Here is a 59,709-nt window from a genome sequence, read left to right as displayed (position 1 = left end):
AGAAAAATATAGAAACCTAGTCTGGATTTAAATGGCGGATGTTTTCAATGCAATATTACAAGATTTAAGCATTTTTGCAAATCAAATTTTTCTTGAGCAGAATTCTCAATATTTTCGCAAATGGCTCAAATGGCAAATGACAGCGCGAGCCCTGGACCATAATTAAAGAAAGTATCATCCTGACTCAAACGATTTCCCAATACATCTGTATCAACCCGACTATTAGTATTACTGCATACTTACTACGTTTCAAGTTTCTATTTGTTACCTTACCGTGAATCTACGAATATAATACGCCCTCGTGCATAATACGCACCCCCGAGTTTAGTCAAAATTTATCGGTAAAAATTGAAAATCCGAGTAAAATACGCACTAAAAAAATCAGTGTCCGAAATCGGCCATTTCCGAAAAAATGTGTCAATATATTTTTGTGCTGTGAAAATAGCAAATCAATTTGGTGTTGTCAACTATCTGTTACCCCGGTATATTGATCGGGATGTGTTATAGTGCTGTTGTTATGACAGTTGCATAATAAATATCTCTGTCTATTGTTTATATTACCATTGATTGTTACTGATAACACACGGGCCCCTTGCTGACATCCGGGTCAAGCAATCATAATTACAAAAGAAAGAAGCAGAGACGCCGTTTTTTGTTTTCACATTTAATTCAATTTGACAATATTCGGGACGATAATAATTATAATAATAATAAAGTAATAAGAAGACAAAATGGTTACTTCCGTTTTTATAGTTGTCTAGATGAATTACTTTTTCTTTTTCCGAGTTACAAACTCGATTCTGTAATATAACATAAAACACAATTAAACCGCACGTGTTTTTCATGATCTAGTTAATTAAAATACGCTGCTGTCATTAAGGCTAGTTTGGGAGTAAAAAACAAATTAATTAATTATCACATTTCAATTTAATTCTGCAATCGGCAGACAGGTGTAATAGACTCTATTAGCATCATAAAACTAGTTATTTAATTACCACTCTTTACTTCAGATATTGTAAATATGCGGTAGAAAGATAAATAGTAGTCAGCTAAGAAATATTTATTTACAGGTATTGTCAGTTGTTTTTTTCATTTGCTAATCTCTTTATACGACTTAGCGTCCAGTCGCTTTTTTGTAGGCAGACGACGATATTAACTGTGTATTCAAAGTATACAGTGTCTGCGCATGGATGACCCAATATTATCCGATAGCTCCTCCCGTTCTCACGTGTCATTCGACAACGTCATTTCATGTGTAAGCGAGCTCAATGTTGATTGGCCAGCTACCATGCGCACTTCAATAACAATAAGGTCAAGCGATGTCTCATAATCGGGTACAGACAGGGTTTCATTTACTGTTCGAATTGCGAACACTTTCATTAAAACAAAGAGACAAATATAGAAAACCAGTTCGATATAAATGGCAGATGTTTTAAATGAAATTTTATTAGATTTTCGCATTTTCACAAATAAGATTTTTATTGAGCCAAATTCTCAATATTTTCGCAAATGACTCAAATGGCAAACGGCAGCGCGAGCCCTGTTGCACCCCTTTGATGTAATGGTGTAGTTCAAAATGGCTGCCGCGAAGTGAATAACAGCGATTAAGTTGAAAATTTGCACAGGAAAAATTTTGTTCTGCTCTAAACTCGTATATTATACGCACCCCCTACTTGAAGAAAAAATCGGCAGGTAAAAAAGTGCGTATTATATTCGTAGATTTACGGTATTATCCCCAGTTATTTTGTTTGCTTTATATTTTACAACCTGTGCCTTTTTGAAAAGGGTGATAGACCATGAAATTAAAAAAAAACATTAATAATATGATTATAAATAACAGTATACCAATTGTTTATATGTGCATGTTTAAATGCTTTCTATAGTTTATATTATTAAGTGCTAGGGAAACAAATTTCTGTATACATGTCATAAACTCAATAAACCTTTTATTGAGTTTATTGAAAGTTTTGCATATTTTGGTAAAAAATAATGTTACAGATGCCCCATCCATACTTATTTTACGTTTAAATAGTCAAATGATGTCATTTGGTCAATTGCGCAGGGCTCGACACTAAGGCACGTCCAAACGATATTCACTGCCTGTACCCAGGTCCGGGCTAGCAAATGTCCCAGAAACATGCCGGACCGGTCGTGTGTATTCTTGGCGGAATTATGTGTTCTATATCAATAAACTGAATTTTCAATAAGCTTTTCAAAGATGAAAAAATCTTAATACAGTACGATCCGATGACAATTAAATCCCAGAGTGAAGTCGGAGACAACTAACACTTTTTAACGGATTAAATCTCGAAATAGATTAGGAACGTATTTTTATCGAGAAAACACAGCTGTACCTATATTTAAACGGAATTCCTCTAGATTATAGTTTTTGATTGGTTTCCTCGAAGTGACATGTTTTCTCCATAAAAATACGTTTTAAACTAAAAGCCGGGAGCGCCCAGGATCATCCAGGATCAATGAAGGTATCAAACTCGACATTAAAACAAAGTTACATTAAAATTATTAGTTATTTATCAATTTCAATAACTTTAATTTGTTTGATCGATTAGAAGTGTTTTGACAATCTTTTTTAAGCAATTCAATGAGCCAAACTAACGTTAAAGGTCGATCCCTGCTTTTAGTATAAAACTTAAAGGCAGTTAACCCTGTACAATTTTACGACTATCGTAACACGTTATATTGCGGCATTTAGGATTCACTTACATATACGATTTGTTGTCAGACTGCAACCACGGTTTATTAAAGCATTCTATGTAAACAAGTTTTAATGTTTATGTTGTTGTTTAAGTTTGGCTATACTGGTGGGGAATAACAATCAACAAGTTAATTTTTGATAATACTTGGGTCAGGGCACATGAAAGATTGGTAAGGGCTAGTAGGGCCAAAAAAAAAAAGGTCCGTTTCCAGCAGCACGACCGTGTCCCCAGAATCGGCGCCGACCCTCAACTTTTTATTAATGTAACTTAAATAGAAGCAAAGTTTCCTAATCCAATCGGCCATTGGCCCCGGTCCCGTTGCTAAAATGCTAGCACTGAATTCTAGGACTGCATACTTTGGGGACAAAAAAAATGGGTAAATTAATCCCCAACTTCATTTAATGTATTGTAAGCCCTGCCTAAAAGAAAGACCTCTGCTTTCAGGTTGTAAGATCAAAGAAAATGGCCCGGGGACACCAGAAAATTCAATCCCAGATGAAGAACAAGGAGAAGCAGGACAAACTCAAGAAATCTCAGGGCCATGACCAGAAGAAGGCAGCGTTAGCTGGCTTGAAATACGTCTGCGTTGCATGCAAGGTTGGTAGGCTTCCCATTTGATTTCTCAAAACCATTGCGTTGCTCATTCCGTTGTAGTCCAAATAATTAGACGTAATCTATGTATATCAACCTCTTATTTTTTGTTTTAAAGGAGTAATTCCGGTGTAACCAAATTTAAGTTTATGCATTGCAAATATATGTACTGGGTATATTCTTGTAAATATATGTGAGTAATGTTTATGGTGTTATTTTGTTCCTTTAATTATATCCACTGACATTTTATTGTGACCAAAAGAAAACACAATTTCTAATGTATGATAAAATTATGGAACTTGTGTTGAACTTGTTTGTTTAATTAGTCAATAATTATTAGGTTGTATATTTTACAGCTTGTGGATTTGGAAATGGGAAATTTATATTGGAAATGTTCTGCTTTATGGCGCTAAATTTTAGTCCGATTTTTTGGGTAACTGTTATTTTTAGCTTGACTATTATATATGAAATATATATAGTGGAGCTATCCTACTCATCTGGTGTCGGCCTGTGCGTCTTTGTGAGCGTTGGAATGTCAAAGTTTGCGTACCTCCTCAACTATTTTATATGTCCCTTGACATATTGCTTTCATATTTTGCCTACTTCTTTACCAACATTACCCCAATCTATAAACAAGAGCAGACAACTATAGCAAATATTTTGTAAGAATTATGGCCCCTTTTCCACTTAGAATATGCATATTATTGATAAATCTATGTTAAAGTTTGCTTACCAACACATATATTTTCCATATACCGTGTCATTTTGCTTTTATATTTTGCATACTTTTTTACCAACATGACCCCAATCTATAATCAAGAGCAGACAACTGTAACAGCATTTTGTAAGAATTATGGCCCTTTTTCCGCTTAGAATATGTATACATGTATTATTGATAAATCTACATGTATGTTAAAGTTTGCGTACCACCTCCAATATTTCTGTGTACCATGTCATATTGCTTTTATATTTTGCATACTTCTTTACCAACATGTCCCCAATCTATAAACAAGAGCAGACAACTGTATCAAGCATTTTGTAAGAATTATGTTCCCTTTTTATACTTAGAAAATTGAAAATTTGGTTGAGTTTTGTGTTTACATGTAGGTTCACTTTATTCCTAAAGTATCAAAGCTATTTCTTTCATACTTGCAACACTTACTAACTATCATAAAGGGACTGTGCTGGCAAAGTTATGAAACTCTGACTGACATTTTGACATAATTATGGCCCCTTTTATACTTAGACAATTTAACATTTGGTTAAGTTTTGTGTTTTGATCCATTTTGCTCCTCAAGTGTCCTACATGTAGCTATTGCTTTCAGACTTGGAAAACTCGCTAACTATTGTAAGGGGACTGTACATAGCAAGTTGAATAACTCTGCTTGGCATTTTAATGGAATTATGGCCCTCTTTATGCCCCCGGATCAAATGATCGGGGGTATATTGTTTTTGGCCTGTCTGTCACTCAAAACTTTAACCTTGGTCATAACTTTTGCAATATTGAAGATAGCAACTTGATATTTGGCCTGCATGTGTATCTCATGGAGCTGCATTGAGTGGTGAAAGGTCATCCTTTCTAAGTCAAAGGTCAAATATATGACTTCAAAGCGGTGCAGTAGCGGGCATTGTGTTTGTGACAAACACATCTCTTGTTTGTCTTAGTACAATGTAACTTTGAATATTTTGTTAAATTTTGTGTTTAGTTCCACTTTACTTCTAAATTATCAAGGCTATTGCTTTCAAACTTCAAATACTTTCTTAATATCATGAGGGTACTGTACATGGCAACTTGAATATGACCTTGACCTTTGAATGACCTTGACTCTCAAGGTCAAACTAATTAATTTTGCTTAAATTGCCATAACTTCTTTATTTATGATCAGATTTGATTCATAATTTGACAAAACAACTCTTACCTGACATACCAAAATGGACTCCACCCAAACCATCCAACCACGCCCCCCCCCAGAATCCCCCCCCCCACCTCCACCCCTCCCCAAAAAATATTGTTTTTATGTCCCCGGATTGTATGAATGATCGGGGGTATATTGTTTTGGGCCTGTCTGTCTGTCTGTCATTCTGTCCCAAAACTTTAACCTAGGTTAAAGTTTTAGGTTAAAGTTTTGCAATATTGAATAACTTTTGCAATATTGAAGATAGCAACTTAGTATTTGGCATGCATGTGTACCTCATGGAGCTGCACATTTTAAGTGGTGATGTAACCTTCATATTTGGTATGCATGTGTACTGTATATGGACAAGGCCTTTCCATACCCAAACAAATTTTGACCTTGACTGAAACTTTGTCCGGAGCATAACTCCAAATCTACTAAATCGATTTACTTTTAACCTAGAATATAAACAGATGGCATTTAGGAGAAGTGGAGTGACCAAGAATCATAACTCTATCTACCTTAGTTTTTAGAATAAGCTCCCCTTTTATATAATTTTAAAGTAAATTTTTGTCCGGAGCATAACTCTAAATCTACTGAAGGGATTTACTTGAAACTTTAAATATAAACAGATGGCAAGTAGGAAAAGTGCAGTGACTAAGAACCATAACTCTATCTACCTTATTTTTTTATTAATTATCTTCCCTTTTATATAACTTTAAAGTAAATTTTGTCCGGAGCATAACTCTAAATCTACTCAAGGGATTTACTTGAAACTTGAAATATAAACATATGGCAACTAGGAGAAGTGCAGTGACCAAGAACCATAACTCTATCTACCTTAGTTTTTTAATTATCTCTCCTTTTATATAATTTTTAAGTAAATTTTTGTCCGGAGCATATCTCTAAATCTACTGAAGGGATTTACTTGAAACTTCAAACTTAAACAGATGGCAAGTAGGAGAAGTGCAGTGACTAAGAACCATAACTCTATCTACCTTAGTGTTTGAATATCCCTTAATTTAATTTCAAAGAAATTTTTGTCAGGAGCAAAATGAATTATCTCCCTTTATTTGTTTTTACAAATATTATTCTACTCTCTAAAACAAATGTTGTCATACAAGCAAACACATTTCGGCTGGGATTTGGCACTACTGCGACGAGCTCTTGTTTTTATTTAAAATTTCTCATGCATACATGTTGATACCACAGTAACATTTGTATTTCGCTTTCAGTCAATGATGCCAGACCCAAAGACATACAAACAGCACTTTGAGAACAAACATCCCAAGCTAGAATTGCCTGCTGAACTGAAGGACGTTGCTCTGTAGTCATCTGTTAACGGTTATCATGTAAGCTGGGATTTCTTTAACCCTTTACCCCTTAGATATGTATTTTGACGCATTTGTAGTCCCTAAGAAAGTTGAATTTAATTAATGCCTTTCTAACAAGATTTAAATTTTATAGGCTTCATTTCAACCCTTAGATACTGATGAGCAGCAAACAGCATAAAACCTGGACAGATTGCGAGTTACTCACAGGCTGTTCTGGTTTTATGCTGTTTGCATATAGCCATTTTCACTTTGCTTCCGAGTCAGAAAGGGTTTAATTGTATGTCAATTTGCTACACAATTACCCAGCAGGTGTGTTTGGAAAACAGGGAAAATGGGAGAAAACTCAGAAAAGTTTACACACTATTCCAAGAAATGGTGAAACAAAGATTGAATGGCCACTTCATCTTTGAACAAAATATATATTATCATATTGGTAGAGAATAAGACTATGGTACAAACTCTAAAATGAAAAGTTTACCTGTTTAAATAATTTTAATATAATTGTGGGTACCGGTACTTTGTTATCACTTGGCTTAAGTTGAACATGTATTTAATAAACAATGAAAATGTCATGGGTAAAACAACAATTCTGATCTTGAAAAAATTGTAAGATTCATGTATATAAAAGACATTAGAGTGCATTCACTGGAGAAGACATTGTTCTTCACTTATTTAGTAATCTTAAATAAATTTATTCCCGCAAACAATTTCATATTGCAATTTAAAATTTAAACCTCCAATTAAATGCCTGCTTTGTCGATATATGATAAAATTTCACAATTTTGTTGCAGGTTCTTGCAGCTGAAGTGAAGATGCACAAAGCTTGGATGATTCCATTTATACATTACCATGATTCTTTCAACTGGGTTTGGCTCATAATTCTTCAACTCCTTTCCTATTCCATGTATCTGAGTTGTATTTATGTGTGTTGAAGAAAACAAACAGTGGAGTAACACAATTGTTTCTTATGTTGGAGTAAAATGTTGTTTTCCTTTCCCCATTTGATGTGCAGAAAGTTTCCATGAAATTTTCTGTGACTAAACCTCAAAATAGATGTCATCATAATTAGGTACTGGGATTTTATTTTTACTTTTAATTATCTATAAATGTTGAACAATTTATCAGGATATGGCTTATAAGGTTATACATCTTTATGTTGTTTACGGTCTACTTTATTTAAAACAATAACTTTTCAAGCATTTTATTCCCTTATTTCATTCAAAAATTGCTTATATTTATATCTATATCTGATTTTATACTCGGTGAAAAGTAGCTTTTTTTACATATTTTAAAAGTATGTCATCATTTATCATGTATCAAATTTATTTGAATATGCTTTGAAAATGACTTCCCCTTTTTACCCCATGCGATTTCTAACAGCGTATTATAAATGTACCAGTTTTTGTCTTGATAGAATAGTTCATATACAAATCAAAAACATTGGTTCTCTGTGGACTGCGGAGTGTTTTATAGTTTTTTATGAAAATTGTGTAGAATATATTCAGGTTGATACACAGCTGCTGTAGGGCTTGCATAACTCTAAGGTGTGCTGGAACCGAATTTTGAAGGCCTTTGCAAACAGTTTGGACCCAGATGAGACGCCACAAACGTGGCATCTCATCAGAATCCAAACTGTTTGCTATTCTGATAGTATTCTTTGGAAAAAAAATGAACAAAATTCTAATTTTAGAAATTCAGCAGACAACATTTTATCAGACGACAAATTTCCCAGCATGCAAAGGTTTAAATACTGGATGTCAGAACTTTGAATTTGGAAGTTTTAGCAATAGGAGACATGAATCATTTCAATTAAAATCAAGTATACATCATTAAGGGTTTGGTTTATTTTGAGATGTGTTTGAGGCTGTGTAGAACAAATTTTCAAAATCATGTATACTTGTGTGCATACTTGTTAATCTTTCTAAAATAGAACTTCAATTACTGCCATTTTGGAAGTTTGTAGACTATAGTGTCATGTAGCCTTCATTTAAAGGCAAGTCCTAAGCTACTGGTATTGATTGTTATCATTTTCATTTAATTTTCTTTGTCATTGTAATATTTCTGTGTGAAAAAAAATAAAATAAAACTTATAAAATGTGCGGAATTCTTCGCATTTAATGGACATATTATTTGTAGATAGCCCTGACATATGGTTTACCTTATGCTTATTTTGTAGCCTGTTAGAAACAAATTACAAGTATCATTTGAGCAACAGTTTCTCAGTCTGTGTGAGATAAAGCTAAGCGTGTCCTGTGCACATACATTTTTATGTGTGAAATAATTTATTTGTGCCAATAATTCTACTTATATGACGTTAAATATAGTATGTAATTGACAACCGTTAAAATTTGAATATTATAAATTATTTTAATGTCCGCGGATACAAACTTTATAAAAAAAACACATGAACTGTTGAATAAAGATGTTGATTGCTCCACGGAAAAATATTAATGTTTCTTAAGTAATTTGACTTACATGATTTAAGTACAAACATACAGATTTCTACATCATGTAAACAAATGTTTCAGAAATTTTTAAAAAGTTTGAATTATCAAATTTATGGACCCTGATTTTGGACCTTGTGCCCCAAGTAGGAAATTTTTAATCATGCAACACAAACATGTAAAACACAAAAAACACTTAATTTATTGACCAATGCAAATCTTAAAATTAATTTGCTGTAGTCATGTTTTTAGCTCACCTGAGCACAACGTGCTCATTCACTCTAAATTTGAAAACACGTGGGCCATGCTCTGTGAAAAGGGGGTTTAATGCATGTGCGTAAAGTGTCGTCCCAGACATGCATGTGCAGTCTGCACAGGATATTCAGGGGCGACACTTTCCGCTTAAACTTAATTTTCGTCAAAAAGACTCTTTCTTAGAATGAAAAATACAATCAAAGCAGAAAATGGCGTTCTGCACATGCTAATCTGGGACGATACTTTACGCACATGCATTAAAAAAAAAAACTTCACAGACCACGGCCCAGTCCAGGGGTGGTATTCCAGAAACATCTTACACAATGTAAGTCATTTCTTAAATATTTTCATTTAAGTTAAAAATTACAATGCTTTGTATTTCTTTACTCAATAAAGACATGCATGTTTTTTTGGTATTCCTCAAATAAAATTGTCACAATGATGTTATTTTGGTGTAATTTTCGTTGCCTTACTATTGCAGTATGAAATGAAACACTTAAGAAAAATTCCTAATTTAAGGATAAAAATGAAATTTGACTTAAGTTGCTTCTGGAATACCAGTTCAGGTTCTCACTACCCACATGAATGAGCATTCCCCTATTCAGCTGTTCTGTTCGTATTTCACTGGACATTTTCATAAAAAAAAATGCGTAAAAATGCAGATATTTTTGTTGGGTTAAGGGGATTCAGCTGTTCTAAAGTTTTCCATACGCATGTTTGGACATTAACAAAAAATCTGTGATTTTGAATGTATATAAACTGTGCTGTTACTAACAACCAAGTCTAAAAATAAAGAAATGTCAATAAACGGGTATATTTTAGTCGAACAATGCAGTAAAATATAACATGAAGTTTAACAACACTACTCAATAAGTCTTGTTTTAAACAATATATTTAGGCCACACATAACATGTTTTTCCATCGCTAAACTTTTATTTCTCGGATCTAATCTTTATTCTTAATGCGGAGATTAGGTTGATGAAAACGGATCCAAACATTTGGAGAAAATTGCTCCTTAACTTCTGTTGTAAGTCATCGGTATGACGTACATGTACTCAAATGAATGTGATTGCGAGTAGGATATACATGGCGAAACTGAACAGCTATTTTATAATACTGCTGGTTGTAAAAAGCGTAACGAACTATGCCTCGAGGCGAAAGAACGTGGTTCAGAATCGTAATGTTTTAACGCAACATGATCGATGCAAGTTAATTATAAATGAATTCATCACTGAACTCAGAAACAACATGTACATTCCTTTTACATGTATATAGAATTATAGACACGTACGTTCGACGAAATAAATTAAGCAGAAATTTTCCGATTTACACATGTTGAAACGTATCATTTAGTGAAAGTTATGTATGGGAGACAACTAGTTACAATCGACCGGAATAGAATTGTCTCTCAATTAGGTTCAAATTGGTTTAAGTATGAGCCGTGAGATACATTTACATACATGTATCTTTAATTCTGGGTTAAAGGGACTTTTTCACAGATTCCCGAAAGTAATGAAGTTTGTCATTAAAGTGATATTATGGGCATCTAACAGTTTATAGGTGTGTATCGCAACCGTTGTTTATTGTTGGTGTTTTCACTTCATATATACTTGTATTTGTTAATGCAGCATCAACATACTAAAACATTATCCCGGAAAGAGAAAATAATGCATTTGAATATCAACCGTACTTTCGTTTGACAACTGATCACGCATGTACGATGTGATTCTTAATTTAGTTTTAGTGCAGATTCGTTCATATGCCACAAAGACACAACGACACAATTTCGTTTTACGGAAAATTTCGGTTTACAGGACTGTGTGGGTCACTTAAGAATATCGAATATAAAACAATTTTTTTTATAAACAACTGGTAGCAAGATGAGATGCAAATAATGTTGATTAATGTGCTCAATTGGCTCTATATATTTGTTCCAAGGGTTATTATTTTGTCCTCATTTATATAGCTCTCTATGTTTATTATATGTCCAAGAAAATGTCATTGCTGTTTCTCCTTGAAATAATACAGACAACACATTCATTAGCGATTTTCATTTAACTTAACTGTGAATAAGAGAGGAACAAAACAATATGTACAAAAGTTAACACCGTTTTATTTTGACAATACTGTGAGTCTTTTGTGAAATTATTAAAACAGAATACTATTTTTTAAATATACAATAACATAATTTAATAGTTGTTTTCTAAAAATAATAAATCTTGCGAGTAAATTACATTGTATATACAGTCAGAAGAGTAATTCTACTAGAACAAGTGAAATCCCTCCTACATGTACTATTTAATTCTTTATACGGCTTTTAATTAAGAAAATGTTCAATTAAATAAATCTAGGTTTCTAGCCTATTAACTTAAAACTATCATACAACTTAAAATGTAGCTATAAGATACATAAGGGGGGACTATGTATTGTTCATTTTGAAAGTACAGTAAAGGAAGAGGTGCATTTACTAACAGATTATAGTTTACAAAAACTCAAAGATGTAACAAAAACAAGGTCGACCTACAATTCATAAAACATAGACTAGAACACTTTACTAGTTATCTGCCCAAACAGTTGGATTTTGAAAATCATGGCATACACAGGTGAAGTTACCAGTTGTTCACCAATGCAAGTCATGTTCCAAAGCGGGTACATTCATTACCTTATGATGATGACAATCCGCCCTCTACAAAAGTACATGCGTATATCTTTAGATGCTACCAGTAGCTCTGTTCTGTTTTCAGTCTATAGTTGCATTTTGTGTGTGACAACACAAACGTATTATCAAAATTAAGGGCTTCAAGCAAAATTTAACTAAAGATATTACAAAATGTGCTGAAGAATCAGTTAAGCTATCAGCGATTCAAAATTTTGATAAATGGATGCTTTGTGAAGTTCATTACAAAACATTATTTCCCGTGAAGCAATGTACCATAATTCTTGCAGAAGAAATTATACGAGATCTTGGACTCGCCATGCAAGTCACGAAGGCTCAGAAGCAAGCATTACCAATCAGTTCACACTGAAGCTTTCAATAGCATATTGTACTAGGACATCATGAAGGGCATATTGTACTAGGACATCATGTGGAACGGCTCACATTGATAAAGGAAATATACCTAAGCTACATTCTAAAACACCACCCTTCTTGATACAATGAAAATGTTAAACCCTATAAACTCACAGATTAGCTGTCAAAACATTGTCCAAACCCGTTTGACGTGGAGAATGGAATGGATGAGTTGTATTGTTTATCATCTGGTGTTCCTGCTGAACCTAAAGCAGCTGCCAACATTCTTAAGGCAGTAGATATTGGTTGTGCTGCTATGGAAGCCTTTATCACTAGGTGTCTAATTGAAAAGAATGTATGTTACATGATCCTGTCAAGAAAACAAACTTAAGACATTTGCTACATCCGAAGTGAGTAAGACAATTGGAAGTTTCAGTACCAAACTGGCACAAGCTACAGCTGAACGCAACATATTGGCACAATGTTTCCTTCTTTCAATTCAAAATGATGTTGATCTTGAACGGACACTTTCTTATCCACTTTCTCCAGTACATTGGTCTTTGGAAACCGCTGATGGAATGCCAGTGAAAACGGATAAAGCAAAGCTTTTACATTATATGGAGACAAAGTGAACCAACAACAAATGATGATGCTACCGGTATCATTGATGGCAACGCAGTACTACACAGACTGGTATCAGTGCCTGATAACTTTGAAGAAGTAGCCAAGATGGTTTTTAATCACCTTCCAAAGTGTGGTCGTCATTTTGTCACAGATACCTATCATGAAACTGAAATATGCATAACAACTTTAGGACTGCCAAATGTATTATCTTCTTGGTGAACGATACTGTCTGCTTACCAGATTTGAAGGACTGATAACTGAGGTTCTTCCAGACGAATCTCTGTTTTCGTCTCAAGAGGAAGCAGATACAAGAATTATTTTGCTCTCCATGCACATAAAATAATTTAAACCTTAAACCAAAACCATAATTGTGAGATCACCCGATACAGATGTATAAGTGCTTCTTATTAGGTATTGGAGACAAATTGGGGGTTCAATCCTTTTTGACATGGGCACTGGAAACAAACGAAGACTAATCGACATAAAAAATGTAAAAGCAAAAAGAAATGACTTATTCAGTATTACACGCAATTCACAGCTTTACTGGTTGCGACACTGTGAGCGCATTTGTGAGAAGAGGGAAAGTAGGTCCAGCAAAGCTTCTCGAGAAAAATACAGACTTAATGCTTTCCTATGCCAAGTTTGGTGAAAGACAGGAGTGTAGTGATGACTTGTTAGTGGAAATAGAGTATTTTGTATGTTATATATATATGGAAAGCAAAATTACTCAGATGTAAATAAGCTCTGGTCTGAAACTTTCTGTAAGAGAAGTGAGATCAAAGGTAATACTCTGAACTCACGCGACACTATTGACATAAGTTTTCTACCTCAATGTAAATCAACACTAAACATGCACACCAATTACCAAATTACCAAACTAATTACCAAACATATATTTGGTTACATACCTATGAAAGTTATCCCTGCATGCCTGATGTTCAAAATAGTGGCTGGAAACTTGCTGAAAACAGAATCAAATATGTGTGGACTGATAGAGACATTTCCCCACTGAGCTAGTGGACATACTCTGTACAAAGTTGCAGGAGGATAAAACCAATCAGGATGAGGATGAAAATGATGATAGTATTGAAATTGACAATTCGCTTAATGAAGTGTTTGATGATCAGTGATATAACTCCTGTGTTCTAACTATGAAAATGAAAAATAAACGGCTAATCGTTAGTTACACTTTGATTTGAATGTATAAACTAATAATATTTCTTTTATTATGGTTATTGTTATTATAACAATAATAATAATCATAATAATAATTGTAACTACGTTCAAGATGATACAATTATCAGGTTATAAATATCTTTTTTGTTGAGAATTAATCGGTCTTTTATTTGCCTGAGAGATGAATTCCTATGCATGCTAGCTCTTTATCATCATTATCATTATCACTAGTATTGCTATTATTATCATCATGATTACTAATTGTTACATTGATTATTGTCATTGTTTTACCAAGCTTGTTGGCATATTGTTTGATAGAATAATGTGATTGTGATCTGAAATAATATGTTTGACACACAATCATTATTGTGGAATAAAAGAATATGTTTGTTAATCATATACAAATATATGAAACTATGTATGTTTCACACATATTTTCATAGAAAATATTATTATATAAGCATAAGAGGAACGCTTTTAATGATTACAATCTTTTTTTATTAATAAATGTTAAAATAATTTGTTTTCTTACAAAATTTACATTTTGTATTATTAGGTAATTAAAAAAATATATTAAAAAACGTTTTACACTGATATATTTTAAACTTAAATTTCTCCGTAACGCCCCGCTAGCCAATTGCAAACAATGTGCCATGAGACTCAGGGGATATAGAGAATTAAAAAATTGGGTCTTCAAAATTTCCCCAGGGGGCGGGGAGCAAAAGTGTTCTTGGCTCACGGCCTATATTTAGTAACATTTCGTGTTTTTTTTTTTAGGATGCCCGATAGGTCTTAGCGCTAGACTTTTACACCAAGTTTCATGAAAACTTCAAACATGCCAACATCTGTGAAAGGTACCATTAAACGATAAAAGGCGCACACAGTTATCAAAGTCAAAACTATTAACAATCCTTTAAAATAGTGTGATTTTATTGATGGGCTTAAGATTTAAGACAATAGGCTTCCAGTCATTAAAGCGTACGTTCCGTACAACTGGTCCCAAAACTCTATATGGTGCCATTAGTTTGTCATCTGTGATTGACAGTAGACGTTGCACATTTGCACACAATCATGATAGTTTTAAACAATCACTATTTGTTAGCAATCACACATTGATGTATCTGATAAGAGTTCGTTGTTGGCATACTAAAAAGAGTTCATTGTGTTTGGCAGAAACTTTACATTTATATTGGATGAGGTATTTTTAGTTACGGTTAAGGTGCAAGTGCCCGTCTTTATGGCGCCAGGGCGAGTTGTTACGGCGCCAGTGCCAGTCGTTATAACACCAGTGCCCGTCATTATGACGCCAGTGTCCGTCGTTTTAGTGTAAGTGTCGGTCGTTTTTGCGCAAGAGAACGTCGTTATGGCGCCAGTGTCCGTCGTTTTGGTGTCAGTGTCGTTTTGTTTTTGCGCAATTGTTTGTCGTTATGACCGCAGTGTCCATAGTTAAGGTGCTAGTGCCCGTCTTCATGGCGCTAGTGTCCGTCGTTACATGCACCTCTCCTTTATTTACTGCACCGCTCTTTTTTTTAAATTGCAATCCTCTTTTATTTAGTTTTGCACTCCTCTTTTTACTATCTTGTTGCCACGACATAGCTAACTCCGTATCCTTCCCTTTTTGGCGATTTTAATTATTGCAAACAACAATATGGTTGGCCTATTGCGTGCTATTACAATATACAGCTTGTCCGAAGTGGGACTGTATATTTAAGTATGCAATGTTTGAAATAACTTCTAGTTTACATTTAGTGGTCAAATATGGTCAAATTATAGCTTGTTCGGACTGTAACTTCATTATTTATCAGTTTGTTTTAAGTAAGATTTATTCTCACTCAGTATGTGGATGTGACATGCTGCAATCAACTCTTGCCCTTAGCTCCAAGATAAAGGCCACATTTAACTTGATCAGAGTGTCGTAAAATAATTGTCATATGTTCAGCAAAGAATTTATACATTATGTTCAAACAAGCAAAATAACACGTCTGACCAAGTAAAATGTTAAAATATTGGTTCGTTAATGTTTAATCAATATCATTTGAAATCGGTAAAATAATAAAGCATTTGTAATGCGCTTCCTCGATTACTTGGAAAATACGTTGAATACTAATATGGATTTTTTTCGCTGCTAATAAGTAAATCATGTACATCGCAATTACTAGTAACCCATTTATGCATAGCGTCTAGAAAAAAGGCATTGGCAAACAGCGTAGACCCAGATGAGACGCCGCATGATGCGGCGTCTCATCGGGGTCTGCGCTGTTTGCTTTAAGGAATTTCTGTAAGAAATATACTTGACAGCCCTAATTTTGGAAATAAATTGATCCAATTTAGTAGTCCACTGGGAATAAATGGATTAAAGCTCATCAGTTTCTTGCCTCCAGATGTCTCTGATTCGAAACGGCATTATTGTTTTTTCAACTTTTCTCCTTCAATTACATTTATTATAGACGTGTATAGCCACACACCTTGAAATGAAGTACATGTTAATCAATACATATAGATGCAATTTGAAAGTGCAAAATTGTCATTTAATTTATAGCCTTGTTAGCAAGTAATTTATTTATTTTATTTTATTTTTTTTAAATCGAACGTAGGATTTCTATACTTATACGTCAATGTCGACAAACGCGATTATTTTTTAGTTTTAAAGCGCAAAAAGACGGATTTTTACCTTGTTACCACCAGATATATTCCAATTGAGATAGATAAAATTAAATCTATAGTTAGCATGAAATTTATTATTTTTCAAACGGTACCGCATTTAAAACCGAAAGTAGGATGTCCATTTCGACAAACGCAATTATTTTATAAGTTTAAAAGCGCAAAAAGAGACGGATTTCTATCTTGTAACCACCAGATAAATAAACCAGATAATAAATAGATATAATATGTTTCTCGTTTTAACTTAAATGTACTATGCAATGTAATTCATTTCAAGGTGTGTGGCTTTAACATATTTAATGACATTTAAAAATAGCGAAAACATGTGAGCAAGTCCCTTAGAAGCTCGATCCTAAAATATGAACCTCTTAAACATCGTAAGCAGACTTTGCATAACTGTATTATTCAATTGAGAGTAAAAATACCCAAACTCTTCACATATTCACCCTATGATTACGGCGTGTTGCGTGCAGGGACAATGTGGCAAGTCCAAATTAAGGTCATGGTCATATTTAAAGGTGAATTAAATATGGTAATGCAACAGCTTTCCGTAACTTCATTACTCAAATTGTCATTTTAAAATAGCATGTCTTATACAGAAAAGAACAATAGATATGTTGTGGGAATGCGAGTGTTTTTAATATTAAGAAGAAATAATTATAGACATCGGCTTAATCGGTGCGCTATCCAAGTGGGCGGGGGCATGTGGATCCGTGGTCTAGTGGTTACACACTGGCACCAGAATCCAGAGATCGCTGGTTCGATCCCCCGCTGCACCTAACCTACTAACTCGTCTTTCGCATGAGACTTTAAACCGAGGTGCAGTGTACTAGGTGCTATACACCGGGCACTAAAAGACCCAGGGTCACCTCTGGAACGGGGTGTCTCCTGTATCTTGCACAATCCCCCGTAACCAACTAACACGTCTTTCTTGGGGCGATGGCCATATGGGAGACAATCCCGGTGCACTCGATAAAAAATAATGAAGAAAAAGGGGGCATGTGAATATGGGAGCTTACCGGGTTTAAGTGAGGTTAGTTGGAATTTACTTCCAATATGTCGTCGTTTTTGTGTTTTTTCGTGAAGGAGTGGCGGATATTTTCACCCGGTAAGCCACTTTGTATTTATATTTATTTCAAATGGAATGCCCCCCTGGCTATCATGCTTGGTAGGGCCCATTTTATCACATGATTTCTATTTATATTTTCTTACTACGAGTACATATGACGATGTGTATATATCCGTCACCACATACCATTATCAGGGTGCAGGATCACGTGACTTTGTGGGGTCCCCACTTAAACGTTAATGGATGTAAACACCCCGGTTAGTGGTGTTTTTTTTTTTCAAGTAACTTTTTAAAACATTTTTTCTTAAGAATTTCAACTCGTGCATCCGAGACAGTTTTGTATGACAATTTAAAATACATCAGAGCTACTTTATTTAACAAGCCTGCGTTCTCGTTAAAAAATGCCATGAGTATTGCACAGTTATGCTTCACGCAACGTAAAATGTTGTCATCGATTTCAGAAGTATTAAGTAATTGATTCGTAAACCTTAAGATTTCGGCACAAACTGCAACAAAAACTGTCTTTTATACACTAAAGAGTTTTGCATTTTAATAACTTAAGATATTTGCGCAAATTAATTTTTGAACGGTGTGTTTACATTCTGTCTAGCCCGTGTGTAAAACTCTAAACAAACGTTGGTTCTTACTTTTGCCAAATTCCGATATTAAACAAGAGGGCCTGAAAGGCCCAAAGTCGCTCACTTGAGATTCAAAGAAACTGACCTGTTCTGTGCAGCCCAAGATGTCATTAGAACAAAATGTTCTTACCAACTTTCATAACTAGTGAACACCCTTTTTTTCAACAGACCAGAACCATTTTCATACCCATCCAAGATATTATTTAAACAAATATACTGACAAAGTTTCATGAAGATTCATAAGTCCATATAAGGAAAAATGCCCCGCCCACTGGTGGCCATGTTTTTCAAGCAACTGGAACCATTTTTGAACTTGTCCAAAAAATCATTGGGACAAATCTTCTGACAAAGTTTCATGATGATCGCACAATAAATATGGCTTCTAGACTGTTGATGAGGTTTAACTGTAGCTATATAAGGAAAAATGCCACGCCGCTTGGCGGCCATATTTTTCCACCAACTGGAACCATTTTCGAAGTCATCCAAGATATCATTGGGACAAATCATCTGACCAAGTATCATGATGATCGGACAATAAATGTGGCCTATAGAGTGTTAACAAGGTTTTGCTAAAGCATGATATATTGCCATATTAGGAAAAATGCCCCGCCCCCTGGTGTCCATGTTTTTTAGGCAACCGAAACAATTTTCGAACTCATCCAAGATATTATTAGGACAAATCTTCTGACCAAGTTTCATGATGATCGGAACATAAATGTGGCCTCTAGAGTGTTAACAAGGTTTTACTATAGCCATATAAGGAAAAATACCCCGCCCCCTGGCGGCCATGTTTTCCAACCAACCGGCATCATTTTTTAACTCGTCCAGGATATATTATTGGGACGAATCTTCTGACCAAGTTTCATGAAGATCGGACAATAAATGTGGTTTTTAGAGTGTTAACAAGATTTTACTATAGCCATATAAGGCCATATAAGGAAAAATGCCCCGCCCCTTGACAGCCATGTTTTTCAAGCAAACGTAACCATTTTCAAACTCATTCAAGATATCATTGAGACCAATCTTTTGACCAAATTTCATGAAGATTGGACAATACATGTGGCCTCTAGAGTGTTCACAAGGTTTTACTATAACCATATATATTCATATAAGGAAAAATGCCCAGTCCCCTTGGCAGCCATGTTTTTCAAGCAAACGTAACCATTTTGAACTCATCCAAGATATCATACAGACCAATTTTCTGACCAAATTTCATGAAGATTGGACAATAAATGTGGCCTCTAGAGTGTTAAATAGGTTTTACTATAGCCATATAAGGAAAACTGCCCCGCCCCCTGGCGGACATGTTTTTTTACCGATCTGGACCATTTTCAAACTCGTCCGAGATATCAATGAAACCAATGTTTGTATTAAGTTTCATGATGATTGGGCAAAAATTGTGACTTCTAGAGTGTTCACAAAGTTTCTCTATAGCCATATAAGGAATACTGCCCCGCCCCCTGGCGGCCATGTTTTTCAACGTACCGGAACCATTTTTGAACTCAACCAACATAATCATTTAGACAAACATTTTGACAAAGTTACATGAAGATTGGGCATCAAATGTGACTTCTACAGTGTTCACAAGGTTTTTCTTTTTTTGACCTAGTGACCTAGTTTTTGACCCAGCATGACCCAGTTTCGAACTCAGTCGATGTATCAATAGGACAAATGTTCTGACCAAATTTCATGAAGATCAGACAATAAATGTGGCCTCTAGAGTGTTCACAAGGCAAAATGTCGACGACGCACGACGGACGACGCAAGACGGACAAAAGACAATCACAAAAGCTCACTATGAGCACGTTGTGATCAGGTGAGCTAAAAAGTTCACACCTTTTATACCGTTTTAAATGACACAGCCCCTTCAAAATAACAGGTTTTTTTTGCGGCATCTCTAAATGAAAAATGTTAACAAATATAGTACGCCGCTTTCTCTCGTCGCATGAATTCTATCCCAGTTAGCAATCGAACTGAATCAAATTATTATATCAAATGATTACAAATATCATGTTCAATTCGTATACCTGTTTTTATAGATCATCCAACAACTATAACAATCTCTCTCTATATATATATATATATATATATATATATATATAGAGAGAGAGAGATATATATATATATATATATATATATATATATATATATATATATATATATATATATAGATATATATATATATATATATATATATATCTCTATATATATATATATAGAGAGAGAGAGAGAGAGAGAGAGAGCGCGCGCGCGCGCGGCGCGCGCGCAGCGCGCGCGCGCGCGCTCGCGCGCCGCGCGCTCTGCGCGCGCGCGCGCGCGCTCCGCGCGCGCCCGCGCGCTCCCGCTGCGCTGCGCGCTCGCGCTCTGCGCTCCGCTCGCGCCTCCCGCGCGCGCTCGCTGCCCGCCTCGCTCTCGCGCGAGGGAGAGAGAGAGAGAAAGTTCTTCTTGAATGATTTGAGCTTTTATAAATCTGAATCTGTTAATTTGTTAATTTGTGTCTGAATCTGAGTACATACGTATGGATGATTCCAATTACAAATTTACAGTGCACGTGATTTCCCGTGCGTGATTGTCTTACTGAAAATGTTTATCGCTCGTTGTACTTATTGTAGCTCTTTAACAAGTTGTCTCCCATTTAGATTAAACTCTTCAACAGAAGGTGTAGTAGCAATAGTAAACAAATCGATTATTGCACAACTTTTGTGAAAGAATTCTACTTTCGATCTCTAACGAAGTGTCTACCATGACTCACATTAACGTTCCATTTATTATCTCCATCCACTGACCACCGTGTAAGGTACGGTCATGTTTATTCTACAATATTATCTAATCGCTTCAACTTTACCGAATAATGAAGTGAGCAAGTAAAGTTCCCTATATAAAGGTATAAACCACTGTCATTGCTTGATACACTTTTATTCTATTTCCCAATACTAGTCACGACGCAGGAGTATATTGATTCGATTATTGGAAATTTCTACCTTGACAGCATATATTGTCATTGATGCACAATTTGTATAAATAACTTTAGCATTCACTGATTGAGTGGTTAAATAAGATATTTCGAGATCTTGATTTCTGTTTCAAGTGACTTCTTCTATTTGGAGTGGTTATTGGGAAGATGTTGTGTACTGTGTTTGATACTGAGTGAAAGAGAATTAGCATATTTGCACTTTATAACACTTATTGTGGGATAGGACAGTTGCTTGAAATGATAACTGTATACTTATCATGTAGTTAATGTCCACTCTTCAGTATGAATGCTCAATACTTAAAAAAAGGATTATTTCTCATAGCAGGAAGTGAATTCATAAGTCGAGAATCCAGTGGTTAAGACAATAGAATTTTCATGTGATTTTATTGATTTTATCGTAAATATCTGTTCCTTCCAATCATAAAAACAAAATGGATTTCATATTAGGCGTACCAATGTCCAGCGCATCGGAACCTGTTTTGTTGTATGCTCACCCGAGCATGCATCGACTAGCGGAACAGATCGCTGAGAGATGCGGTCAGAGAGCGAGAAAATCAGAGGAAGGCTTGAGCCCTGCCAGCCAGCAACATCTCAAGACCCCGGTATGTGAAGCTGTAGCGTTCCTGATTATATGAGCCTCTCTCTGAAAAAACTGGGCGTAATGCATGTGCCTAAAGTGTCGTCCCAGATTAGCCTGTGAAGTCTGCATCAGGGACGACACTTTCTGCCTAAATTGGATTTTTGCTAAGAAGGGACTTCATTTTAACGAAAAATGTCATAAAAGCGGAAAGTGACGTCCCTGAATAGCTTGTGCGGACTGCACAGGCTAATCTGAGACAACCTTTTATGCACATGCATTATGCCCAGTTTTTTCAGAACACAACTCATAGGGTTATTTGAGCCGCGTTTTGGGAAACCTGGGCTTAATGCATTAAGTTTCATTCCTGATAAGCTTGTGCAGTTATGGACTTTTTTGTTTAAAGGAAGTGTTTTCAAAACGAAATTCCAGTGAAGGCAGAGAGTACCATACCTGATTAGCCTGTGGGTATCGCACAGGCTAATCTGGGACATTCTGCTCACATGCATAAAGCCAAGCTTAATTGAAGCCTTCTAGTTTGGAGATATTGGCAATTGTGCGGATGCATGTCTCAAATATCTGTCTCAGTCATAACATTGCCATATTGATCAAAATAAATAAATACACGACACGAATTTAAACAATCATCAGGCGACATGTTAGGTGTAATGGTCTCCTTACTAAAAAGATCAATGTCACATTTATAGGTCAAAAGTCAAAGACATGTTGTTGTTTTTTACAATAGTAGAGTTCTAGACAAAAGTGAAATGTGGATGCATGAATGTCTTGTTGGCACATGTTTGCTTATTTCAGTTTCATAGATCCCTTTCCAGTGCTCAAATGGAGCCATTATTCAGAAGTGTGGAGTACCGAAACACAATCAAATGGGACAAGTTCCAAGATGGCTTCCCTAACCTTTTCATTGGTGATGTGCATTGCATGATGGGAAAAGACGGTTGGTTTAAATGTGGACATTTTAACAATTTATTCCTTTTAAGATTACCACTTAGATAGGCATTTTGACGCGTTTGTAGTCCCTTAGAAAGTTTAATTTAATTAAAAACCTGTGTTACTATATTCAAGTTTGAAAGGCTTTATTTCCAATCCTTAGATACTGATGAGCAGCAAACAGCATAAAACCTGAACAGACTGTGAGTTACTCTTAGTCTGTTCTGGTTTTATGCTGTTTGAACATACCAATTTTTCACTTTGTTTTTTAGTGGGAAATGGTTAAGATACCACATGGCATTTAGTTCAGAGAGCTAAATAATTTTCAGTGTTGGCTTGAGTTATTTTGAAATAAACATAAGTATTTTAATAAGAATAACAGTAATAAATACCTGATTTTACATATTTTGTCTGTTTGTTTAATTTAATTTCGTAATTTATTGACTTAATTAAGCCTCAGAGGGTATTACAACTAGAATCTATTACTAACGAATACAACTATAATTAAAATTATGAATGTTTAAGTTTTTTGTGAACACTCGAATGCAAACTGTAATAATTGCTGGACCTTTTATTATTAGAATGCTTTCAGTGATATTTCTTGGCAGCTTCCATGACCCCAGCGTGATATTTGAACAGCTCTCGGTCCTATACATGTTTCCAAGGTAAATTTCATTTTAATGTACTTAAGAACATAGTGTTGGTTACAATTGTATAGGGAAAGGCGATGTTGTATTATACTGATAATCATAAAATTATGTATCCATTCATTCAAAGGCATATTCTCAGAAACAAATTTGGTAAGAAAGTGATTGTTTTAGTTAATTAAAATTTAACTTTTTAGATTTTTGCTAAGAAGAGACTCTCTGTAAACAAAAAATACCATAAATACTATAAAAGCGGAAAGCCTCGTCTTTGATTAGCCTTTGCAGACTGCACGAGCTAATCTGGTACAGCACTTTATGTACATGCATTAAACCCCCTTTTCACAGAGCACGGCCCATATACATGTAATAATTGATTTATCTCAGTTCATAAAGTGTTTTGTTGCATAAACCCTGCTTTAATTCCCAGGTACCTTGCTCGCTCCTTTCACTTCATACTGCCGTATTTCCCTACTGGGACCATGGAGAGAGTGGACATGGAAGGGCAGATAGCTACAGCAAAGGTGATACAATGTGCACTCCTTTTTATTATTGGCTAAAAAAAGAGCATACAAGGACGATTTGCCAAAGGAAACTGACTAACATCCACTTAACTCCTTTAGAACATTCAACTTTCTGATAATCTGTTTTTTTCCCTGGCAAGAAAGAAAAAGGGTTGTACCTGATTCGCCTTGCCTGTCTGTCTGTCTGTCTGTCTGTCTGTCTGTCTGTCTGTCTGTCTGTCTGTCTGTCTGTCTGTCTGTCTGTCTGTCTGTCTGTCTGTCTGTCTGTCTGTCTGTCTGTCTGTCTGTCTGTCGGTCGGTCGGTCTGTCGGTCAACTGGCCGTCGGTCAGTCAGACAGTCAGTCAGTCGGAATTACTTACAGATAATCTTGTTTATCCGTCTGTCCATCTGTTTCCGTCCATATGTTTATCTGCAGAGACCATTTTTGTATACATGTATTTCCTTATCTGTATGCTTAAGTAAATCTCTCCTCTTTTAACTTAAACATTCTCAATCGGTGTTATTGTGAACATTTTCTTTAAAGAAACACCGTTGTTTAGCACTTGAACTAAGAATTATTTGAATTATATTGAATTAATTTATTAAAATATCATAATTATGCTGACTTGAGAATTATTTGAGATAAAAGTGAATGTAAATGGAATATAGGTACAGAAATTGTTTGTGTGTTTGTTTTTAGACTTTAGCCATCATGATGTCCTCTATACCGCTCACCGCCCGCGGTCCCGTGCAGATCTGTATATTCGATATACACGCGCTACAAGAGAGGTTCTACTTTTCAGACAACGTCATTCCCAGGTAATGAGAATAATTCAGTTTAATTGTATTAGCCTGGTTCTGGGAAAGCAGGGCTTAATGCATGTGGCATATTTTAGCGGCGCTCTGAGAAAACGGGGCTTAATGCTTGTGGCATATTTTAGCGGCGCTCTGAGAAAACGGGGCTTAATGCTTGTGGCATATTTTAGCTGCACTCTGAGAAAACGGTGCTTAATGCTTGTGGCATATTTAAGCGGCACTCTGAGAAAACGGGGCTTAATGCTTGTGGCATATTTTAGCGACCCTCAGGGGAAACGGGGCTTAATGCTTGTGGCATATTTTAGCGACGCTCAGGGGAAACGGGGCTTAATGCTTGTGGCATATTTTAGCGACGCTCAGGGGAAACGGGGCTTAATGCTTGTGGCATATTTTAGCGATGCTCTGAGAAAACGGAGCTAAATGCTTGTGGCATATTTTAGCGATGCTCTGAGAAAACGGGGCTTAATGCTTGTGGCATATTTTAGCGATGCTCTGTGAAAACGGGGCTTAATGCTTGTGGCATATTTTAGCGACGCTCAGGGGAAACGGAGCTTAATGCTTGTGGCATATTTTAGCGATGCTCAGGGGAAACGGGGCTTAGTGCATGTTGCATATTTTAGCGACGCTCAGGGGAAACGGGGCTTAGTGCATGTTGCATATTTTAGCGACGCTCAGGGGAAACGGAGCTTAATGCATGTGGCATATTTTAGCGATGCTCAGGGGAAACGGGGCTTAGTGCATGTTGCATATTTTAGTGATGCTCAGGGGAAACGGGGCTTAGTGCATGTTGCATATTTTAGTGACGCTCAGGGGAAACGGGGCTTAGTGCATGTTGCATATTTTAGTGACGCTCAGGGGAAACAGGGCTTAGTGCATGTTGCATATTTTAGCGACGCTCAGGGGAAACGGGGCTTAGTGCATGTTGCATATTTTAGCGACGCTCAGGGGAAACGGAGCTTAATGCTTGTGGCATATTTTAGCGACGCTCAGGGGAAACGGGGCTTAGTGCATGTTGCATATTTTAGTGTCGCTCAGGGGAAACGGGGCTTAGTGCATGTTGCATATTTTAGCATCGCTCAGGGGAAACGGGGCTTAGTGCAGGTTGCATATTTTAGTGACGCTCAGGGGAAACGGGGCTTAGTGCATGTTGCATATTTTAGCGTCGCTCAGGGGAAACGGGGCTTAGTGCATGTTGCATATTTTAGCGTCGCTCAGGGGAAACGGGGCTTAGTGCATGTTGCATATTTTAGCGTCGCTCAGGGGAAACGGGGCTTAGTGCATGTTGCATATTTTAGTGACGCTCAGGGGAAACGGAGCTTAATGCATATGTGACAAGATATGTTGAGCTTGCTTTTACATACTGAAATAAAACAAATTTTTTAATTACACAAAATTCCATAAAAGCGGACAGTTTCGTCCCTGATTAGCCTGTGCGGTCTGCACAGGCTAATTTATGATGACACTTTACGCACATGCATTAAGCCCCGTTTTCTCAGAACGAGGCTAATATAGTTATTTTTAAAGAGAAAGTTGGGCTTTGTATTCTTTCTAGATTTTACTGACCTTGCGTTAGCCATTCTTAGTGTGAATATATTAGACATTTATCAGTAGGTAGTTTTTTTTCAGGGAATAAAGTTAGAATTGCTTAAACCGTAGTTACTGCAAAAATACGAATTTTATGCATTTATACACTCTTCGTTTACAAACCGCCAATATTTAAACTGAAAAATATTGCACTTTGGTTTGTTATGTTGAGATTTTATATATTTTTTGTTTTCTGTAAAAACATAAATAACCACACCAACGATTAATTACTTATTCTTCGATCAGTTATCACAACTTGAAAGTTTATATTGTGTGTACACTTTCCTGCACTTATATTGATATTCAGTACAGACACTGTACTTTGAATATATAATACAAACACAGTGCATTTAATTCTGTCCCAAGAAGTAGGGGTATGTTGCATTGTTACTGTCCGTCGGTTGGATGGTCAGTTTGTCTATAGGGCTGGTCTATCGAGCTGGTCGTTTGGTATGTCGGGATGGTCAGTTAGTCTATATGGATGATTGGTTAGTCTATGGGGATGGTTGGTAAGTCTATAGGGATAGTCTGTTAGTCTATGGGGATGGTCGGTTACTCTATGGGGATTGCCGATAGTCTATTGGGATGGTCGGATACTCTATGGGGATGGTCGGTTACTCTATGGGGATGATTGGTTACCCTATTGGGATGATCGGTTACTCTATGGGGATGATAGGTTACCCTATTGGGATGGTCGGTTAGTCTATGGGGATAGTCGGTTAGTCTATGGGGATGATAGGTTACTCTATGGGGATTGCCGGTTAGTCTATGGGGATGGTCAGTTTGTCCATCGGAATGGTTGGTTAGTCCATGGGGATGGTCGGTTAGTCTATGGGTATGGTTGGTTACTCTATGGGCATTGCCGGTTAGTCTATGGGTATGGTCAATTACTCTATGGGGATGGTCGGTTAGTCCATGGGGATGGTCGGTTGGTCTATGGGGATGGTCAGTCTATGGGGCTGGTCAGTTACTCTATGGGGATGGTCAGTTAGTGTATGGGGCTGGTCGATAAGTCTATGGGGATGGTCAGTTAGTCTATCATTATGGTCAGTTAGTCTATGGGGTTGGTTGGTTAGTGTATGGGGCTGGTCAGTTAGTCTATGGGGCTGGTCTGTTAGTCCATGGGGATGGTCGGTTGGTCTTTCGGGGAGGTCGGCTGGTCTGTCGGGATGATCGCCTGATCTGTTGGGATGATCGGTTGGTTGGTCGGTTGGTCTGTAAGGATGATCGGTTGACATGTCGGGGAGGTCGGTAGGTCTTTCAGGATGGTCTTATGGTAGTTTGGTCTGTCCACTGACTATATCATTTCCGCACAAAATCAGGAGAGCTTTTTAACCTACGTTTTTGTTTGGTGTGGATGTAAGTTGTGATAATCGAAAACTAAAAAAAAACAACAACAACAAAGGCTTGATGTTGACGCCTGCTGGTCAAAGGTCATCGTCACAGCGGCTTGTTAAATGAAATGATTTATCACAAGATATGTTGAGCACGCTTTTACATACTGAAATAAAACGAATCCTTTAAGTTTCAAGTAAACGTGTATATAAATGTCTGATGTGTTTAGTAATGTTAGAAAGCTTATTTTAACTTCCTGTTATGTATACTATGACAATGAATCTAGGTTGTAAACGGTTTGCTTTATGTATGGATTGTTTGACTTGCAAAATATCAATTGCTTAATTTAGAACATAACCTTCCACTTAAGGGACAGTTGCATATCAACATTACATGTCCTTTGCGTAAATGAAGATCTACATTTTAAACAATGGTGATCCAATCGAAGATCTAGTTTTTAACCGATTGTCAAAACATTTTACACTTAAAGATTTCCGTTCTTAACAATAAACTGTCTCGTTATCATTGAACTACTTATTCCCCGGCTGTCTTAATGCTTGTATTAATAATGAAACCGGTAGATAACACGAAAATCTAGTTTTTAACCGAATGTGAAAATATTTTAGACTTAAAGATAAGTATTAATAATGAACCCGGTAGATAACACGAAAATCTAGTTTTAGCCGAATGTCATTATAATTAAACCATTAACCACTATCCGTTGTTAACAATGAACTCTCCATTTGTCATTGAGCTACTTTTCCCCTACTATATGGCTGCTACTCGATTATGAACCCCGTGCACTGGCTTCTAGTATTGATTTTAAACCCTCGTCTTGAGGGAAAAAGTCAATATCGTTGGCGTTTAAAACAAAATTAGTTCCAGGTGCTCATTAACAATGCCATTTACACCATTCAATACATAATGTTGTTAAGTACTTAATAGACAAAATGAAATGATGTTAATTGGAATCTTGCCGTACTTGTCACTAGCTTTCACGGAAATATGTTACTAAATAAAAGAGTTTTATTATTTATCCGGAGCCAATTGTATGAACGGTGGTTTAAATTAACTGTGGTTATTTGCTTACCGCAGTTATTTACATGGTTAGGTTACCACCGTTTATTTTCCTTTGTATAAACGATGGTTACTGCGCGGTTACCTAATCATTGAAATTTGTAAACTTACCGCAGTAAAATTACCAACAATGCAATACTAAACATGACGTCATTTTCGCGCAAATTGTCAATTTGACAGACGACATTTTGACAAAATGGAAACTGTCAAGAGAGCGAAAGCTTTCAGCGACCATGAAATCGAAGTAATTACGGACTTCATGAAAGTAAACATACACAAACTTCGAGCGAACCATGAATCGGGCGGTCCGGTTAAATTGTTTATACAATTGGCTGCCGGAAGTTAATATTACTGCAATGTACATGTATATGGGGTCAGTTTACATATATCATATATCATATTACAACGTCTAGCATTTATATGTTAAGAAAAATCTATTATCAATAAATCAAATGTTAAAGTTAAGTCAACAAAGGATACATTCAACTTTTTGTTTATATTTCAATACACTAGAAATAATGCAATTGTTATCTTCAGTGCCCGTGTTACTTTAAAAACCGATCAAAATATACGTTGTACTAAATATACGTATGTTTTGTATTACTTTTTTATTGCTCAATCAATAATCATAGTTGTAATTTGGCTGTTATCATTTAATTGGACATATTTGCTATGTTTTTCTACTCAAACAATATCAGGTATTGGCATTATCTCTATAAAAATGTATTAGTTGAACATACATAAAGATTTTTTCGTGGTAGATTTGAAAACTCGGTCCAATTAACCATTATTTTATAATTGGACCTTAATTGTTAGTCTTAATATATACCATTTCCTGATTGTTAAACTTGATGCGTAACACGTCTAACAGATGTTAGTAACATGTATCACATTATTTATATTGCAAGCTGAAATCTGCTGTCACTATGCACCTATATATCGAACAACTGTACGATAATTCATAAGTTCTGTGTTTTTGCGTAAAGTTTCGTCCCAGATTAGCATGTGCAGTCCGCACAGGATAATCAGGGGCGACACTTTCCGCCTTAACTAGATTTAAAAAAAAAGAAAATATCTCCTTTAAATGAAACATTTCATAAACGCAGAAAGTGTCGTCCCTTATAAACTTGTGCGGACTACACAGGCTAATATGGGACGACACTTTACGTGCACGCATTTAACCCCGTTTTCGCATAGCTCATTTATATTTATTGCAGACTGGAATCCGCCATACCTATGATCATGTCTACCCTGGAAACACTGCCTGACAAGGACAACATCGCCATAGCTTTCCCGGATGACGGGGCGTTCAAACGATTCCACCTATTTTTCTCACATAAATACGATACGATCACATGTGTGAAGATCCGTGAAGGGAACAAGAGAATAGTGAAAGTGAAAGATGGTATGGTTCAGTTAACCATAAATATCTGTATTATGAACATTCAGTTTGAAATGTAGAACATAAGTATCTCGGTAAATATATATATACACCCATATCATTATTGCCCCGACATTGTAATTTACTGGCTGTATAATTTTTATTGAATGAAATAAACAAAACATATGTCTGATGAGTATATTGCAATAAGCTACTTTGTATGTAGTTTCGTTCTTTTGTTCAGATATTAGTATGTTTAGCAAATTATATGATATCCATAAACTAGAACATCTTAAATTAACGACATACCACCAACCCAATCCTGAATTCCATCTGTTAAAGCTTCAATGCCATAATAGTTACCAAGATGTCCATATATAAATAAAGTTATTAGGTTTATACCGTACACATGTCAAAGGTGAAATACCTTCTATGCAGGAAACCCCGACGGCAAACATGTAGTCGTTGTGGATGATCTGGTACAAACTGGAGGAACGTTGATAAACTGTGGAGAGGTATTGTTTTTGGTAGTAGTAGAAGTTTTGTATTGGAATGTTGATAGTATTAAAATTAATACCAAGTATTTAATTTGAATTTATTTCACGAATTATTTATGTATTTAATGTGCCAAATGTTCAGTTGACCTGCTTTAGCTAACACCAGTTAAGGGTTAAGTATATATCTTTGGTAACTCATTGTGGATGGAGAAAGTAAAATGATCAGGCCCCGTATTCACCAACCCATCCTTGGAATTAAGAAAAATGAATACACTAAGAATCAAGAAAACATACATCAGAGTATGAATTTATAGAGAATATTTGTTTGATTCGATGGAATATCGATTTGAATGCACAAGTGATCATAGAAAATAATATTTTCACTAGTGGCGCAGCCATGATTGAAAAAATATATTTTCTATGATCACCAGTGAACAAAAATTGATATTCCATCGTATCAAACAGTTTCTTTTATTTGTATGCTTTTTTACTGTTTATTTACATTGTAAAAGAGTTTAACTGGAGAAAATCGCTGGAACTATGACGTCATTTCGTAAAAAAGACGTTATTTCACACTATCGATAATTTTCACTGTTATTTTTCAATGTTTGAAACAGTGAAATATCAGTTTTAATTCACTGATATTTCTCTATAAACCAGCGGAAAGCATAAAATAAATACAGGCAACTACTGACGATTTTTGTAATTAACAAAATGTTCTGCGTAAAAAAATGATGAAGATATAGGAGGTTAATGACAAGTTTGACTCAAAATGAAAGGGTTTTGTGCATATTCCAATTTAAAGAATATGCTTTATTCGTAGACTGTAGGAATTGTTGAGTGAATACTTAACCTATTCTTAAGATTCTTGGCACTATTTCAGGCACTCGTAGAAAAAGGTGCAAAAGCCGTCAGCGCCTACGTAACGCACGCGGTGTTTCCCAATGATAGCTGGAGGAAGTTTACAAACGGGGATTTCAGGTTCCAGAACTTCTGGATCACAGACTCGATCCCCCACGCTGTGGAGATTGCCAAGCATGAGCCATTCAAGCTGCTCTCTCTCTGCGAACCAATCAGCAAGATGTTGATGGTGTTTGACCTCAAAATGCAGACCTAGACGCCATTAACGGCATGGTGGACACGTGATATTGCTTACGAATTTGGGCATGTTGTTTGACCTCAAAATACACAGCTAAATCGACACACTTAAAGAAGGCAATCAGCAGCATGATAAACACATGACTTTTCCTTAGAATTGTGAGCTATTGCCATTATACTCGCACACTTAGAATACGGCAATCATCAGCATGGTGATTATATGATTAGCCTTAGAATGTCGAACAATTCTTAATGTATTTTGCCATAGTAGGCACACGTGGATTATCATAATTTAAATTTACACTAAGTAGACCGATTACAGAAAATTGGTCTCCGTTAAGTACTCGTTTAGTGTCGCGTTTACATCTGCGATGTCCACACGCTTTTATTGTCGGAAAAGCTGTGTAAAATGATTAAATCGGCAAGATACCCAAGTAGATTAATCAGACACACTAATATGTTGTATTGAAGTTTTCAGTTATATAAACGTTATTTAAATATGAAATAGTTAATGAAATCGATCTAAGCGAAATAGTTATTTTTTTCTAGTATATATTATACTTTAAGCTTCATTAAGAAACAAACAAATGTGCAAAATGATAAACACGTTGTCCTCTTTACGTGGTTTGTATGTCAAATACTCCTGAGCAGTACTGTAAGAGTGTTTCAAGTTGTTCTCTATTCGCGTTGATCATGTAATGTTCTTGCTGCACCCGCAGCTTAAAGGTGAAGATAGATCGCCAAACTTAATTGTGAAACATGAGTAAAATCAATCAATTGTTTAGCTGTTAGTTGTTATAAAATGTTGAACGTGGAAATTAATTTATTACAATCGATAATAGTTGGATTATGATTGTACTTGGTAGTTGACTGCAGAGCAGGGACCGTATTCACCAACCCATTCTTAGACTTAAGAATACATAATATACTTGGGACCAAGAGAAATGCTTTCAGTGTTTGAATATATACAGGCCTCCACTGGTGGTTTTGTCATTAACATAATGTTCTACTTAAAGAATGATATTGATAGAGGTTTTTGACTCAATATTCAAGAATTTTTTTAATACATAAATTTAAAGAATATTTTTATGTCCCCCGGGGGGTGGCATTTTTTTTATATTTATATAGTAAAACAAGCTTGTGAACACTCTAGAAATCACATTTTTTGCCCAATCATCATGAAACTTGGTACAAATATTGGTTTTATATATATTACATAATTAATGCCATAATTATTGCCCTTAGATTGTCCAAATTTTCATTATATTATACAAAATCCTTGTTAACACTCTAGAGGTCACAATTTTGTTTCAGATTTTATGAATCTTGGTCATAATATTTATTTTTGTTAGCAAAGTTTGATGTTTGGTAAGGGGGGATCAACTCAAAATATAGGTCACCAGGTCAAATCTTACAAAAACAAAAACACTCCATATGCAAGAGTTTTGGTTCAATAATGATGAAACTTGACCAGGATGTTTGTCTGGACAATATCTAGGTCAAGTTTGACGTTTGGTAAAGATTTAATGAACCGACTCCTCTCAGGTGAGCGAACTAGGGCCATCTTGGCCCTCTTGTTTTGTTTGCGTCAAACTTTAACATTGGTCATAACTTTTGCAATATTGAAGATAACAACTTGATATTTGACATGCATGTGTATCCCATGGAGCTGCACATTTTGAGTGGTGATAGGTCAAGGTCATCTTTCAAGGTCAAAGGTCAAATATATGGGGGGACATAGTGTTTCACAAACACAACTTGTTATTCTTAGACATAAGTCGAAGAATTGTTTGGTGAATATGGGCCCGGATCTTCGCGTATTTGACTGGTAGTCTGTACGACTTTATAGTTCGGAATCGGCCTTAAAGTCTGCGTAACTTCCAAGCATACTAGTGTAAAAAGACGTATGAACTTTTGCTAAATTATCCATCGTGCAATACAACTGCTAACAGTGCTTTGGAGCGAACAACAAATTTTAGACTTTGAAAGTTGCAGTCATGGAATTATCATACACACACCACATCATTATCAAACAGTGACAATATCCATAATATTTACATCAGATGATCCAAATTATAAATCACCCTTAACGAAAAGTCTAAAACACGTGAAGTAAAAAAGAACATTGAATACAGTTAACGATATTCTATTATTTTTCTACGAAAATGTGCAGGTTCGTATATATGCACATTTGTACTGCCAACATTTTCAATAATAATAAGCAACCTGTAAAAATCAGGGGCCATAATGTTCATATGACCAATTTCTTACAAATATTTACAAATAACAAACATACATTGTCATAAAGCTTAACCGTCTTTCGTGAATAGTGGAAGCGTGTTCGTCGTTCGTTCCGTGTATGGTATTACTTATAATTATTACATTGATTGTAATACAAAGTGATTCTAGCGTTAAATAGTATATCAATTTCAACATATTTGAAATCCGCCCTGTATTTCAATGAAAAGCAGTATTGCTAATGAATGTGATATAATAAATGGGGTATGCTTACAATGTTGTCTGGCTTAGCATATCTGTAGCATACTACACGATCTTAAGTTTTTGCAATAATGTATGTGCTATTAGATTTAGTTGTTAATAAATGTTCATAGTTCGTATAACAATCCTTACAACAACTGAAATGCGCACCATTCGGTGTACTTCGATAACAAGGTTATTTTTATCCAAATAAAAGTTTTAAGATTAAAAAAATGTATGTTAAAATGTTTTTGTTTTATGAATTGTATGTGAAGTATTGTATTTGTGTTTTAAATTTTGCGTTATCGTGTGTTTCTTGTTGAGTAATTTGATGTAAACTATTAAATTAAACAAGTATACATTTTTGGCAGCTTTATTTCTGTTTACTATGTTCAGAATTATCGTAATTAATACGTTGACGTTCGGCATCATACATTTCCGGTTAACATTATCAGTGCGCCTAGCCCGATCTTGATAACACTTTAGATAAAGCAAGCTTCATCGGAGATTTGGATTTATTTTGGGGCCATTTGATAACATATTTGCTGTTTTTACAAATTATGTTATGCAAATTTGCACACATTTCAACAACTGCCATCAACACATTAATAATGTGCGTGCATAAATAGCCAGTGGCGTCAAAGCTGACTTGTACAACTTACAATACCTAAAAAAGTAATAATGGGATCATCATCATGAGGGAAATCCTAGTTACCGTATGTAAGTATTGACGATAAATGACATTTAAAATACTAAACGCTATTTGGATGATTAAAGCTGGGGTCACCGCCTGGAACGGTCGGTGCAAAGGATTGGGGGCTTTTACCTGTTGGATGGCTAGCCTAACTTCAAAATTAGACCAGACCTAATAACAAAACATACACGTTCAGTCATACAAATTAGGAATAGGACATGATATTATTATTTGTTCAAAATATAACATTAAACACATTTACTGTTTTTGTTTTTATTTACAAATAATGCTTTGAGGTATAGTAGTTTTTAACAAGTACAAAACGATACCAACGACCTACCCAATGGACGTTATTTCACACTATCGATAATGTTCACTACCACAAATGAAACCTTTCTGTATGATGTGAATCAAAATCTAATTATACAGGTTTAGTGTCCATTTTTTGTACCTATCGAGAAAATTAAACCCCTTGAGAGAAAGGTTTTAACAAAGACAATTCGAAATAAACGGGTGTACGTTTCTAAGTTATATCACTATTAAGTAGACTGTGTATATACAAAAGGTATGTACAATAGAAGCATGGCTGTAAAAGTAATAGACGTGTATTAAATATGTGTCACTAATATGAGAAAAGTTTAAAAAATATAAAGGGATTTAGCAATAAAATTTGTTATCAGTCAAGGCACTGTCAATATTTAATACCAATGTTCAATCAAGGATATTTAACTTGGTCATTTTTAACGGAACCTGAACCAATTTGCTTTTATAAAAAGTAAGAGGGGTTAGCTGACATTTGTTGGGTTCATGAAAGTGGTGTTTTTCAGACATCCTTCGACAATCTATTGAATAATGTATATCCATAGAATAACTTATGAATAGTAATTGACCTAATGTGTATTGTTTATTGTTAACCATGTGGTGTAATGCATTAGGTTTAACAACTCATTAAGTACGGGGGCGTGATTATTTTTCTGGAGCAATGGGTTTATTGTAGATCTCTAAATACCTTTTGCTACAAGGATTTAAAGGTAAAATTTGATTGGTTTTGTTGCAGATTTCAAACTTTTTTGGTAAAGAAGCATTTGTTTATGACGCTTACACAATTTTAATTTAAACTAATGCAGACTATTATAATATGAAAGAAAAACACAAATTTTCCACATCTTCAAATTTTCACATTTTGACGTTTCACACTATAAAAATATGAACGTGTACAAAGCAATTTTCATTTTTTATATATGATAATCGTCAGCCAATGCAATCCAACCATAATTCTTTAAACGAATATATTTTTTCCCGAATATATTAAATTTTGTATTTCGCTGTACTGTTGCAATATTTAAAAAAGATACATACATATATCCCCAGACTTATAACAAGTTATAATTCACCGACATTTTTATTGTTCGATTCTTCACAATGTTTACGCGACGTTTTCTTCATATAATTAATACACACATATTTTCTGAATTCGCTTTATATGCCGATTCGCCGCATTATTGATGGTGTACATGTTCGACGAGTTTCCGTCTTATTGAAACGCTCCGTAAAGTTTATAATCTCATCTCATTTCATAGCAGTGACCCGGCAGAGTTAATGCAGTCGCAGGGTGATTCAAATTCAGTTTGTTTCTTTGATCACATATATTAGACTTCAGAACTATAATTGAATTTAATTGTATGTCACGTTCACGTAGTCCTTCATACGTGATGAACTGCAGATTATGATACGGGCATGCATCACGTCAGTTGAGTTCATCTGACTCCATCTAGCATATTTTCTGTTCCCAATCTTTCATACACCTATTCATCTAAACCCCCAATAGTTAATTTTAAAATACATCCCAAATGCCAAAAGCTCGTTCTAGATGTTGGTATTCCAACCACGAACCGCTGCTCCTTTGTAATTTTATATATCTATAATCGGTACCAAATTAGACCAATTTCCAGGCTTTGATATCTATGTTAATTGTGAACATTGATTAAAAACATCGTAGAAGGCATATTTGTTGTAGCCGGGAAAAAATGCAATCGAACAGTTCACACTAGGTTGATATCATGAGGAATGACCACCACGCAAAAATGTGTTTATTGTTTGTAAAGAAACACCACACGAAACATATGGTTATGTTCCTGTCAATAAAAAAGTGAGTTCATTGGATCGTGTAGAACATGGCAGTTCTTTTCAAAGAAACCATGTAATTATTTCATTAAGAATTCGATTAAACATTTCTTTCTTTATAATTGCCAGACGTATGTAGCATTTTATCTGTGTAATATTGAAACTGAACATCAGCATTCGTTCAATGAGATTCGTAAACAGTCGCAGCTCTTCGTGATGTAATCACTGCCCGTATGTCCAGCAGATGTCAAAAACATGGATTGCCCCGTGTGTACTGGCACCTTCAGTACAACCAAACAGCGTATATAAGTATGTCTGTATCCAAACCTGATAAACGAAATGCATAACATAATAAATCAGATGAGAAAGTTTATGATAAGTCTTAACACAAATAACTTTTTGTATTGTTAATAACTTTGTACAACATTTAACTCTCTAAATTTGTACTCTTTCACAAGTGTTCATCGCAAAACAATGTATTTTACATAGAAATAATACTCATATGAAGCAGTAAATAAAAGAATGTTTCTTCTTCTAGATTGTTTACATACATTGAATAAATTTCTTCGGTTTCCGCATTTTATTATACGAGGAATGAATTCGTTGGTATGCGACATTGATATGCGAAAAAAATTCACCATGAATTCCCGATGAGTCTCTATTGTAGCGTTTATATCATTATATGTTTGTGGTGTTAAAATACGGCAATGCCAGTTCATGATTTCCATGATATAGTTCTTACAGTGTGGGAAGATGTCAGTGTTTTTCTTATGATTTCCGTTCAGATTTATTAGGCAAGATTAAGGAATGACTTTAAAGTGCTTTGGTCAAACAATTGTATGGTGTGTTATTTAAAATCATATTGTAATGTTGAATTATTGACATAATGTGTATACATTTTATGAAAACAGTGTGCAAATTAGAAGTTTACAAATATATTAACACAGTCTTAGCATTGGATACTTAGTATTATCTTATGTGGAATTTGGTCACACTACTTTAATGACATTTGAAGTTTCTTATTCCAAGTCTGTACAGACGTGTCACTCTATCTTTTCTAAGAACATATTTTCTTTTTTAACATCTTAGAAGGCCAATGATTATGCATATGTATATAATCAATGTGATCCCATATTATGTGAGCTTTATGCTCGATATAAGTGTCTTATACGAAATTTCATATTAAACTTTGATGAATTGCATGGCCCGTTATGTAAAAAATATTTATACGTAACACCTTAATTAATGACAAATCTTATGCGTGGCGTGTTAGGAGACCCATGTAAATTGAAAAGACTAGTTACATCGAGTCTTTTTCTGTTGCTGTATGTTGATCTATGTTGGATTCAAAAACAGGTTAACAGTTCATTTACATAATCATAAAACTGTAAAAAAAATAATAAGCTATACGGCACATGAATGTTGTAATACAGTGCGTATAAACACACGTTTAGCAACTCAGGAACTATATTTAAAAATCAAATAAAACGCACTGACGGAAATATATGTAAATTTACTTTAATTATTTAATTGGCGTGTTAATTTTTTTAACGAACAATTTGAACAATTCGAATCGCTTTTTACAGGTGCATTGGAAAAACGTACACGTGTATATACTGTTTATATCTCATGGCCAATTTAAACACAAATCGTATCATAGTAAATTTAATATAAGGTAAACCTGTTGGACAATTTAACCCCTTTAATTCGGATGGTATAATCCACATCAGAAACTAGTATGGAAAAAAGGAGGAAATAATTCGATAGGTATTAACGTAATGAATCTTCGAAAATCATGTTGTTAAAGATAGATAGAAAGAAGAAAGCCCCTAAAATATGGATGTAAACACATCAAAATCGAAAGTAGAATTAAATAAACATATAATTTTGAAGTTCAATTACAGCTATGTTAAATGTAATCCAAAAACTTATTCTTTAATTAACGCTTGTGTTTTGAAAAAATCTGTCGACATTTATTCGGCACAAAACATAACACTCTCGGTTTTCAGATACATTTGAACACTATATCGTACAACATTTATAATCGTACACGCTACCTTAACAGCGTAACAATGCAACTTATGACTTATCAGTCCTCATGTTGTGCTCCGTCATATATTGAATGTGAAATGTGGGTACGCTTTGTTATTTACATCATTCGGTTATGTTAAGCTTTGAATAATTGATTAAATATTATGACGTTGAGTCTTAGGGCATGGTTAATAATTGGGTTTAACGTGATATTGAAATGTCGTGAGGGAGTGTTTCCCAAAGAGATAAACATAGTTTGGACAATAGGTTTTGATTCATAGAGATAACAATTTGAAAATGATCATCGTATTCAAAAGTGGTTTTGATTGTTCGAATTGACAGCAATTGGATACTTTACAATATAACATCAGTTGTATTATATTGTTATAACGATTGAACATCATATATAATAAATGGCCTGTTTTGCCCTTTTTAGACACATTTACAATTGTTTTCGAACGCGTGCATACACATGCTGATGTAAGATGAATACAGTTTATCTTCGGCTTTTATTTTTATCATGTTCGCAATGTATCAGCATTTTTATGTTTATAACACTTTGATTCTGTTTTTGAATGCAGTGAATGCCTATTATTTCCATTTTAGTGGTTTTAGTGTTTTTATGTTTATGAGCATGCACACTTAACATATTTTACTAAAACACTAAATACACTAATTTTTGTAAAAGACCATAATATGGTGATAAGGTATACAGAATATGTGCTATCAAGATGAGCATTTCTTTATACCTAGCCTAGCAATTTTGTGTATCATATAAATTATTTAACTGTATTAGGACCAGACGGCATCTATATGAGACGTGCTTGTAGTAATGCCAAGACTGGTCACCGGCTCTCGCAGTATCAAGTTATATCAGAGTTGCACTTACATTTTTTTTTATATAATAAATGCATAAACAACAAGAGCAAACGGGTAAAGAAAACAAATGTTGTTTTAAGTCATTTATTGTTTTCGTTTTGAACTGTGGCCTTGACATGACTGGTAAACAACTAACGGAGTATAAACCTACCCAGTTAACTACTTGAAGGTGCCGATTTACATTACGAAAACATTCAAATTATTTTAAGATGTAATCGTACGCTAAACAACAATGCTATTTCGTCTTTATATAAAACTGTATCAATACAAAATTGTTAATATGCAAACTGTCAGCGCATCAATAATGAAAAAACCCTGTAAGGCTGTTTTCCGATTTGTTTAATTGATGTGTATTGTATACTATTATATGTGCATATTAATAATATAGTCGATCAATCATATAGTCGGTGTATTAACAGATGCATAATACCTTAATGAAAGGGATTTGTTTGTATAAAGCATAATATCACGCAAGCTGCATTTTGGCGCAATTGATTTCATGTATGTTGACATTATAACGACATTAATATAATAAGCACGAATAACAAAAGTCACGTATACAAGGTATATTTGAATTTATTTTTAAAGGTAACTTTACATATTACTGTGTGCAAACTGTATTCAAAATAACTGTTCATTCGTGGAAAAGCCTACATCTGATGTCGTACCATGTCGTACCATGTTTATGTAATACTAAAGATAAAAATATAGTCTGCATGCACACATGGATTTAAACTGCTCGTGTTTTACCCTGGTAATTAGTATGTGAGGGCGAATAGTTTTTACTAGTATACGTTTGGAATTAAAATACTGAACACAAACATTCAAGTAATGGAAGTTTTCAAAAGAATCTTAGGTCGTATGTTGCACTGTTTTTGATTCGATTACGTCATAAACATATCGGGGTGCAAAATTAACGGAGTTTTTAGAGGATTACACATGGGCTGGACCGAATGTAAGCACACCGTTAAGAACTTTTTACATATATCTCAAGTTATTGAAATACATTTGCAAACATCTTTATTGCATACGACATTTTTTCTTGCAGCTTGTGTCAATATCTTAAGGTATAATAATAAATTCTTGAACACGTCTGAAATCAAAACAAAATTTCACGTTGCGTGAAACATACAATAACCGTATACATGGACGCAGTGATAATATAATTTTTGAACAAAAACACATGCATATTAAATAAAGTAGTTCTGATGTTTTTCACATTGCCATAAGCAGCATAAAAATCTGTCTGTTATGCACCAGTTGAAATTCGTAAGAAAAATTGTTTTACCGGTATGTTTACATCCATTAACGTTTGATTGGGAACCCCACAAAATAACGTGATCATACACCGTGATATAGATTATAGCGTTCCCGTCTTTTAAAGCTGCTTACCAGAGGATTTTCACGAAGAAAGTTTCAGCATAATTAATATGTTAAATGATCTGCATTTCATTTTCACCATGATTTGTCTAGAAGAAGTTTAAATGCGTTCATCAGGACAATATTATTGAAGTCTCCTAGGACTGAAAAAATGCAATTGTTTTGCAAAATTACTAAGCAGGGGTTTGTAAAAAAATAGTTTATTCCTTAATAGACAATGCTGGCGAAAGTGCTTCCTTTACCTACACATGTAAAATGAGTTTACGTACACATACATGCAATATCATGTTAATTTATATGTTGCAATAAAACACAAAGTTTGGGATTTAAGAATAAAGGCTTTTTAAAAAGTAAAAACTTTACTTTGAGCGTGCCGCATAGGTGGTAGCTTAACGATGTAGTTATCGCTCTGTCGTTGGCCATTTCAGCCATTTGAAAATATTGAAAATTTGACTAAAAACTAAATCTTATTTTGCGAAAATGTTTAAATATCGTAAAGGCTATGTAGAACACGTATGCAATTTAACTCGGTAGGTTTTCTTTTTTTTTCTTTGTTGCAATAAAAGAATTCGCTATTGAAACAGAAAGAGAAAACTGGTCTGCACCGGAATATGAGACTAAGCGTGACCTTATTGATTTTTTAAAATCTTATTGTAGCTGAGCCAATAAACACGGAGCTCACATTGACATCAGGTCATTCATTCGCAAATACCGTATACTTTGATTACACAATTAATCTTGTGAAATTAAGGATTGTGACATGTTCTAACGATGCGAAACCCATAAACGCATATAACGTTTAATCTTTAATATTCTACTCATAAATTAGGTCATACTGTAAAGGATGTAATTTTATTCGTTTTTTCATGCAAATGTAGTGGAGTATTTGTTTATGTAATACTTTTTTCAATGTACAGAAAATGAACCTAAAGGACGAAATAAAAAAAAATACGGTTTTCGAGAAGATTTAGAACCAAGAATAATTGAACGATATGTATTATATAATTGAATTATTTTGAATATACAATTGATATCTGTAATGAAATAACTCAATTTATATAGCAAGATTTGTGTAACAATGTATATGGTGAATGCCATGTGTGCATATTGTACATGCCAATGATCTATGTTATTATAAATGTGCCACGTATGTAAGCCTGTGGTTATGTGAACTATATCTATGAAAATTAAGCTTCCATAAATTAATTATATGATATCGTGCAGTTTGACAATGACCATTGCCAATATTGACTTTATTGAAAACTGTATGCTATATAATCATGATATGTAATGTGTGCTTGTTGTCAGTAAATGAAATAAATATATATAACAAATAAATCGTTGATAGTAGTATTATTTGATTACAAGTTTGTGTGCGCAAACAAACGAAAACTGGTTGGCTCAAGGAAATGTTGGTCAAGGGCGAGCTCGTTTGTGGTGTTGACAAGTTCGTTGTGTGCGACAAATGTCTAAATTCTAGTAAGTAGTGTACATATCCTCCTCCTCCTTTCCCTGCTCCTATTCCTGCCTCTCCTCCTCCTCCTGCTCCTTAAACTCCCCTCCTCATTCTCCACCTCATTATCCTCCTCATACTCTGCCTCATTATCCTCCTCCTGTTCATCCCCCTTCTCATCCTCCGCATCATCATCATCATCATCATCATTAACATCATCATTAACATCATCATCATCATCATCATCATTATTATCATCATCATCATCATTATTATCATCATCATCATCATCTTTACGTCCATAATCATCAACACATACTATATCGTTATCGACGTAACCTCACTTATCATTAACCTTAACAATATAAATAAACAATAAACGACTAAACTGTTGCAATTATTTTATTATATGAAAAAAACAGCATTATCAAGAAATCGTTATTGGGAAAAAAGTATACTTCTTTAAATTATAAACACAGTTCTACTTAAGCTGCGCCAGCAAATGGGGACTCTCTTATAGCATATTATCATTTATTAATTGTAAAAAAGCAGTTGTAAAATAGTGTGATTGAAATCAAATACTCAGGAATAAACGTTATTGTCAAGATGAGCACATCACACAAAAACATATGCATACAACTGGGATCAACGCCTTGGAAAGGTCAAAGCACTATAAGGTTTTATTCGTTTTTAAGGATCTGAAAACAACATAATTGGCACAGAATTTATTTTCAAAATATGAACAAGTTTATAAAATGTTTTACATGAGTATGACAACAGTATTCAAAACAATTATTGTCACGAATGAAAAATATATATTGTAACATAATGCTATATATTTATTTTAATTAGTAAAAATTCGGAAACTGAATTATAACTGTAGTTAGGAATTTTCCCGCAGCATCTTGCCGATTTATTTTGTAATATTTATGATTCCAACCAGTTGTTTAAAAGTAGTTTAGTATAAGTGTTAATGTGCTTAAAATGTACGTTCTTAAAGGCACACTACAGACACTGTAACAATCATACATGTTTGTGAACATGTAAAACTAAAAAAACGTGAATCAAATACTTAATAACGTTTTCATAAAACGGACGCGTTATACACATGCAACGATTGTTTGTGCTTGACAGTGTTTTACTTGCTCTGGAGCATCAATAAATACAACAGTTTACTACGATATTACGTTGTGGAATACATAATGTGGGTAAATCGCCAATGCACTTGTCATAGACTGATAGTAACGCTTTTTCTTATTAGAATGCTTGACATGACCAACATCATGAATATATGTATGATATTCAAGTGTGTAATAGTATTGTTATGTATAGAAACATTGCATATTTTCATGTTATATTTATTCGTTCCGGAATAGGGTTCGTAAACTTTACATATACATGCCACTGCTTAAACGCGCAAAACAAGCAATGAAAATATCAATTATATAATGTGTGTATACATGTACAACGTACAAAAAGGGACGTATTAAATAAACTTGTTTAGAATAACATTTAAATAAAACGCAAAAGTAATACACATGCAACGATTACTTGTTATTTATACATGTAGAATGTTACTTGCTCCAAGCAGCAATTCACATGACAGTTAAGTTTGATTTTTGTGTGGAATAAAAAATGTGTGTCCGCTGCGGATCCACTTGTTGCAGAATGATATTAGTTATATTTATTATTTGAATGCTTGACATAACCATCTTATATGTAAATGAGGTATAGTATTCGTTTTTACACAATGTGTTCCTGACATGGATAATGCATGATTTCATGTTATAATAATGTCTCACAGCCGCATTCTGGAATTCATGAGATTCTCAAAAAGTTGAATTTGCATCATCTTTAAAATTATCAGCATCCTGGTTATCGTCGTCGACATCAGCATCGTAACATGCAAATTCAGTAGAATCGAGACTATATCCCCACGTACTGGGTTCAAGTAACATATCTAGTATTCAAAATCGTTTCACTTACACATTTTTTAGTGTATCAAGTTCCTGTTGGAATGTTATATTTTCTTCACTTGGGACTCTTTTTTAAGAACCGAAATCCAGCTGATTCTGAGTACATGCGGATAGTTAATTAATTTGATCTAGTAATTTGGATTGAATAAATAAATTACAGTACAAATTAAAATTAATCAATGATTGAGGTTGTTGTAATCGATAAACTGCATGCGTTTCCCGATGTATCAGCGTAAAAAGTGACTTGGACATTATTCCTTACTCAGTCTCAGACTCTTGATATTCAGATCGTGGAGTGCGTCCGATAGTTCAGGAAAGGGACCTTCTTTAGATGATGTAATGCTCAGCGATTCTAGATGTGTTAATGATAATAGTAACTGGGATAACGACGCTATTTCATTTAATTCAAAATTTAAGACATTCAAACTAAGACTCTTTATATTCAGACCACGGATTGCCTCTAAATGACCGACTTTTAAACAAAATATCTCCATATTAAGCGTTTCCAGCTGTGTGAGTGATGATAGTGCCCAAGATAACGACGAAATATTGTTCAATTTCAAACGTGAAGACACACCACTCAGACTCAGACTTTTGATTGCCAGACCATGTAGAGCCTCCCACAGAGCGGTACTGTCAAGTACTTCCATACAAAGCGTTTCCAGCTGTTTTGGTGCTGATAAAAACTGTGACAGCAACGATTTTTGATTCACTCCCAAATCATCAAATCTCCTCCACAATACCAGGCTCAAGCTCTTGACATTTAATATGTAAGGAGCCTCTACAAGACCAGTAGAATAATATTCGAATTCAAATGAAAGCTTTTGTGGAAATTGTGAATTTGGGAGATGTTCCTCTTCCCAGATCAGACTCTTGATTTTCAGATCATGCAGAGCCTCAAACAATCCGGGTATGTTATTTTTCACGATTATCATAATAGTGTCAAGTTGTTTAAGAGATGATAACGAAGTCAATAAAGACGATACATATTTCACTTCCAAGCCGTTCTGCTCAGTACCAATATTCAGAATTTTGATCTTGAGACCAAACAGAGTCTCCCAGAGATCCTGACTGTCATTTTGCACAATAATTCTAATTACTTCAAGTTGTTCGAGCGACGAAAGCGCATTTGACAGCAACGATGCATGACTCGCTTCCAAACGTTCTGCATTGCCAAAAAGTGCCAGACTCTTGATTTTCAGACCATACAGACGCTCAAACAAATCGGGATCGGCATTTACGTCAATGTAAATATGGTCCATTTGTCTGGATACTAATAAAGCATAACACCGCACCGAAACGTGACTAAATACCAGACCATTTCTACCACCATTACGACTCAGAGTCACACACTTGCTATTGAAGCTGAACATGGTCTCCATAAGCTCAGGACTCTCATTATCCGCATCAATACAAAGCTGTTCAAGCTGTTTGATTGATTGTATTGTCTTCAACAATGGCAAATCTTGTTTCGTGTTTAAATCTTCCATCCTTACTTTCAAACTCAGATATTTAATATTCAGACCGTAGAGTGCCTCCCACAAACCAGGGCCACTTATCCGATAGTCGAGCATTTTGTATGTATGGTTTAAACCTGTTATGATTGTTGCGTATGTATACGTATATAATCCGCCGACCGCGCCCTCAACACAAGACGCTATTTTACATTGCTCCAGTACACACTCTACTTCCTGACGCAGTGTAAGAAGCGTGTAGAACAGACTGCGTAACCAGGTAGATGACCATTTGAGAGACCGTAATACAATCTTTCTTATGGATGACAGTACTGGTTGAGGGTCTCTACAATGTGTGGGATCTGCACAATGTAAAACTATCCAGGCTGGAAGATCCGAGCTAACCGCACTTGCTGAATCTGCAACAAAAAAATGCAACAAATCTATTGTTTTTCGAATGTAATTATAGGTGACACTGAACGAAAACATTTAGACGAAAACAAAATACGTATCAATATCAAACATCCATGTTTTGTTATAAATTTAGTACGGTTTTAGACAAAGAAGAAGAAATAACTTTTTTTAAATGTTACAGTGTTTCACTGCGTTAAATGTATTGAAAATAACTGATATGGAACACATTTCCTACGAAAATCAGCTTTTGTGTTACGTAATATTATTCTTATGCAATTTTTTGTCAATATTTGTAATCCAAAATGCAATATGAATATTAAATCAATCTAAAATGTTTACGATGACGCAAACACGTCCTTACTTGTTAATTGAGGAATATAACGTTTATTCAAAATAATGCGAAACATATCGCTCCTCGCTTAGTCGGAGAAGGTTATCTGCACTATAATTAATTTTAGTGCATATGGAAATAAATCAACGGAGAGATAAACCTGTGTACGAATGTCTACTTATGACGATTGAAATGTCTATTTCTTATAGAAAAGAGTTTTCACCGATTTGATATATTGCACGTTGGCCAACATAGTAACCGCGGTATTACTGCGTATGTGACATGTGACATGCCGAATAAGGAATTCACGTGTTATACACGGGATTTAAAATAAGTTTTTTTCTGTTTTTGTATCTTCCTTTTCTGTGTAAATATTTCTGACAAACACTGAGTGTTTTTTCCGTATAACGATCTACTGTCACGATGGATACTTTTCAATTTTATATCATACTGTGTACTTGAAATGGATTCAAATCAGAGATAATGCAAAATGCAGACAGCGCTTGTTTTAGTGGCATTCGTGAACACAATATCTGAGTTTCATACCATTGCATGAAGTCCATCGTGGTACGCTGATATTTGTTTATAAGTATATCAACTTTACCACGATACTTGCCGTCTGAGTAATTCACGTATGATAAGAGCACGTAACAGTCTGTCCAATCATAAAGCGGCTAAATATGATACAAATGCGCCTTAAGCTTAGCATCTAATAAATCTGGTATATCTGAGATCATAGTTTTGAAGTCTGCTAAAGCATGCAATCTGATATGTTTGGTAACTCCACATATCTATGCATTTAAATTAAATGTAAAATACTAACGTTCAAATACATGATAACATATACAGCATTTAATATTACAAAAATAGCGCGTATGTATCGTAAGCTATTATACACAAATATCGATTTATATTAGATATTATCATATTTTAAAGTCAAATTTGGCAATCGCATGTTGTTTTAAATACTGAAAATGCACGCTCGGTGCAAATCACCTAAATTGAAATGCATTGTTTTCTATATGGTTTAATCAGTCAACTATCAGAATGAAATATTTGAATGTATTTAAAATAATAGTAATAATGACACACAGTATGAATGTACCTTTTAACCCTATCCATTCTCCGCTGAGTTCCAATGACTTAAGCTTGTGACACGATGATAGGTCAAATTCGTAGCGGGATGCAGGCATTCCCAATTGTTCACCAATAAACTCTTCCCTATCTATGTCTAAGGAAAGGACGGTGGACGTGTTATGTTTCCAGATGGAGTGACAGTCTGCTGCATTGCTTTCATTGACGTAAAAGTGACTTAGTTTGAGACGGATGTCAGTTTGTTTATTGGCAACTGCTTCTCTGTAGCCTGACAATATGGTTTTCTGAAATACAGTTTCGTACTTGGGATGAAAACCACTAGCAACATCGCATTCATTCATCTTAACAGATAGCATATTTGCCGTCGATATATCCAGTCCGCACAGAAATATAAACACCTGGGATATGTCGAGATATGCATCCTTATGGAGAGTAAGATATCCGAAAATGACATCATGAATCAGATGGAAATTGCGGGCTATGTGATAAGCAGCGAGGAATTCTTGCATGCTCTTATGGATAAAAGTAAATGATGAAGACGACCGTAATGTAGATTCCTTTCTTGTTGCTGATAAAATACCCGATTTCAATGCAAAGCCGAATTGCTCGTGTTTATATACGATGTATTTCTTTAATTCTGCACTGCTAAACACCAGCGAATTTTCCCGTTTTTCTAAAAACAATAAATTAAATGCCGCTTCAGCCAAACAATCTACCTTCTCAATATTTGGTTTAATATACTGCGTCGACGTGAAACATCGAAAGGGCGGTTCTTGAAATTCCCTCGTTTCACTGTTCGCCTTCTTGAGAAGACTTTCCATTAATAGAGTGTATATTTCACATTTTGATCCTTTTATTTCATTTTTTTCTACCCATAAATGTACTATCAGCGACAACATCATTGGTGAGACCAACTGCTCGTACAATCCATTGTTTAATATGTACGATTCAAATTCAGATGAATAATATCCAAATCCGTGTTTTCTTTGCAATCAAATACACATGCGATATATCTTTTGCTGACATCGAAAGGCTCGTTAACTCCTTCTAGTTGCAGTAGTTTGTCAATTTTCGAGTCTGGTATTTTTAGTTCGGTTAATTTCCAAGGCCGAGTTGTAATCAACACATCACACTGTCTGTGGGATGCTGCTAATGTCGGTAGGTAATGACCCCCATTGCCTGTCCACTCATCTAGACCATCAAGCAGAACCAAGCAACGTTCACGCTCCATAATCTTAGTCAGTAGTTTGTACGCATTATCGCGACCTTCTGTTCCGTAAAGGGAGTCAATAATTTGCTGTTTTGTCATCTCAAAAATGTCAATCTGCTTAACTGATTCCCTTAACGTGATAAGGAAGACGAACTTGTAAACTTTCAGAATCGTTAAATCTTCAAACAAATAAGTGCATCTCATTCGTGCATCTGATTCAATAGTGTTAGTTTCGTCCGTCTGCAACGGTTCGAATGAATGGGTCGTATTTACACTACACCAATCCATAACTAATTTGGCAAGAAAAGTTGTTTTTCCGGACCCGGCCTCGCCCTGAATAAATATATGTTTATTTAATTTATTATCCCCTGAAAACACTTTTTTGTAATCCTTAATTTGTGTTCCAGTTTTCTTGAACGATGCCTTGTTTTTAGCCATCAACTGCAAATTGGGTGACATATAAATGTTATGTATTTTTGCTTGAACCCAGTCATTCAATGGTGAGGATGTCACATGAGAAAGTCTAATGTTGTAATTATTCATCAAAACTTGCCACATTCCTGAAATCAAACAAATAAACTCATTTTAAATATTCTACAAATTATAGACTCTAGCTTATTAACCGGCCAAATAATCATCATAAACTGTATATATAATGTTCTTATAGATATCATGTTCATGTTTAAATAGTAAAATATATCTAAATGTTATCAATACTCATGTTGTGAGGGATTTGTCGATATTTCGTTTCAAGAATTTATTTAAGAAGGGATTGACCTACGACTTGCTATTTCGTGGTTAGCAAAACTTACCTATAAAAAGTATGTTTTTAGTACTCTAAAACTATGTTTGCACAAGGAGGCCAAGTGACATTTGTGCATTTGCTTTAAGGAGTAGCACTGTCAAGACCGACCGTATATTTTCTATCGATTCTTAACATTTTTTGTTTTCAATGTAGAATTTTCGATAAAATGTGCAACATTTGCAAAACGTTTACTAACGTCCGCTTTGATCATTATCACTTTTTCCACGCATATAATTTTTGTAAATTTTTTATAGCATTTCACATGTAGTTTTGCATTATACTAAACGTAAATGGCTATTGGAACGAATTGTTTGCAAAATATTGTTTTGTATCGGTTGATTATGTTGAAACCAGCGTAGATAACACTAAAGCACTAATCTTCAGTTTACATAGCACGTGCCTTTTAGTTAAACATGCGGTTTCATTGATTGCTTAGTAGTTATGTCATACAGACCACAACAACTGCGCGTTAAATGTGTACTTCAGAACATATCTAGGGCACATAACTAGGGAAACAAATTCCGCAATAAAGTAGCAAATTAGGAAACACTGCTTCTTCGTTTTTGTTTACAAGGCCACACATTTCAGTTTTGTGTATGGTTATGGGTATATCAAGTAGTCAAAGAAATTTTACACAATAGTATAGTACGTATTACATTTAATTATTGTCATCTATAACATATCTGTGTTTTAATTGGTTACTTGAGAGAAATTTACGAAATTATATGTGTCTTTGACATATTCTTGATTAAAAATTCATAACGAATTCAAATGAAATCATCGCCTACGAACATCGCATATTTCACTGCAATAAAAACAAGTTCAGCACCGTTATCAAAAGTGAGCTTGCGTTTATATAAATATCCTAACGGCCTTTTTTACTTCCACGTATTCTCCAGCGCCCAGAAAAATTGTCTTCGGACAAATTGATATAGTTTTGAATATAAATATTTCTTAAGCGTGAATAGAAATGAAACCTTAGTGTTTAACACTCATTTATACATGTGTAAGATCATTGTTTTAATCTATTTAAATAGACGTCGATATGCCCGCTTCAAAGTCAATTACACAGTCTTAATTAAAGTAAAGTGTCACAGGTTCAAGTTTCAATTAAGTAATTGGTTTAATGCTAAGAAAATAACTTAAAGACGTGTGCAATAACTGTTTCATCAATTATTATTTCAAGAGACATTTGTACAACAAGTTTAAGAACAGTTTTTTAAGAAAAGACAACGAGTAGCTTCATTTCACTGAAGGATTTGGTCGTACGGTATATTAAAATGCGGGACCGACTTAGACAACGTTTTTACGAGATAACTAACAAGAGAGACGATTTAGCAAACTCGTGTGAACAACTAAGTGAGCCTTGATAACGCTATCGTTAACTCGTTGGAAAAACTGAGCGGTCGTGGTTATAACTTAGTAAGTCGTTGAAACAAAATAATCTACTAGAATACACACAGGTTCCGAATTAAATTGACATATTTTAAAGCGCTTATCTTTCCGATTCATATAAAACGACATTATGTTGGCGCATTTTGAATTTGCCAGCTTGAATCATTGCGTTATGACATGTAGTCTTATTAACTAGATATATCGTTACAACGACTGGCGTATTTCGTCCCTACGACTTGTCGTTACCAATTGTAACGTTGAGTTAGCTTTCTCGATCCCAAACATTATTCCATCTCTCCATTGGATCAGATATGTCGTTTCTATGACTAACCCAGACGTTCCAACGACTTAATAAGTCGCTCACATTGGTTATTGGAAACAAATACTTTGTCGTTCTAAAAACAAATAAACATACATATGTCAAATCTGTGCTACAGTATAATTTTGCATCGTCTGCTGCTCGGAACCGCGCGTATGAGCTATACTTTTATAATAAGTAGCAATATGTCTTATTTTATTTACAGAAAGTACGTTTTCTGCCCACTCATTATTTGTGTTCAAGCAGACCAACTGAAATTAGTGCACTCACGCTCAGACGTAACACTCACCAGACCGACCATGATTTTCAGAATAGGTTAAAAAACACTTCAAAACTGGTAAACGAGGTTGTGCAACTCAAATAGGGCAAATTGGTATTAAATATTGCCTTTTATAAATATTAGCCTTATTCCGATTTGTGGTCATTTAAAAAGTTTGAATAAGAATTTGTAAATTAAGATGCTCTTGTCAAAAATTGCATGTAGAAATTGCGAGATTGGCTAAGCTAATTCACGTTCCTATAAACAAAAGAAAGTGTAATATTTGTTTTACATTAAATAACGTTTAGACCATCTTTATTTGTAATTCAGTAGGTGTTCTGTATAGGTTTAATGAAATCCTTGTTAATCAATATCAAACGTCAGTATTTCAATACATTTTGTTTTGCGTGTTTGTTTTTCCAAAGACAACGCTTCACAATAGTATTTTAAATAGGGTACTTTCACCAGCGCCTTCGTTCTTCGTTACATTTCTGTTTCTTATAGGTAGAAAGCAAAGGTAAGTATTAATGCTGTTGTGATATCCCTCACTAAGGATAGTAAGGCTTAATACAAACACTCTAAAGCATGAAACATAAAACAACATATGTAATTACTCGGGCCGCAATGCTTGAATGTTGTTATGAAATGTGCGATACCACTTCTAGAATAAAAGAAATTGGAATAGTATTGTCGTATAAAAAAAGTAATGGCATCTACACTTTATGAATCTGTTTAGTAAGTTTCTTGAGGATTCCTCTGATACGGATATTGATCTTGTTTGTGAAGCTGTAATGCCAATTGTTTATGCTAGAACGCCATGATAAGAGTTTCGCCTGCCACTTTAACGCAAAAATAGCACTTAAGAACAATTGGCATGATACTAAACTGTCTTATATAATATCGTTCACTTACGTAGAAACAGTGTATTTATGAGTTCAAACATGACCTGAAAAAAGCTGATTAAATGGATGGAAGTAAACGGGTATTTGTATCACCAGAAAGACTACTGAAAATTACAAGGTGTTAACGCAAGCAAATAATAGCTCAAGTGTTATATATTAAAGGCATGCACCTTGTTGCAAACCAAATTGCTGTTTGACCTAAAACTACACTGTTGAAACATAAGATGAAACAGTTAAAATAAAAACGAAGTATTCAAAAGCACATATATTTAAACTATCATATATTCACGCTGGTTAAGTGTGTCAAAGTAGAATATTATACCATGTGAACATGAAACATAATTATTGGAATATACATGTTTTGTCAAACATGTTAAGCTATTAATTATGAATCATTTAAATCACTTCATATAAATGATTCACAATTTTACAAAAGACAGAGAGTAGAAAATGGACTGAATACATCTTGTACATGTTTAATGCATTTTTAACGAACACGTCAATGCATACAAGGTATGCGCCCTTTTTTATTGAATGAAATTCTTAGAATCACTCAGCATTTGTTGCATGTTTTCATAAATAAGTATGTAATAAAATCAACCGTTAACTACTCATGTTTAAACGTAATTCACTTCAATTCATTTGATGAAATTTTTGTTTGCACGTTTATCTTTTAAACTGACTTAGTTTTGCATGATTCTAATTCTACGTTCATTCATAAAGGCCCTGAAGGTTGCCATACAAGAAGATGACTTTAAGTAATTCCCATAGTAGTGTCTTAGTTCTTTTTTTTCTTGAATCGGGCATTGCATATAGATGCAAAATCTTAATTTCGATTTGGTTTTAATGTGTTATGGAAATGCTCTTAGTTTGGACTAATTTGGCTAACCTAATATGCCACTTGTAAACTAGGGATAGCGCAAATATTTTTTAATGTTGTTTTAAACGGATTTGTTTTCTAATAATGACGGATGCCATTCCGAAATCAGTAAAAACATATAAATTGTTCACTGCGGTGTCATAATATAAGCAGAACATCTATTACAGGAATAAAACTATGAACAATTGTTTGGAGGTCATAGAAATCAATATCAAATAGTTAAACGTGAATATAAAATCAAAGAATATGTGGACAAATAGAGAATCGACCTAAATTAGATAGTTATTTGTAAATAATATGTGCACAAATAAATGTCGTAGCGTTATAATTGTGGTGTCCATGCAACTTGTCAAGGATTGTAAAAGAACACGTGTGATTAATAGTGCACTAATTATATTAAAAACAACAAAAGTGGTTTTGTTTTAAATAATAATCTGTGAAGTTGCGGTTTAAATAAGTAGTCTTATGTTGCCAGCTACTTTATGTATGCGTTAATTAAGCACTTTTATCAATTTGAATTTGAATTTTAAACAATATATGTATATGTGTAAATCGTATATGTAAACATTTTTACCTTTGCATTTCGAATTGTAATCCTCGTCATCCTTCTTAGACTTGAAATCTTCAAATTCCCTTTTCGCATCGATTACAGTTGACTCTATTTCCTGCTTCCCTCTTGCTGTACATATCTTGAGTTCCCGTGCACCTGCCTCTGACCCTGAAGCAATAGTGTCGTTGCCGTCCATTACAGCTGATTCTATGTCCTGCTTCCCTCTTGCTGTAGATATCGACAGTTCTCGTACACCAGCCTCTGTCCCTGAAGCAATAGTGTCGTTGGCGTCCATTACAGCTGATTCTATGGTTTGCATCCCTATGGCTGTACATATCGATAGTTCTCGTACACCTTTCTCTGTGTCTGAAGCGGTAGAGCCAACGCAGCCCATAATGGCCGATACAACCACCACTTTCACTTTTATTACGTGTGCGGTCAATCCACGAGTACCTGTCTCTTTAACTGACTCGATTGACTCATTCAAATATGTAACGATTGATTCAATTTCATGTTTCACTCTGATAGTATTTTCTGTCAACTTTCGCGCACATGCTTTCTTTGCTCACTTTTGATCGCGTTCCAACGGATCCCACGCACATGTACCATTACCTGACTCAAAAGTGTCATGTCCGTCTAAAACGGCTGATAGTATGGACATGTTACTCTGGTTGTGTGAATCGATAGGCCTTTTAAAACCGAAGTCATTGACGTCTCTGTTTATTTCCTGTGGTGAACCTATAAACAGTGTGAAACAATTTCATCATCACCTGTATTATTATTTATAAAAGCAGTAGCAGAAGTTGTATTAGTAGTATGTGTAGCCATAGCAGTAGTAGCAGTAGGAGTAGTAGTAGTAGTAGTAGTAGTAGTAGTAGTAGTAGTAGTAGTAGTAGTAGTAGTAGTAGTAGTAGTAGAAGTAGTAGTAGTAGTAGAAGTAGTAGAAGTAGTAGTAGTAGTAGTAGAAGTAGTAATAGTAATAGTAGTAGTAGTAGTAGTAGTAGTAGTAGTAGTAGTAGTAGTAGCAGTAGTAGTAGTAGTAGAAGTAGTAGGTAGGAGTAATAGTAGTAGTAGTAGTAGTAGTAGTAGTAGTAGCAGTAGTAGTAGTAGTAGTAGTAGTAGTAGTAGGAGTAGCAGAAGTAGGAGTAGTAGTAGTAGTTACAGTTTGTAGTAGTAGTCGTAGTAGTAGTAGTAGTAGTAATTAGTAGTACTTAGTAGTAGTTAGTAGAATAGTATTATAGTATTTTTTGTTGTTGTTGTTTGTAGTATAGTAGTAGTTATTAGTAGTACTCGTATTAGTTAAAGTAGTGTAGTAGTAGTATTATAGTGTAGTAGTAGTAGTGTAGTAGTATGTATTCGGAGTAGTCGTAGTATCGTCGTCGTATTCTTGTCGTCGTCGTCGTAGTAGACGTATTCTCGTAGTAGTTGTTGTTGTTGTTGTTGTCGTCGTCGTAGTCGCAAGTAGTAGTTCGTATCATAGTAGTAGTAAAATAGTAGGCTAGTAAGTAGTAGAATAGTAGTAATCGTAGTGTAGTAGTAGTAGTAGTAGTAGTATAAGTAGTAGTCTATCGTAGTAGTATATAGTAGTAGTAGTAGTATAGTAGTAGGTAGAGTATAGTATAGTAGTAGTAGTATAGCAGTAGTAGTAGTAGGTAGGGTATAGTAGTAGTAGTAGTAGTAGTAGTAGTAGCAGTAGTAGTAGTAGTAGTAGTAGTAGTTGTAGTAGTAGCAGAAGTAGTAGTAGTATTAGTAGTAATAGTAGTAGTAGTAGTAGTAGTAGTAGTAGTAGTAGTAGTAGTAGAAGTAGTAGTAGTAGTAGTTGTTGTTGTTGTTGTTGTTGTTGTTGTTGTTGTAGTAGTAGTAGTAGTATTAGTAGTAATAGTAGTAGTAAAAGTAGTAGTAGTAGTAGCAGTAGTAGTAGTAGTAGTAGTAGTAGTAGTAGTAGTAGCAGTAGTAGTAGTAGTAGTAGTAGTAGTAGTAGTAGTAGTAGTAGTAGTAGTAGAAGTAGTAGTAGAAGTAGTAGTAGTAGTAGTAGTAGTAGTAGTAGTAGTAGTAGTAGTAGTAGTAGTAGTAGTAGAAGTAGTAGTAGTAATAGTAGTAGTAGTAGTAGTAGTAGTAGTAGTAGTAGTAGCAGTAGAAGTAGAAGAAGTGATTGTAGTAGCAGTAGTAGAAGTAGTGGTAGATGTAGTAGTGTCGTGAATAAACGAACAAATGACCGACTAGTTTGAAGATGTATATCTTCTTCTTTGAAGTGTGACTATTATGAAAATTTCTCGAACAATTGACCCTGAACAAAACCTAAAAGCAATTCAATCAGTCTATTACCAAATAAAGAAGTGGGCTTTTTTTCTTATTTTACAGGAAATCCTCTGTTGAAAACATAACTAGAACTGTAACAATCGCGTCTCAATTACCCACAGCATTCCGCCTCTTCAGGATCATTGTCGGTCAAGAACTAATAAATGGTGGCAAACAGTGCACACTTCCTGCATATAAAGTTTCATCAATTGCCTAATGTTATAGTAACGATTTGAAAAATTTGAACTTGAAAATGCACAAGGGCAATAACTTGAAATTATGGAAGCAGGCGTTATGGTTTTTGTGCTCTGCTACTTTCAGATATATCGACCTTGTACATTTTAAACTGATATCTCTTAAAATGTGCATCAAATGCCCCAAGCACAATTACATTGCAAATAATTAACGAACCATAGTTATCCACGTATAGTCGTCTATTGTAACTGAAGTTGGCAATGTAAATGGCAAAGTACCTAGGATATAGACGACCTGACGTGTGGTTAGTAGATTTAAATCGTGTTCACTTAGATTCTCCCATATAGTCATCGCCACCAAAGGGTATAGTGGAATTTAATAGAAAGATCCTAAATCAAGTGACATCGGATCGTTGTAGTTCTCGGTGTGAAGCATCATACTTAACTGCATATCGGTTTGACGGCTCAAGTAGACGAATAATTAATATGTTAAGGATGGATTAGTTGAATTGAACCTGCGAGTTCCGGCGTCAGAGTGTTACCACCAAATAAAGAAATGCTCTCAAATATAATATTTCGCTTTAAACTAGACATTTACTGTGATTATTACGTATTTAGAGATGGAATAGCTTCCGTTAACCATAAAAGACTAAAACGACTAGACGTGAACAAGGACGGCGCTTGTGAACGTGTTTTGTTTTCTCAACTTACTCGCGTAAGATGATTTATTACTCACCATTTGCATGAATTTTTCATACGTAAAACATTGTTTTCTGTAATTGTTTACGGAAAAAGGGTGTAAAAATGGTGCCCGACATTGTCTTTAATATACTGTTTTAATTACCGTTTTATAGTATGAATTTATTAAGCGACAATTTCGTACTGATCAGGATTCGATTACATTGAATCGTGGCATCTAGGTTACAGGTCACGCTTATTGGATAAGTGCAAGTTATAACGTTAATCGCCGAGTAATCCAAATGTTCGAAAAAACTGGTCGCAGTGTAAAGGCTGACCATTAAAAGGATAATCCAGCCATGTAGATTATCGACTTTAACAAGGCACTTGGATTTTTCTTCTCGGGCCTTTCTTTAAGGGTGTTATATGTGTGTTCATGTTGATGTTTTTTTAGCGATTTATACGGCCTGCAAAATGCAATGTTTGGCTTAGGACGGTTTCTAACTAATTAGGTGCACCACTGTGAAGACACAATGCAAGTCTTATCACAAGAAATATCAACACCTCAAATTAACTATATTGACATATATCAATTGTTGCTCACTCTGAATATTTATTTTAAGGATTTTACAGGTAAAATGGAACCATCTTTATATCACAATTTAAATTTCCGTTACTGTCGCCACACTTAAAATTCTCGAATGAAATAACGTTCATCGTATTATAATTTTTTTTTCAATTACAAAGTCGGACTTTGAAGCAGTTATATTCCATTTACTTCATATAAATTAATTCTTGTTGTTTGTCCTTCTATTGCTTAAAATTAAACGATTATTTGTTGTCGCTTACGTAAATGTTTTTGCTGAAAATTGCCAATACTGAAAAAAGTCGTCGCCAATATATATTCAATATCAACTTAAATTATAACCGTTTATTTAACATGACATGCATAATTCATCAACTGCATAACTGGCAATTAAAAAACGAAAAAAGGCTTCCTTTTGTTTTGTTTTGTTAAGTCAAATTTAAAGTAATATGATTTCCGTATTTACAATGGAAAATTTCAGTGACTGGCATGATATTGATTAACATAAAGAGCAATTGCTAATTTTGCCAATGCAAATTACTATATAGCTGTAAGCTTAATATTATTACAACCAGTTCTCATCAGATAGTCCTCAAGAAATTAAATTTTTAATTATCATCAACAATTAATAATATTCAACGCAAAAGTGTATCTTGTTTGCGAACCATCACTAACTTATCTTTTCACGGATGTGTTTGTAGTAAGTGTCATTTGAAGTGATGTCCATCAACCGGGCCATGTGGTATCTATTTTTAGATTTTACTCTTGACATTGTTTTACCGTTCAATGACGTACTTGTTTACAGCAACTGCAAGCTATCTGCGGGAGTTTTTAAAGATATGATATAAGAAAGCGTTATTTATTGACTCAATATTTAACCAACACATAATCATAAACGATGTTTACTAGACCAAATAAACAATTCACTGTGTATTGGAATCAGTTTTGTTCACTTCAGTAAACATCGTTACAAACAAGTTAACGTTTACCGACACGTTTATTCGTATTACTTGAAAAGTAAAACACAACAAAAAATTAAGTATACGTATCTTTAACAAGACTTTGTAAAGACTAATGGGAATTTTCCACAGTGTACATGCCTATTGTACATGAATTAGCTGTTGACTATTAAAACGAAACTTATATTTCAATTTTATAAAACTCCACTTCATTATACTTTCAATAATGTTATTTTACCACTCCATTATATGTGTGTGAAATGCACGATGTATACAATTAATGCGATATACAGTTATCGAAGCATGCCCTTTAAATCAGACAAAATGTTGAACCGATTAAGCCAATTGATCGTATTAAGGTTATATATCATATTTACAGAATATTATACAAGTCATGTTCGTCAATACGTCACGTTCACGTCATTCATCCAATGAATGTGGCCATTCATAAAATAAAGATTTCTCATTAATTTTCGAAACGTACAATGAACCTTTGGCAATAAGGCCCAATCAAAT

General features: G+C 34.7%; 2 protein-coding genes across 4 annotated transcripts; one reads left to right on the top strand and one right to left on the bottom strand.

Moving 5' to 3' along the window:
• The first annotated feature begins 21,067 nt into the window (after positions 1–21,067).
• Positions 21,068–34,692, top strand: LOC127842557 (uncharacterized). Of its 3 annotated transcripts, none has more exons than XM_052372116.1 (9): positions 21,068–21,211; positions 21,836–21,990; positions 22,779–22,920; positions 23,506–23,578; positions 23,988–24,081; positions 24,762–24,880; positions 30,091–30,278; positions 30,693–30,769; positions 31,635–34,692. In XM_052372116.1, exons 2-9 carry the CDS (start codon positions 21,844–21,846, stop codon positions 31,866–31,868), a joined length of 1,074 nt encoding a protein of 357 aa, XP_052228076.1. In that variant the 5' UTR covers positions 21,068–21,211; positions 21,836–21,843; the 3' UTR covers positions 31,869–34,692. The 3 variants fall into 3 exon arrangements, with proteins under 3 accessions (XP_052228076.1, XP_052228077.1, XP_052228075.1); XM_052372117.1 differs by having other exon boundaries at positions 21,091–21,298; XM_052372115.1 differs by lacking the exon at positions 21,068–21,211 and having other exon boundaries at positions 21,319–21,990.
• A 10,669-nt stretch (positions 34,693–45,361) lies between these two features.
• On the bottom strand, positions 45,362–55,202 carry LOC127842533 (uncharacterized). Its single transcript, XM_052372070.1, has 3 exons — positions 54,503–55,202; positions 48,169–49,928; positions 45,362–46,737 (listed from the first exon to the last, which is right to left on the bottom strand). Exons 1-2 carry the CDS (start codon positions 54,870–54,872, stop codon positions 49,093–49,095), a joined length of 1,206 nt encoding a protein of 401 aa, XP_052228030.1. The 5' UTR covers positions 54,873–55,202; the 3' UTR covers positions 45,362–46,737; positions 48,169–49,092.
• Positions 55,203–59,709: the final 4,507 nt, after the last annotated feature.

The sequence above is a fragment of the Dreissena polymorpha genome, chromosome 8 (assembly GCF_020536995.1).
Source record: "Dreissena polymorpha isolate Duluth1 chromosome 8, UMN_Dpol_1.0, whole genome shotgun sequence".
Lineage (NCBI taxonomy): Eukaryota > Metazoa > Mollusca > Bivalvia > Myida > Dreissenidae > Dreissena > Dreissena polymorpha.
Note: the sequence above shows the minus strand (reverse complement) of the source record. Positions and strands in the feature narration are given on the sequence as shown.

Bases quoted from the DNA above. Each gene is read 5' to 3' on its own strand.
- LOC127842557 (XM_052372115.1), top strand. From the start codon at position 21,820: ATGGATTTCATATTAGGCGTACCAATGTCCAGCGCATCGGAACCTGTT. The intron at 24,082-24,761 runs GTGATACAATGT...GTTTGTTTTTAG, and splicing joins GGCAGATAGCTACAGCAAAG to ACTTTAGCCATCATGATGTC. The intron at 24,881-30,090 runs GTAATGAGAATA...TATTTATTGCAG, and splicing joins TCAGACAACGTCATTCCCAG to ACTGGAATCCGCCATACCTA.
- LOC127842533 (XM_052372070.1), bottom strand. From the start codon at position 54,872: ATGGGCTGCGTTGGCTCTACCGCTTCAGACACAGAGAAAGGTGTACGA. The intron at 49,929-54,502 runs GTAAAAATGTTT...GTTTGATTTCAG, and splicing joins TTACAATTCGAAATGCAAAG to GAATGTGGCAAGTTTTGATG.